Source organism: Lissotriton vulgaris, chromosome 12 (assembly GCF_964263255.1).
Source record: "Lissotriton vulgaris chromosome 12, aLisVul1.2, whole genome shotgun sequence".
Lineage (NCBI taxonomy): Eukaryota > Metazoa > Chordata > Amphibia > Caudata > Salamandridae > Lissotriton > Lissotriton vulgaris.
This window is the reverse complement of record NC_141700.1, coordinates 720,957,719-721,029,203: the sequence shown is the minus strand read 5'-3', so window position 1 is coordinate 721,029,203 and position 71,485 is coordinate 720,957,719. Positions and strand designations below refer to the sequence as shown.

Genomic DNA, 71,485 nt, shown 5'->3' with positions numbered 1-71,485 from the left:
TAGGGCAGGGTAATTTTAGCCATGTAATCCACCTCCCGTTAGATTACATGGCTAAATCAGGTCACAAGCAGGCGTTAGGAAAGTAGCGTTAACTGTGGTTAGCACTACTTTTCCTAATGCTCTGTTTGTTAGCGTGCAGCTTGATAATAGGAGAAGTGCTGCTTAGCGACATTTCTCCTATTATTTTGCTCTGGAACGCCCACTTTGCATCTCATTAGAGATGCAAAGCTGGGCGTTGTTGAAAGGCTTGCTAAATCAGCAATACACGCGATAGCGTGTCTTTGCTGATAAAGCAATGAAATTATTGCCGCTTTTCGTCCAAAAACGGCCGCAAAAGCGGCAATAATTTCATATTGCATCCTTGTTAATGTGCCCCGAGGTGCTTTAAGTCTCGAAGAGTTACCTAGATCCATTCTTATCTCAGTGGCGGTCTCCCATCACATGCTTCAAGCCCTTGCAGACCCCCACACAAGAGCCATCCCTTCTTATCCTTCGGATGTCCATACACCTACACTGTGTCCGTCTGTCCCCTACTGCCACCGGTACACTGACTGCTTCCTGTGCTGGAGCTGTTCCCGCCTCGCCTCTAGCTCACCACTATCCCCGGCTTCTCAGTGGACCATGAACCTCTTCCTTAACAGGACTCAAGCAGGCCATGACTGTCCCACTGTCCCTGGATGCCTCCAGAAGACATTTCAGCACACCACCACCCAACCCTAAACTCATTAGTGTTGGCTCTACAGATTATCTACGTCAGGATGTGCCAAGATTCAAGATTTTTTATTGATTCAGCTTTGCAATAAAACCATACAATAATCAGACATACAATTTACGCATTGCAAAATACCGAGATGCATTCGCTGCATTAAAAAATACATACCGCGAGTAATACAACATTTTAGAAGATGTTCCCATAAGCATGTTCCCTATTACCAGCATGCCTCCCTCCTACATATCCTTGGATACAAATTACAGCCTACTTAGGTTGTACGCCTCAATGGGTTCACATAGGCCATAGGTTCAGGATGTGCCAGAGATGGGACCTTCTTCCCACCAAAAAATGGCCTAGCAGCAGGCTGGATGAGCAGTCAGTTTACTTCCTGTGTAGATGTGCAAAGTGGGAAATTTTTGCTTGGCTTCGCTGATGCAGTTTCTGACTTTGTGTAACATGATTTGTTATAACATTAATTTCCCTCACACAGCCTTAGTGACAATCTTGCACACTGTTGCTGCAAAAGTTATTTAATTATTCTTTGTGCTCAGGAAGCTTGCCACCTTTGTGATTTACATTTGTTTTAAGATTTCGTTTTTTCTGTAGTGCAAGAAGCTTTTTTTTTTATTTATTTAAACATAAAACATAAAAATTACGAAACGTAAATAGAAAAATATTTCAGTATATAATTCTCTTTTGTTCTTTGAAGTGTGTGTGTCAAAGTTCTAATTGACCATTCACATGACTCAAAAACAATAAGTCTTCGCTACTCAATCACCTTTTATGTGTTTCTTTACAGCCCCAGTATTTCCATAGGGCCTCTGCTTCGCCCTCCTCATGTTTACTTTGCTGTTCTTCCACCAGGAAGTCTTCGGTGTCAGCGCGCTTTATAAATAAAACTAATATTAATAACTCCTGGTGCACTTTGGCTTCAGATCACACTTGGTAATAATGTTCCCCTCACTGAAGAGCCCCCTCCTCTATTCATCGTTACTTGGACTTCAGGTTACCAGCGGGTAACATTAGGGGGCACTTTAATTTGTTTGAATGAGGTGCAGTGTTTCTTATAAACCCTTCAGCTGTCCAAGGAGGACATTTAACAGGCTTCAGCTGATGACGAGAGCAGCCTGGAGCACGTCACGGAGCCTCTTTGTAAATGTAACATGTCTTATATGTGCGTTACAACACCTTCCTGCTGTTTCTAAGCATTGTAATTGAAAGGCCTCCTCTCAGCCCTGACAATGGTTCTCTGTGGTCACACAGGCGGATTTAGAATTCGCTCTTTGCTCAGGGAAATGTAAAAACCATCGCATGCATACACAAAGAATAAAAACAACCAAAGAGAGCAAATACGTAAATATATTATAAACATCATTAATTAAAATGAAAACACATGAAGTAAAAAGCTAGCAGAGGATGGTTTCGATCCATCGACCTCTGGGTTATGGGCCCAGCACGCTTCCGCTGCGCCACTCTGCTGATGGTGCGCAAGGTCGTATGTCTTTGCTATGACGCTACAGGGCAGCGTAGGCGTCACTAAATCTTCAGAGTTTAGCCAATGAGGAGCTTGAGTTTCTTTGCCGCTCCGAAGGAACAGACCGAGGACGGGGTTTTGTGGCTGAGTCTTCTAGTCTGACTCATCTGCCGCTTCATCCTCCATGAAATACGAGGGAACCCACTGGGAGACGCGGAAAGGCGACTCACACTCGGTCGGTGTATTTTTCTACTTTAAGAAACGTCCTGCCGGTCAGTCTGTGCTCCGATACTTCACTTTGCTAAGAAATCCACAGCATTTGTTCTATAGAAGAATAAGTCAAGGGGAGGAGGGCGCCGTCCAGCATTCTGCTGGTTTGTCTTGAGACCTCCTCTGCGCAGGCGCAGTCGCACGGGGACACTGCAGGGGCCCCCACTGTCCCACTCTTTGGTTCCTTCTTGTTTAAACCTCTCAGAGCTCGTTCGGCTCGTTATGACCAGTGATCGAGGCGCCTGACAGCGCTGCGGGTGTCGAGATTGTTGCAAAAAAACACCAAACACCATTCTCTCCTCTCCCATAAGCCCCTCCCCCATCCTCCCCCTCTCCACTTCAATGGGGGCGTCAAATCCAAGGGGTGAAGCCTTCATCAAATTCCACATCACAAAAAAAAATACAAGACTAAATTAAATGAAACGATTAGTACTTTAGAAAAAGGAAAGTTGATCAGTAAAAACAGCTTTTTTGGAAAGTGGGCTTGTTCTGCCAGGGTAATCTTGGGAAAGAGCTGCACTAGAATGTGAGGCTTCTAGGCGCTGTGTGTGGGTGGGTGGAGGGGGCTTTGAAAAGCTTTTTTGTATGTTTCAGCCTGCTCGATGCTGCCCTTTACACTTTCTCACCAGGTCTCTTTAGTTCCCCCCTAACTTGTCTCAGATTCGTGGCCAGCAGTGGCATTCTCCACGGTGTAGTGATTGGTAGGGACACACACATTGTCCCTTGCACATTGACAGCGAGACCCCCCCGTGTACTACGGAGTGGCAGGCAATTGGTGACAGTAGCATTTGTGAAGTTCTTTTTTAAGAAGTCTACTAAGCCACTTGTGTAGAGTCTGCACAGCATTAGTTAGCGTCACTCCACGCACACACAATTCATTCTGTGTGCATGCGTCAGAGCATATGCGTGTCCTTGTGTCAGGACTCATGTGTTCTTCTATCAGAGCACAAATGGTTGTTTCTCATGGAATATGTACTATGCGTTGTTGAATCAGTCTCTGTGGCGCAATCGGTTAGCGCGTTCGGCTGTTAACCGAAAGGTTGGTGGTTCAAGCCCACCCAGGGACGAAACATAATGTTCAGTAACGCGATCAGCGAAAACGACACATTTTGCATAAGAATGGACTACACTGGAAGCTTCCGTCTCATTTTACTCCCAGTCTTATAAACCCCGTCAGTCAATTGAAATCCTTGCTTGGCTGTCTGTGCTCAGGTTTGAGATCCGGGACCCTCTCTCAGATGCGGGTGGCCGCGAGCCTCGCACACAGCTGCAAAAAGACGCGTCTGCAATATAACTTACTGTGTTAGGGGCGCCTCCACCTCATTGTGTGCAACGTCAACTTTCTATTTGAGGCTGGCTTTGCGGGGGGCTGGGTCATGATAGTACACGAGCTTTCACCCCAATGACATCGCAGGAAATGACGTTAACAATGTGATTTGCGCCTAAATGTTGATGTGATTGGCGTCGAGGAGGCTTTTGGATAAGTGTTTTTACCCTCATCACAAGTGGCTGCGATACTCGATTTCACAAGTCACAAGAAGAGGAGAGGCAATACCACACTCCTGGGGGTAGATTTACAAGCCCCTTGCACCACTTTTGCGTCACTTTTCCCATGCAAAAAAAAAAGTGACGCAAAATTGGCCCAAGCGGCTTGTAAATCTGCCTCATGGTGTTTCCCACCTATGCAGGTTGTCTGCTGAAAGCTCGTGAGACTGAGGGCTCTGCGCATCATCCTGTCTTTAAGCTCCATCGCATATTTGTTTAGCTTCAAAATGAGCAGTCCACCTTTGTGACGGGTCTTCCACTGCGCGGCACACATCGGGCTTCTCTTTTAGTAACTTTTGATCTGTTTGAGTTAGAATTTATGTTTTGTTCAAACCTGCAAATGATTCAGCAGATCATGGATTATGAGGCCAGGAGAGCAATTCCATAGTTATGCGGAAAACAAGGTGGATTCAGAATCGCAAAATTTCCCTGGTCCTAGTTATAAGCCAGTGAACGAGGCTGACACACGTTACAATGCCTGAATGCCACAACTGTCCCCATTCCATTGCCCGGCCAAGAAAAGCACATAGTCCAGAGATTTTCAATGAAGTGCAGGAACAGATAGTCAGGAAACGGACCCCCTCCCTATATCAAAAATTAACAAAATGCCAGGGCGTAAAGAGGGAAGGAAAGTGATGATGGAAGAAACTAAGGGGCAGATTTACAATAACTGGTGCATCCCCAGGGATGCGCCAGTTATTGTGCGCCGCAGCTCCGCCACCCATGGTGCGCTGCATTTACAATGCGGCGCACCATGGGGCAAAAACGGCACAGATGCGTGACGCATCTGTGCTGTAAAGGCGGCGCATTACTGGAGTTGCATTGCAAGCGCAACGCTGCTCCAGCAATGCTCTGGTGGGTCCTATCTGTCCAATGCTGCGTCAAGCCTTACGCTTGCTTAAAGCAGGCGCAGGGTTTTGACGCAGCATTGGCCTAAAAGTGACTTCGTGAAATCCGGAATACCCCCCCCTGCGCCGGAACGCCTCCTTATGGTGCAGGGCTTTACAACGTGACGCATCTCCCAGATGCGTCATGTTGTAAATACCCCGCACCATGGCGCATCTTTTGCACTGCTGCTGCGTCACAAAAGTGACGCAACAGCGGCATAAAAGTGGTGCATGGGGCTTGTAAATCTGCCCCAGAGAGAACTCCGAGGGAGTGGTGAACGAAAAGGGGGGGGGGGGATGGATAGTCCTAGCAACCGAGAACCAGACCCGGCTCTTGTGCCCACTACTCTGTCCTGGTGCGCTGTAAGTAATCCAGATGTTGAGAAAATGTGCCTCCCAGGAACAGTGGAGTAAAAAAAATGTGCCCCAGAGCGCGCAGATGTGCTTCCAGTCTCCTCTTTCTTAGATGAAAAGGGACCATATCAAAACCAACCATCTCACCAAACTGAGTTTCTGTGATGGATCTGGTAGATAGAGTATGTGCCAGTTGACCTTTTATGTGCCCGGCTAGCTCAGTCGGTAGAGCATGAGACTCTTAATCTCAGGGTCGTGGGTTCGAGCCCCACGTTGGGCGCAGAGGTTTTGATAGTTGCTTCCTCGTTTTTAAAAGATGGGATTTAAAAAAAAATGTGCATCTCTTCGTGCTTGGAAACATGGCGACCTGGTAAAATGCCGAATGCTAAACACGAAGATTGAGCAGAGCATGGAGCCGGGCACATTGCACTGGTCATTGAGACCGGAAGGGATTGCCTGTCCAGCCTGTTGATTCACTCTGGCTTGTGAATCGCAGCTTTTCGATTTCTTTTAAGTTACATAGTGACAGTTAAACGCCCTTTGTCATAAACGAGCTGTGGAAGTGCCCCCTAGCGAGTCACAAAAAAACGGAAGTCAGGGGGGGTGAAGGTCCGTCACAGCGGATGCTCGGGGTGCGTTGTTAGTGTGGGTTTCAGGGAATGAAGTGTTTGACAGACAAACAAGCATTTGCAATGCAATAGGTCTCGCATTAGGAAAGTTTGAGCTATTGGTCTTGTAAATGACATTTTTTATTTATGTGTTGGTTTTGAAAATAGCGAAATTAATAGCTTTGTCATTTACAATGCCAATACTTTTAACTTTTGCAAATGTGACACCTATAGCATTTTTTATGCAACATGTTTTGTATTTACGTGACTTAGATGTATTGGCTTTTAATTTTTTTAAATAATTAATACTTAAATAACTGTTATTGTAATTTATAATGGCAATAGCTTAAAATTTTGTAAATAACATGCCTTGGGAGGAATGCAACAAATGAGCTGCAGCAATGCAAGCACCATCCTATGGTTGTGCATGGCTGCAGTGGCAGCCTCTATTGCGGTCTCTCTTCTGCTGGTTGGGTTTTGAACTGCGGTCTCTTTTCTTCTCTGGGGACTATCAGCACAATTTGTCAAGGGTACCTTGGAGGTTTTTATAGGGTAAAGCTAGATGAAACATTACATTACTGAAATAATTGTAAAATTATAGCAAGCTGAATCAATGTCAGACGCCTTTTAATTGCTCATATCAGGGACAACTCTCAAGAAACACATTTTATGTCCGCTTTATATTCTGCTGCACCTACACATTTTAGATTGCCCTCTGTGACTTGCAGGGGAGGACCTTCGTCTTTTCCAAAATAAAGCACATTTGGTAACTAAGCAACGAATAACCGCTTTGAGCTTAAAAGCAGAAGAAATTATTTTTTTCACACTTGTGGATGTTTTAACTTACCTGCCCATAGCCAGTTCCATTTTTTACTCCAGTGGTAAATAAGTGTGATGTGTTATTGAAGACATTTCATGTTCCCTGAAAAAGTCTCTCTGTTCTTAAATCTCCCTGTATTTAGACACAGAGTTAAGAAGGTTCGACTTTGTTTGAGCAAAGAAGGAAGTAGGCTTTCCATTGTTCATTGATTGACAGACACCACCTTTAAATGCGTTAATAAGCGTGCAGTCTGCACTTCAAAGACTGCTGTCATTCTTATACATACCACCCAGACATTTCTACACATTTGTAACCTCAGTCTTTTTGCTCATCTTAAGAGCCCTTTAGGCAACATTTTGTTAAAGTGAGAGGCTTTGAATATTTTAATTTCCGATCCTAATTATTTAAAAGCGTCAGAGACCGTTACCATAATCTCAGTATTCCCCTTGTACCTTCTTAGTATAGTAAATATAGTTGTGACGAAAAGAAAGACATCTGGCTTTTAAAAGAACTTTCTAGTGGGTTGAAAGGACTCTTCGGACATTCAAAGCCCGGTCATGCACAGGTAAGTATTACAATTCCGGATCCGTCATTAGATCCAGTTAGTTTTTTTTAACCAAATATTCTTGTGGTTTAAATTTGAATTCTGATCTGTGTTTACTAGCTTTTCAGTAAACACATTTGGTCTGTGATTCCAACCGCTGCCCTGAACTATCTCCAGATCTCACCTGGAAAGCCGCGGAATTGTTTTAAACAGACTGTAAGCTGTAGTGACCCATTTTTAAAGTTATTAACTTTGCTTTGTTACTACTTGGATGTTATGATCAGTATTTGAATATTAGTTCCATTGCTAGCATCATTAAAGGCCTGCCATCCTCGATGAATTTAATTTGTAATGGCGCGGACCTCGCTTTTAATTCATGGAGCAGCAGTCCTAAAAAACAGACATTCAAGTGCTGCGAAGGGGTAGAGATGCTGAACAGCAACCATGCCACGGGGGTTATGACCTTACACTGTATCTGACTCAGTTCCGCCTATCAGTCAGCATAATGTGGCCCACTCGTCTAGGCTGCTCCACGCGGGGCTGAGCCTGGTAAATTTAGAGCACAGCCTGCCCACACTTAAAATACTTACTGTGCGTCATGAAGTCTGTTTCTTACCCCCGCCCAAATACAAGCATTGGAAATGCAATAGGTCTCGCACCATTAGAGTTAGTGCTTTTAGAATTGTTTATGGGTTTTTTTTGTAAATGTTTAGCATTTTTGTTTCCTGTAGCCAATGCTAAAGAATTACAAATAAAAAAAGCCATAAACATTTCTTAAAGCTGTAACTGAAATGGTCTGAGACCTATTGCACTGTGTGAGGGTGAGGGGTTGAGGGTGAGTGAGGGTGAGGGGTTGAGGGTGAGTGAGGGTGAGTGAGGGTGAGGGGTTGAGTGTGAGTGAGGGTGAGGGGTTGAGTGTGAGTGAGGGTGAGGGGTTGAGGGGTTGAGGGTGAGGGAGGGTGAGTGAGGGTGAGGGGTTGAGTGTGAGAGAGGGTGAGGGGTTGAGTGTGAGTGAGGGTGAGGGGTTGAGGGTGAGTGAGGGTGAGGGAGGGTGAGGGAGGGTGAGGGAGGGTGAGGGGGAGGGTGAGTGGTTGAGGGTGAGTGGTTGAGGGTGAGTGGTTGAGGGTGAGTGGTTGAGGGTGAGTGGTTGAGGGTGAGTGGTTGAGGGTGAGTGAGGGTGAGGGTGAGTGAGGGTGAGGGTGAGTGAGGGTGGGTGAGGGGTTGAGGGTGAGTGAGGGTGAGGGGTTGAGGGTGAGTGAGGGTGAGGGGTTGAGGGTGAGTGAGGGTGAGGGGTTGAGGGTGAGGGGTTGAGGGTGAGTGAGGGTGAGGGGTTGAGGGTGAGGGGTTGAGGGTGAGGGGTTGAGGGTGAGTGAGGGTGAGGGGTTGAGGGTGAGTGAGGGGTTGAGGGTGAGTGAGGGTGAGGGGTTGAGGGTGAGTGAGGGTGAGGGGTTGAGGGTGAGTGAGGGAGGGTGAGGGTGAAGGGTTGAGGGTGAGTGAGGGTGAGGTGTTGAGGGTGAGTGAGGTGTTGAGGGTGAGTGAGGGTGGAGGGTGAGGGGGTGAGGGTGAGTGAGGGTGGAGGGTGAGGGGGTGAGGGTGAGGGGGTGAGGGTGAGGGGGTGAGGGGTTGAGGGTGAGTGAGGGTGAGGGGTTGAGGGTGAGTGAGGATGAGTGAGGGGTTGAGGGTGAGGGGTTGAGGGTGAGGGGTTGAGGGTGAGTGAGGGTGAGTGAGTGTGAGTGGTTGAGGGGGAGTGAGGGTGAGTGAGGATGAGGTGTTGAGGGTCGGTGAGGGTGAGTGAGGGTGAGTGGTTGAGGGGGAGTGAGGGTGAGGGTGAGTGAGGATGAGGTGTTGAGGGTGGGTGAGGGTGAGTGAGGGTGAGTGAGGGTGAGGAGTTGAGGGTGAGTGAGGGTGAGGGTTTGAGGGTGAGTGAGGGTGAGGGGTTGAGGGTGGGTGAGGGTGAGTGAGGGTGAGGGGTTGAGGGTGAGTGAGGATGAGTGAGGGGTTGAGGGTGAGTGAGGGTGAGGGGTTTAAGGTGAGTGAGGATGAGTGAGGGGTTGAGGGTGAGTGAGGGTGAGTGAGGGGTTGAGGGTGAGTGAGGGTGAGGGGTTTAAGGTGAGTGAGGATGAGTGAGGGGTTGAGGGTGAGTGAGGGGTTTAAGGTGAGTGAGGGTGAGTGAGGGTGAGGGTGAGTGAGGGTGAGGGGTTTAAGGTGAGTGAGGGTGAGGGTGAGTGAGGGTGAGTGAGGGTGGGGGGTTGAGGGTGAGTGAGGGTGAGGGTGAGGGGTTGAGGGTGAGGGGTTGAGGGTGAGTGAGGGTGAGGGGTTGAGGGTGAGTGAGGGGTTTAAGGTGAGTGAGGGTGAGTGAGGGTGAGGGTGAGTGAGGGTGAGGGGTTTAAGGTGAGTGAGGGTGAGTGAGGGTGGGGGGTTGAGGGTGAGTGAGGGTGAGGGGTTGATGGTGAGGGGTTGAGGGTGAGTGAGGGTGAGGGGTTGAGGGTGAGTGAGGGTGAGTGAGAGTGAGGGTGAGGGGTTGAGGGTGAGGGGTTGAGGGTGAGGGGTTGAGGGTGAGGGGTTGAGGGTGTTGAGGGTGAGGGTGAGGGGTTGAGGGTGAGTGAGGGTGAGTGAGGGTGAGGGGTTGAGTGTGAGTGAGGGTGAGGGGTTGAGTGTGAGTGAGGGTGAGGGGTTGAGGGGTTGAGGGTGAGGGAGGGTGAGTGAGGGTGAGGGGTTGAGTGTGAGAGAGGGTGAGGGGTTGAGTGTGAGTGAGGGTGAGGGGTTGAGGGTGAGTGAGGGTGAGGGAGGGTGAGGGAGGGTGAGGGAGGGTGAGGGGGAGGGTGAGTGGTTGAGGGTGAGTGGTTGAGGGTGAGTGGTTGAGGGTGAGTGGTTGAGGGTGAGTGGTTGAGGGTGAGTGGTTGAGGGTGAGTGAGGGTGAGGGTGAGTGAGGGTGAGGGTGAGTGAGGGTGGGTGAGGGGTTGAGGGTGAGTGAGGGTGAGGGGTTGAGGGTGAGTGAGGGTGAGGGGTTGAGGGTGAGTGAGGGTGAGGGGTTGAGGGTGAGGGGTTGAGGGTGAGTGAGGGTGAGGGGTTGAGGGTGAGGGGTTGAGGGTGAGGGGTTGAGGGTGAGTGAGGGTGAGGGGTTGAGGGTGAGTGAGGGGTTGAGGGTGAGTGAGGGTGAGGGGTTGAGGGTGAGTGAGGGTGAGGGGTTGAGGGTGAGTGAGGGAGGGTGAGGGTGAAGGGTTGAGGGTGAGTGAGGGTGAGGTGTTGAGGGTGAGTGAGGTGTTGAGGGTGAGTGAGGGTGGAGGGTGAGGGGGTGAGGGTGAGTGAGGGTGGAGGGTGAGGGGGTGAGGGTGAGGGGGTGAGGGTGAGGGGGTGAGGGGTTGAGGGTGAGTGAGGGTGAGGGGTTGAGGGTGAGTGAGGATGAGTGAGGGGTTGAGGGTGAGGGGTTGAGGGTGAGGGGTTGAGGGTGAGGGGTTGAGGGTGAGTGAGGGTGAGTGAGTGTGAGTGGTTGAGGGGGAGTGAGGGTGAGTGAGGATGAGGTGTTGAGGGTCGGTGAGGGTGAGTGAGGGTGAGTGGTTGAGGGGGAGTGAGGGTGAGGGTGAGTGAGGATGAGGTGTTGAGGGTGGGTGAGGGTGAGTGAGGGTGAGTGAGGGTGAGGAGTTGAGGGTGAGTGAGGGTGAGGGTTTGAGGGTGAGTGAGGGTGAGGGGTTGAGGGTGGGTGAGGGTGAGTGAGGGTGAGGGGTTGAGGGTGAGTGAGGATGAGTGAGGGGTTGAGGGTGAGTGAGGGTGAGGGGTTTAAGGTGAGTGAGGATGAGTGAGGGGTTGAGGGTGAGTGAGGGTGAGTGAGGGGTTGAGGGTGAGTGAGGGTGAGGGGTTTAAGGTGAGTGAGGATGAGTGAGGGGTTGAGGGTGAGTGAGGGGTTTAAGGTGAGTGAGGGTGAGTGAGGGTGAGGGTGAGTGAGGGTGAGGGGTTTAAGGTGAGTGAGGGTGAGGGTGAGTGAGGGTGAGTGAGGGTGGGGGGTTGAGGGTGAGTGAGGGTGAGGGTGAGGGGTTGAGGGTGAGGGGTTGAGGGTGAGTGAGGGTGAGGGGTTGAGGGTGAGTGAGGGGTTTAAGGTGAGTGAGGGTGAGTGAGGGTGAGGGTGAGTGAGGGTGAGGGGTTTAAGGTGAGTGAGGGTGAGTGAGGGTGAGTGAGGGTGGGGGGTTGAGGGTGAGTGAGGGTGAGGGGTTGAGGGTGAGGGGTTGAGGGTGAGTGAGGGTGAGGGGTTGAGGGTGAGTGAGGGTGAGTGAGAGTGAGGGTGAGGGGTTGAGGGTGAGGGGTTGAGGGTGAGGGGTTGAGGGTGAGGGGTTGAGGGTGTTGAGGGTGAGGGTGAGGGGTTGAGGGTGAGTGAGGGTGAGTGAGGGTGAGGGGGTGAGGGTGAGTGAGGGTGAGTGAGGGTGAGGGGTTTAAGGTGAGTGAGGGTGAGGGTGAGTGAGGGTGGGGGGTTGAGGGTGAGTGAGGGTGGGTGAGGGTGAGGGGTTGAGGGTGAGTGGTTGATGGTGAGTGAGGGAGAGGGGTTGAGGGTGAGGGGTTGAGGGTGAGGGGTTGAGGGTGAGTGAGGGTGAGGGGTTGGGGGTGAGTGAGGGTGAGGGGTTGAGGGTGAGTGAGGGTGAGGGGTTGAGGGTGAGTGAGGGTGAGGGGTTGAGGGTGGGTGAGGGTAAGGGGTTGAGGGTGAGTGAGGGTGAGGGGTTGAGGGTGAGTGAGGGTGAGTGAGGGTGAGGGGTTGAGGGTGAGTGAGGGTGAGGGGTTGAGGGTGAGTGAGGGTGAGGGTGAGTGAGGGTGAGTGAGGGGGTGAGGGTGAGTGAGGGGTTGAGGGTGAGTGAGGGTGAGTGAGGGTGAGGGGGTGAGGGTGAGTGAGGGTGAGGGTGAGTGAGGGGTTGAGGGTGAGGGGTTGAGGGTGAGGGGGTGAGGGTGAGTGAGGGTGAGTGAGGGTGAGTGAGGGTGAGTGAGGGTGAGTGAGGGTGAGTGAGGGTGAGGGTGAGGGTGAGTGAGGGTGAGTGAGGGTGAGGGTGAGGGTGAGGGTGAGGGGTTGAGGGTGAGTGAGGGTGAGGGGTTGAGGGTGAGTGAGGGTGAGTGAGAGTGAGGGTGAGGGGTTGAGGGTGAGTGAGGGTGAGTGAGAGTGAGGGTGAGGGGTTGAGGGTGAGTGAGGGTGAGGGTGAGGGGTTGAGGGTGAGTGAGGGTGAGTGAGGGTGAGGGGGTGAGGGTGAGTGAGGGTGAGTGAGGGAGGGTGAGGGGTTGAGGGGGAGGGGTCGAGGGGGAGGGGTCGAGGGTGAGTGAGGGTGAGGGGTTGAGGGTGAGGGGTTGAGGGTGAGTGAGGGTGAGGGGTTGAGGGTGAGTGAGGGTGAGGGGTTGAGGGTGAGTGAGGATGAGTGAGAGTGAGGGTGAGTGAGGGGTTGAGGGTGAGTGAGGGTGAGGTGTTGAGGGTGAGTGAGGGTGAGGGTGAGGGAGGGTGAGGGGTTGAGGGTGTGTGTGACAGTAACTTGTGTGTGTGAGGGCAGTGTGTGTCAATGCAACGGGGCTCATGTTATCGACCTCAGAAGCATTAAAAGTGTGTGTCTTGGAACGTCTGAGGGCAGCTCGTGTTACAAGCTTGCTTTGAAGATGGTCATGCATTGCTGGGAGTGGAGCAGATGGTCCTGTTTATGACCTGCAGAGCACGTGTGAAGTGGGCGCGGATGAAGTGACTGGGGGGTGAGGGGTGTGCACGTTTTAAAAGTAGATACGGCCTCCGGCCGTGAATAATTAGGGGGTGAGAAATGCGCTGGGAGGGCTGCCTTTGATGTGGGAATGCGAGGCAGGCAGGCAGGCGGCTGGTGGCATTGTGCACGCGCTTCATGCACTGCAAGGAATCGCCAGCCAGTGGTGGTGTGGATAAAGACTGGATAAGCCCCTATATAGCTTGCCAGCTGTGCTGCGCACAACAGGCGAGCCCTAAAAAGAGCAACACTTTAGGGGTTGATGCTTTATGCCTGAGATGTGTAACCGTGTAGAGCACGGAAGTGTGCGCGCGAGCCTGTGAAAGACCCCCTGGGGAGAGTGAAGGGGTGAGACTGTGGCAAGTGTGTGTGGAGAGGAGGAGAGAGGACGTGAAGGGTTAAAATGTGTCCTGATAGAGCATGCCTCGTGGCACGGAGCTCTTCTGTAGACGGTGAAACTGAGGGGCGAGAGGCGGGAAACAGACTCGCCATTACTGAACGTGTTGGAGAGTCACGGAAAGCACATAGAGTGATGCAAGGACGCCTCCTCTGATGACGTGTCACTCATTACTTCGGCGAGGCCGGTTAGCTCAGTTGGTTAGAGCGTGGTGCTAATAACGCCAAGGTCGCGGGTTCGATCCCCGTACTGGCCACAGTGTATTTTTCTATTTTCAATTACAATGTACTGTACAGGTAGCACACAAAAGTGTACCGGCGCATTTACTACCGAAGTAGAATAGCGTGTAAATTAGTAAATAGTTACAACACAGGTGATCCAATGGTTTTGTCTCGAACAAAATCAATCGTGCATCATAGGTCATATTATACACAAATATAATAAATACTCCCCTATTCATTTTTTAATGTGTGTTTAATTTTGTCGCAGTAGAATATTTACTGACTCCATTATGTAAAATTTCTTAGAACTTTGTGTTCCGGAACATGACATTGAAAACATTAATGAACTCATGATGATGCAATAAGGTCCAAATGGTCGCACACTGCTTGTCCTACCAGCGTGTTACCCCAAAGCATTGTGGTCCATGAAGTAAGCTTCAGCGAGTACGCCTCTGCCAGAGTCTTGAGCAAAAATCACTGTCGCGTTGGCCATCCCTGGACACCTGTTTCGAGGTTGTTACCTCTCGTCAGCAGGGAATAGTCATGTATGTAGGGTCGCTGCGTAGGCTGCCGAAAAATATTCTCAGGTCCGGTACCGCTCGTGGCAATAATCGAACCTAGAGACACCATTTGTATCTTATCTTCTGTTGCGAAAGAGCACGTACACGCAGACTGTCATCCTGCTCAATTCACTCAGCAGAACCTGAGACAGTTATGGTCGTGGTTTCGAGCGCAAGAACTTTATCTTTTACAGTTTACATATAGTTTTGATATTTTTTGTTTGTCCTCGTTTAATAATGCATGACTCCTAGCTATATGAGGTTATGGCATCACAAAATTGAGAATTTTAAATGTGAGAAATTAGAAAGTAATGTAGGGAAGCAGATGGAATCCGCGGGCAAAGAAAGCATAATGGATTGGCTGGTCAATACATAGCCCGGGTACATAACCCCCTGTCTGGGGGGGGCAGAGCTCTCTCCCTCCCTCGTACTGCGGCCTCTGTTTGTTAAGACTCCTTCATTTCCAGAGCCAATGTACATGGGGTGCTGTTGATAAAGACGATAGGGCAAAAAGATGAAAAACGAAACTTTACATGTATTGTAGTAAAATCATCCACTTTTTAAAAGACTGTCCCATGAAACCTGAAATCCAAATTAGAAGTTATACAAGTGAAAGTCATTACGTCGAAAAAGAGAAGACCTATTAATGATTGAGGCCACACTTTCAAGTTCTCTTCATGTAGTGCCCCGGATCTTCTTGACCCAAATAGTGAAAAAAAGCACAGAGGCATTTGTTTTTGTTTATAGAGTTAGTTTGCAGAAAGGGCAAATATTAAGATTCAGCCAATGATTGAATCTGGGGCTTCTGGTAATTTTGTTGATGCTCATTTTACTAAAACTATGGGAATAGCTATGGAAAATAAAACAGTTCCAACGCTAGATTGAACCCTTGGTGGGTAAGAATTGACATGTGGAGGTGTTTGGACAACAGGACGCAGGGATTATTTGAGATCTAATTGATGCCTTAACTTTGCTGTCGGCCATTAATGCTGTCACTGTGTGGATGGGTGCATGGATGGATGCATGCATGATGGGTGGATGGATGCATGAATGATGGATGCAGGATGGGTGGATAGATGCATGAATGGTGGATGCATGAATGAATGATGGATGCAGGATGGGTGGGTGGATGCATGAATGAATGATGTATGGATGCAGGATGTGTGGGTGCATGAATGATGTATGGATGGATGCAAGGTGGTTCGGGCTCGCTCGCTGTGGTGCAATATGCAAATTAGTTTACGCCCACCACTTTCAAATGTCACCAGCCGCCCCTGGGAGGCACAGGAGGCTAGAACCCTGTTGGCTGTAGCAGCGGGGTAGGGCACATACAGAGGGAGCAGTGGCGGTTCTACCATGGGGGCATTTGGGCGCTGCCCCCCCTGCTTTCTCGCCGTGCGAGAAGAAGGCAGAAACAAATGGTAGTTATTTATTTATAACTACCATTTGTTTCTGCCTGCCCTTCTCGCACGGCGAGAAAGCACTGCAGTCAGTAGAACAGAACTTCCTTCCTGGTTACTAACTCGACTCGAGTCTCAGGGCAGGGGGGAGTGGCTTGGGGGAGTGGCTTGCCCAATGTTGTTAATACGGACTGTTTGGACAGCCTGAGAGGCTGTCCAAACAGACAGTATTAGCAACAGAGGGCAAGCCGCTCCCCCAAGCCTCCTCCCACTCTCCGTTCTGCAGGATGCAGAGTAAGTGGAATGACGTGTTTAGGGCAGCCGGCCGAACCAATCAGCGCCGGCTGCCATGGAGGGGAGGGAGGCTGCCTGCAGCCTTCAGTGACGAGAGCGGAGGCATTCGAATTTCAGGATGGCGGGAGCAGTCTCGGGACTCGAGAGTCAGAGCGGGAACTCGGGAAGCCATTGCCAAGGTAAGTTTTTTATGTTTATTTATAGAGTTAATAAATGTAATGTATTAAGAACGAAACAAAAAATGCTTGCCAGTAGTACAGAAATAAGATTGAGTAAGAGAGACAGTGTGTAGTGGACTTCACTCCAGATCAAAGCAGCGAGAGCGCTAAGTGAATATTGAGATGTCATGCAAACGGCACATTTAACCTGGGAATTGCAGGTGATGCACAGTGCTCCGTCCTGCAGCCAGCGCATTTCAGCTTGAGGTTAAAATGACTGGATGGGGTTACGTTTTTGCAAACAAACTCTGACTGCCCTTGACCCCAGTACCAAGTTGAATAAAAGGCCCTCTCGGGTTTAGTATGAAGAAGATGGGTGGCGTCTCTATTTCTAGTGTGCACGTGGAAGCGAAGACGAATAAAAACTGTGCCGATTTTTTTTTGGATAATTAGGGGCAAAGAGCGGACATGTTTCCACAATCTGGTGTTTATAATTCCAATTGGTGTAATGTTCTGTGATGCATAGCATTCCACCTTATATAGACACTTTTGGATTAACGACTCCTTCTCAATCTCAAGTAACTGACTGCTGCTTTTAAACATATGTTTGTGGAGGATGTTATGATACTTTGAAATGACCAGTTCTGTTGCTTTTACTTCCAGTGAGCTAAAAGGTGGTCAGTCGTGTATATGCACATATAAAACGTCTTGCAATTCCGATCTGGAAATGATGTGGCCTGGCGTTATCTGTGGAAAGCACACATTTTGATGGGGTTCACCACTCTTGTTGGAGGTTAGGTTAACCAACAGGGATATTGTCAAGCTGCAGGCGGTTCGGATTTTTGTGCACACCATACCTGTGTTAAGCAAGTAGCTCGAGTAACAAACACGAATGAGAAGGGCGTTGTGTGCCTTTGTTCATGCCTCTGTGTGTATGACATGCGGTGACACTTGTCTTCACACGCACACATAATATATGTGGTTAGCCCACAGCAGTGTTCCACCCTTGTTTTACTTTGTTAATATGAGACAGTTTGCGTTTATTTATTGTGTATTCTCAATCTCAGGTAACACTGGCGGAGCCTACTACCAAATCTCCCCTTCAGCTACTACTAGGTGTGTTGATACCAAAACCAATTTTGTTCTGTCTACAGCAGGTGGACTGTACACCTGTCGGCATACAGGCCGCGTATTTACATATTTACTTTGAGCACAGAAATCTAAAGCCATGATTTAGTCCACTTTGTTTATTATGCTAAGCGATCTTTGTAAATGCTCACATGAAGATTGTAATTGTGTTTTCATATTAGAATCCCCATAATTCCTTTACCAAATGTACATTACGTTTGTAATAATCTTTGAATCTTCTACGTTTAAACTGTCTCAGATTACACGCTGTTATCCAACTCCGCCTTTCATACTTTTGTTATAGTAAATACCATTAATTCAAAAGCATGTGTTGTTTAACCCTTTCGCTGCTGATGACGAGCTCAGCTCGTCATCACCCACGGGTGTCGTGTGCTGATGACGAGCTGAGCTCGTCATGAAAGCAGCAGAATAGCAATTTCCAGCATACGGGAAAAATCATGGCAGCAGCCATGTGGTTAAGGCACTGAGAGAGTGCTGGGTCTTCAGTTTATGGAGTAAGGGTAAGGTCTAAGAAGATAAGGTGCCGACTCAGTACTGATTAAGGGGTGGGAGGAGTATGCAGGAGGGGTGAGAGAGCGACAAGAGAAAGATAAGGGAGAGAATAGAACGTGTGGAGGGAGAGAGAGAAAAGTAGTGGAAGAGGGGAGGAGAAAAAGTGTGAGCACTTGGAGGAGAGAGAAATATATGGAAAGAGTGACAGGAGATACGGAGGGAAAGGAAAATACAAACCACAAAGAAAGGAGAAAGAGGCAGACTAGAGTGAGCAAGCAGAGAGAGTAAGCAAGAGCAAGACAGGTAAATAATGGGAGGTGGAGAAAGAGAGAGGGAACGAAAGAGGAAGGAGGAAGAGAGGGGAGAGACAGAAGTGTAAAAGAGAAAGAATAGAAGATGAAGATAGAGCAGGAGAGGAGTATAAAGAAAGAAAAAGACAGAAAGATAGAGAAGAGTTAGAAGGATAAGGGAAGAGAGAAGACGAGTCAGGGAAGACGAGAGAGAGAGACCAAGTGCTGCGATTTCTGTAATAAACACAAGATGATGGACGGAGTGCTGAATCTTTTCAACCACTCACCCTCAGTGAAGACAGCTGGGTTTAATCCATTGCTCTTTTGCTCACTGTGGAATCCTAGTTTGGACCTAGTCATATGCATATCAGTCTTGAACCTGCTCCTCATGGGAACAGTCCAGCACAAACTGCCAGTTTGCTATGTTTGCCCTAAGTGGGACGGGTAGGCCGGGCTCGCTCGCAGTGGTTCAGTATGACAATAATTTTACGCCTCACCACTTTCAAATGTCACCAGCCGCCACTGAGAGGGAGCTGTTGGCGGCAGGGGGAGCGACCCAGCCCTTGGACAGGGTCAAGGTCACAGCCAGATCTCTAGCTGGTTTAGCGCCTCGAGTCCCTTTTAATGTGTCTTCTAAGCACGTGTACCGAATCGTCCCGCATTTGCACAAACCTTCATCATTTTGTGCCTTTTGTTAAAAAGATGAGTTTAGTCATCAGAGAAGTGGTGAAGCCAGTAATCACAAACAGCGAGGCTTTACACACATTAAAACCCGACACGTGGCTTGAAGGGTGGGTTTTTTTTTAACTGCTCCAAAAGCTACTATGAAAGAACAATTTCATAAAGCTAATACACCGTTCAAAGAAACCGCAAACCTACATATAGTGTAGCAATGATGATTGACTTTAAACTTCTAGGGCAAAAATACTAAATAATGATGGATTCAAAAAGACAGCTGCATTGGCCGGGAATTGAACCAGTGACGCCTGAGTAACAGGCGGGAGTTCTAACCCCCAAACCACCAATACATCGCTGTTCTTCACGGCGTGCATTCCCCAGATGAAGTCAACAATGACACAAGAGATGTTCACACTTGACCCTTGCAGATACTGAATCTTTAGATGTAGTCATCGCTAAACCAACCGGGCTGTACCTGAACCTGACGGAGACAAAGATGTTGCACAGTCCAACCCATGCCGGAAATGAAGAGAAGTCACAGAACTGACATCCGCAGGCGATGAAAAGACACTGCCTTCTGTGCAGGTGGTCAGTGATGCTAGCATTAAAGTACATATTGAGACCCTCATGTTACCAGTACAGTAGTACGGACACCTCTCCCATGCGTACTCCACTGTTTATTAGGACAGTAATAGCTCTTTCTCGGGTGCCGGGATTCACGTTATGGGGCGGAAGTCCCCATTCATACTTTAGGGATAGATGTTTACCCTTTAATCTGGACGTGTCTTTAATGGCAGTTTTAGGCTGAGCGTAAAATAAAGCACCATTACAGAAACATACAACATTCTTACAGAAAAGGTAATATAACACAAGCAGATGTTTCTGCATTCCGTAAAAACGGTTTCTGCGCAATTGCACGGGCTACAATATGCAAGAGTACATTAAAAGTAAACAACTCATTAAAACACTCTTTCCCTACTGCAGTACAGCTGTGTCATCACAATGACATTACTTCTCTTGTTTAAAGCTGAATTTATCACTAATTGTAGAAAACAGAACTGCGACTCAAACGTTATTTAAAAAAATACTTGGTATATTAAAAATGTATATTAGGAAAGAAAAAATAGCGCCCAACTGCCGTGACATTGCCACCCGCAATGCCGTGACCCGGATTCGAACAGGGGTTGCTGCGGCCACAACGCAGAGTACTAACCACTATACGATCACGGCGAGCTACTTGGGCTCTGTATATGATTCTTGCACCTGTACTTTTATAGCTGAATTTCGTCTGAGTGCACGATAAAGTATAATGGTACTGATGACAATTCTTCTAATGTATTATTCAACACATTATATGAACTTACAAAAAGTGGTGTTGGAAACCAAACCAAGGCCTCCAGAACTGGACACAGACCCCAGAAGTGACCACCAGAAATGTGTGGCCCCCAGAATAGAGAGCACAATGCTACAGAGGAGGTCTAGAGAACTGACCAAGATTCACAGATATGTTATTCAAACTTTCGAAGAGTAGTATCACACCTCTAGGTCAAGCAGCGAGAACTGGACATTACGTTTAATATGAGGTGTGCGATGCTTGACAATACTCCCTGTGACTCTCCCAAAAAAGACGCAATATTTCAGAAGAGGCCTCCAGAACTCAATAGAAAACTTCAGTGGAAACCTCCCTAAGTGAACACAATATCACAGATGGGGCCTTCACAAATTGACACAGTGCTTTGGGTACAGCATTTTCAGATGGACACAGCACACCATGTCATTATCCACGCACTCACAATACTTCAGACAAAAACTGAACACCACACCCCAGGTAGAGCACCCAGAAATAGGGACAGTCAGCAGGTTTGGGTCCAAAACTGAAAAAAAACACTCAAAATGCATTGACCAGAAAAAAACACAACACTTTAAATCTGGGCTCCTAAATCAGCAAAATATACCAGATGAGACATCTACAACAGGTCACAATACTGCAGACAACGGCTTGAGTAATAAGACGCCATCTGCAGCTCTGGACACATTACAACAGTGGTGGCCCCAGGACAAGAGAAAAGACTTCAGATGTTGCCACTAGAACTGGGTACAAAAAGCTAGACATGCCTGTGATAGCAGCCACAGTACTCTAGATGAACCCTCCAGTACCAGGCACCTTACACAGCAGGTGCCCTCCAGATCAGGAGACAATGTGCCAGATGTGATTTTTAAAAGTAGCAGCAATCCTACTGGTGAGGTTTTGAAAAGTTTACCAGAACTCCAGGTGGAACTTTGTGCACTTGACACAATATTCCAAAAGGACTATGCAGAACTAGACACAACACTTCAGGGAGTTGCAAGCTTGGGACACATTATGCTAAACTAGTCTCAAAAGTGGGTAGTAACTGTTCAGACACATTATTCTAAAGGAACCCGTTGGACATGTGCCCAGCTCTCCACACAAGGCCTTACTTGTGCTGTGCTCACTGTCCACCTGTAAAAGTGCTTCCGTTTTCTCCTGGTTTTTCTTACCGCTCCCTCTGCACCCCAACACTACTTTTGGCCTACTCACAGCCTTATCATGGAAGTGAAGCTTGCAACGCCACTACCTGAGCTGTAACCATCTGTTCTCTAAATCTAAGTTTACACTGCTGCTGCCTGTGCCGTGCCTGTTCACGAGACACTGAAGCTTGTACCTCTTCTGCCTGTTCAGTAGCAGTGTTAGTAATGGAAGGTCACTCTGGTGCTGCCTGTGCTGCTCCTGTTGTTTGAAACTTGCATAACTGCTACCCAGGTTGTACTTTGATGCGAGTGCACCTTAAAAACATCTTTTCAATTCACAAAACCAAACTGATTTGCTTTTCAAAATTAAAGATACTGGTGGTTGGCGGTACAATACTCACCATAAACATCCTCAGCTTCGAAGAAGGAGCATTTTGTGCATGTGGATAATTATAATAGGAGCAACTGGGTTTGCAGACAAAGAGTCTTTTATCAAACAATATCTACTATGAGGTTGTGTAAAACATCAGACACTGCTGAGATTCGAACTCAGGATCTTCTATTTACTAGACAGGCGCGTAAACCAACTAAGCAACAGCACCTCCTTTAGCTACTTTTATGCATTGTGCCTGGTGTCACTCTGAGGCACTGCATATTTTTCTGTCTCTAAAGCTGTGACATTTTCCAGTTCCTACCAACAAGATATTGTAGAAGAAAACCTGATATTGGAATGGAAAACATACAAAGAGGGTCACGAAAAACATATACCATTATATGTACATATTTGAATTCAAATAAAAGAGTGGAGAGGGAGCGGTAATAAAACCAGGCAGAAATGGATGCACTTTTACAGTTGGGCAGTGTGAACAGCAAAAGTAAGGCCTTGTGTGGAAAGCTGGGTAAATTTCCAAAGGGTTTCTTTAGAAATATTTGTATTCATTTTGCAATGTTTACACTGGTGGACGAAGTACGCAATACATATGTTAAAACTAAACAAGAGTGCAATGATAATAAAGGGCATCAATATATACCAGATCATTTCATGATGCCTATAGCCAGGGATGGTATTAGGATTTTGGAGGCAGTGGTCAGAAATTCAACGTGCGAGGCCCCTCTAATTTGCATACACCTCACACATTCAAGGCTGTTTGCCTCTCAGTAGATTACCCAGGTCCTGAAGCTTTTTTGTACAGACCCCTCCTGAGTTGCCGCCCCCCCTCTCAGCCAGCCATTAGCAGCTTGTAATGGGCTGAATGTGTGAAAGTTGCTTTTCATCAGAAAGGTTTAAGACTGCTGCCAGACAATGGGCCTCCTGTGGTGCCTCTGAATGGGCAGCAGGGCAGGATGCCTGTGCTAGACTTGGCATCTTTTGGCGTGTTTCCCCTGAGTATTTGCTTTTTGACCTCCCGGTTTTGACTCTGTTTTTGCTGGCTTAGTGTTTCTGTGCACTTTTCTCACTACTGATCAGTGGTAAAGTGCAAGTGCTCTTGTAGTAAAGTGTGTTATGGATTGGCGTTTCCATGATTGGCCTATTTGATTTATGTGTCAGTCCCTAGTAAAGTGCACTGGGTGTGACAGGGCCTGTAAATCAAATGCTGTTAGTGGGTTGCAGCACTGGATTGTGCCACCCACACAAACAGCCCGTAAATGTAACTCTGGCCTGCCATTGCAGAGCCTGTGTGCAGTCTGGTACTGCCATGATGACTTGGCAAATGCACCCACTTGCCAGGCCCAAACCTTCCCTTTTCTTACATATCAGTCACCCTTAAGGTAGGCCCAAGGTACCCCTGTGGGCAGTGTGCTGTGTATGTAAAAGGTAGGACATGCCATGGTGTATGTGGCATGTCCTGATAGTGAATAACGGCCCATTTTGTTTTTCACTATTGCAAGGCAACATGTTCCCCATAGGACAGAATGGGCAGTTTCCTTACAACATCTTATAAACATAACTGGCACTGGGAATTAGGTAGGAAAATAAAGTTTAGTATGCCTGGACTCAAAGTAAAAAAATACATCTTTTAGTGAAGGTGATTTTTGCATTCTGTATTTGAAAATACCACTTTTAGAAAGAAGGTATATTCTTGCCTAACCATCCAGTGTGCCTCTGCTGGGTTTGGGGGTTGAATGTCTGGGTTTTGGATGACAGGGGCTGGGGCTGGAGAGCAGGAGTGGCTCCGGATAGTCCAGGTGGGTCAGGAAAGGGCGGAATAGACCTGGGCTGCAGTTAGAGTCGGGGAGGAAATTTCCTTGCACATTAATGGGCCTAGTCTGCCTCTGACAATGCCATCTCCACCTCCTGCAAAGAAAGCCACACCAAAGAGGGCAGAACTGGTTCTGGCTGGGCACAGACACCCTTTGCCTAAGAGGACAAGGATTTTGAGCTATAAAACGTGTAGCCCAATCCCCTGATCTTTAGAACTCTTTTGAACCAAGAAGACTGATAAGAAAAAGAGTTGGAGAAGCTGTGAGGAGGAACTACCACTTATCTGAGTGCTTTGCTGTGTTGGCTGCAGTGGCTGCTTCTGTCTTGGGCAGTGAAGGGAATGGACTGAACTTTCTACAACTTCTTTCTTTGAGTATCTCCAACGGCTTGAGGTAGAGCTTGGCCCCTGTACAAGAAGTCTCAGGAACAGCAAAGACTTCAAGTTCTTCTGTCCTCAGCACTGGGGACTGAGTGTTTGGTGCTGCAGCAGAAGGAAAAGCGACCCAACGTCGTCTACGACCCCACTGCAGACTCTGTGTCCTGAAGGCACAGCAGAGGGCACCGCCACAATGCCGCACCGCAACCCTGGTCTCAGCAACGACTCCTGCTGATGCCACCACCGAACCACTGCTTTCACCGCGACCTTTGGGCACCGCACTCCACACTGCCTAGCTTAACGACGCGGCCTTGGTATCCCCGATGCCGCTCCACGCCAACAATGACGCCGCTGCCTGGACAGTGGTTCGAGGGCACTGCTCGTAAAGTTACACGATGCACTGCCCTCTTTCCGCACTGCAGCCTTTGTCTACCGACGCCTGAGCCATCGACTCCAGTTCGTCAGCCAATGACAGCGCCTCAGCAACGACGACGCCTCTGCTGCAACCATGACTTGCCGGCACCACGAGGAGCACTGCATCACTTTGTACACCGACCCTGGTCTCACCAACGACACCATCTGACGCCGCCATCGAGCCTCTGCTTGCACCGTGACCTGAGGGCATCGCAGGCTGCACCACTGCACTTTGCACCGCAGCACCCGACGCCTGCCGACACCAGCGCTTCTGACTTTAACCACGAGTAGTTTGATCTTCAACGCATGTGACTTCAAGGCCCCGACAACTCCTGCACCGACCTCAACCCACACCTGCCGACACCGTGCTTTCAGAAGCTTAACGAGAGGTTGTCGATGCCCTGCATTTCTAAAGGTACTGTTTGGCGGGTCTTCCCGACACCGTAGCTGGCCCGCGATGCCCCGGTCAGCCAGAACTCTTTGGATTTGTTTGTTCACAACACCCTGATAGCCCCGGACAGAGCTATCGACTTCAAGAACAGTATTTCAAGATTATTTTGATAAATGAAAATTTCTAAGTACTGTATTGTGGATTTTTATCAATTTTGGTCTTGTCTTAAGTATATAAAAATATTGGATATTTTTCTAAACTGGTGTGGTATCCTTATGTCATGCTTTCACTGTGTTACTGTTGGTTAAGTGCAAATGCTTTACACACTGCCTCTAGAATAAGCCTGACTGCTCGTGCCAAGCTACCAAGGGGGTTAGCAGGGGTTATTTTAGAAGTGTAACTCCTTTATCCTGACTAGGAAGAAGGGTCCCTTTTTGAACAAAGGTACCTATCTCTGCCAACTAGAGACCCCCATTTCTAGCAGCCTGTTTGCAGGACAAACCTGCTGAAGGTGTTGCCTTGCAACTGGGCCACTAGGAGGGCCCCTGTCCCCAATTTCTAGCCTTGCTATATCATGGTCGTGATAAGATGGTGTCAGGAGAGGACCTGTGTTCCGTGGCCTGCCTGTGACACACTGATTTGGGACCAGGGGCGTAACAAACGCCCCCGCAGCCCCCGCAGTGCGGGGGGGCCTCACTCCCTTCATTAAATAAAGGGGGCCCGGCCCCCCCTCAGCTCTTCTGAGGGCTGTGAGAGAGGCTTGCGCGGAAACAAGCCTCTCTCCAAAGCAGGTGCAGCCTGCAGCCTGCTCGGATCCCCCTCCCTCTGACTGAAGAGAAACAAAGTATCAACATACATTGTTTCTCTGCAGTCAGAGCGGCGAGGCTTGGAAAGAGGATGGGGTGGGGGCCCCAGAGAGCAGGAGGCAGCCAGCACTGCTCAGGGCCCTGACAAGGGTGGGAGTGGGGGCCCAGAGAGAGCATTCCCCACAGATCAAGATTTCAGCGGACAACTGAGCGACTGTGGGGCAAGGCATAGCCAGCAGCTGTGGATAAAAGCCATTTCCAAGAATTTGGGGTGAATACTCCCAGGATGTCTGTGGGTTTTAAGTCCCAAAAATTGTAAATCTTTGCAGGTATTTTACAAAAACTCTTCCAGCCAATTCGGACAAGCAGGCCAAAAAAAACCTGGGATTTCTTATTCTTCCAGTTTGAGGGGACATAGCCGGGCAGATTGTGTTGAAATGCTCTGTTCAGGCAGGGCCAAGGCTGATTTCTGTACGACTAATCCTTGTGTGTTAAGGCACAGATGGAGCTAAAAACGACGGAATAGAATTCAACGTGAGTTATTATCAGTGTTTTTAGTGAGTCAGAAGACCATACATTAACTACATCTCTCATCAGCCAAACATATGCTACTCAAATACAAATACTTTTATATAAAAAGATAGATATTCACCATATGTGGAATGTACAGAATGTGCCAAAATTAAAACCCTTCTGCACAGATAGAATGAATGAAAGGCTTAAATTGTCATCCCTTCAATAAACAGGATACACACTAAACAAATCTCACAAATCGCCTGCTAAAAGTTAATGTACTCATGTTAAATGTAAACTATTTTCCACTTTATACTTTGTGTCACACAGTGCCTTAAATGAAGTCTCTTGTGTTCAGGCTTGGCCATAGCTTACTATTTCTCCATTAATATGTTGTTTTTTTTTAAACTCAACTCTGAAAATGTTTATAGCCACAACCTTTCTAATGATAAAACAATTCCTCCATAATTACAAAAATTCTGAACTTCTCTACCCTTCCAAACGGTAAGAGCTTTCCAACTCTTCCTTCTTGAAAAATAAGTCTGGTCATTAACGAGCCACATACAGGGGCGTAACAAACGCCCCCGTGGTGGGGGGTCCCACTCTCTTTAGTAAATGAAGGGTGCAAGGCGGAAGGGAGAAGGGTGCAAGGCAGAGGGGAGAAGGGTGCTAGGCAGAAGGGAGAAGGGTGAAAGGCGGAGTGGAGAAGGGTGCAAGGCGGAGTGGAGAAGGGTGCAAGGCGGAGAGGAGAAGGGTGCCAGGCAGAGAGGAGAAGGGTGCAAGGCGGAGGGGAGAAAGGTGCAAGGCAGAGCAAGGCAGAGGGGAGAAGGGTGCAAGGCAGAGGGGAGAAGGGGAGAAGGGTGCAATGCAGAGGGGAGAAGGGTGCAAGGCGGAAAGAAGAAGGGTGCAAGGGGGAGTGTAGAATGGTGCAAGGTAGAAAAGAGTGCAAGGCGTGGGTGGAGTGGGGTGTTAATTGGGGTGTTCTGTCGATGAGCAGCGGCAGTCCCCTGTGACACCTATCCAGCGATGGTGACGCAGTCCCTGTACCATACACGGGCGGCCTCATTATAGTGACGGAGTTGAGGCGACCTTGCCCACGAGCATACAGGAGTTCCTGCCCGGCCATGTGAAATCCTGTGAGGGAGGTGCACGGGGTGAACTCATGACTTAGTTGCACGGCAGACCAGCATGTAAGGGGGACCCGGACCTGTGACACCTTCGGGGACTGGTAGCATCTCAGGCCAGGGTTGGACACAGTCACTGCAATCTTGTGTCTGCCATCAGCGGAGCTAGCGGGGTGCTGTTCCCATGCCTCTACCCGGAGAGCTACGCGCTCCCATCAGTGTGTATGAATTCGTGTCCATCCTGAGGTATACCACGAGGTCTCCTCCAGGGTTTTTCACGAGAGGTACATCGAATTTGCTGGATACTCCCACCTGCCGGTGAGGGCCGAATCCCCGGCATCTCACTCTCAAGGCAGGCCAAGCCAACCCTTAAGTTTTTCTTTGCTATTGTACTCCCATTGACGCAGCTTGTGCCATTCAGACAGATGCTTACACCATTTTAATACAGGAGAGGCCGGCCGCCGCCAGCATCTCCCTGAAACAGTTGTGACTTTCCCTTGACCGGCAATAAATGATTTATGTAACATCTTAGGTCTCCTTGAGGGGAACGGTTTTCACGTCTCACAGTGGGGTGGACCTTTCTTCTGTCCGGCAGGAAGCATCCAGCTAAGAGGTTGCAGGTAGGAAGGAAGCTAGGTAGTGGGGGGCCTGGACGGTGATGGTTGCCGTCGGCCAGACTGTGGCGGAGTTACAGGGTGATCCGGAAGCAGAGAGGTGCAGAACTGTACCTCAGCGGGCACATAGGGGTGCCAGAGCCTAAGACCTGGGGCCTCAGGGGAGGTTCTGGGAATCCGTGTCAGCACCCCAGTAGTCCTTCGGGTGGTTGTGGGCCTGTGCAACCGGGGGTTTGCCTAGCTACGCCCCGCAAGGGGCGTGAGTATAATCATTACCATAATGGGCAGCACATAGGTGGTTCGCCACGGTGCTGCCTGGCTCAGCAGGCGGGCAAGTGGCGAGAATGCGGCCTGCCTTTGGATCGCCCGTAAGATAACCCACTATGATTACATAACCTTGGATGTAATGAACATGCAGCAGTTTTTTCCCAATCTAACACTGGTGTCTAGTGTGTTATTTGCGGGATGCATGCTTATGTTGTGGGGTGGGGGGTCCTGTTGCCATGTTGTGACTATGCGGCTGCCCGAGGCCACGCAGTGGCCATTAGGAGGGCGGCCCCACGAGTCAGAGAGGGCTTCACCCGCCCCCCTCTAGCACCCTCTGCTCCCCAGGCCAGGAGGAGTCACGAAGGGAGCGTAGGAGGAGCTGTGTGATCACATCCAGTGCGGCAGGCTGGGCGAGGGTACTTAAGTCCCCCTCGCCATTTTCCATGCCTCTTTGCCGCACCGGACGCGTCGTGGTGACCTCACCAGCGGGGACACACATTTTCCCTCCCGACCTCTCACCCTGTGTGTCAGCTTGGGGGGGGGATAGTTTGAACGTTTTAATGTTTTAATTCTCGTTGCAGGCGGAGTTACAGGGCGATCCGGAAGCAGAGAGGTGCAGCACTGTACCTCAGCGGGCACATATGGGTGCCAGAGCCTAAGACCTGGGGCCTCAGGGGAGGTTCCGGGAATCCGTGTCAGCGCCCCAGGAGTCGTTCGGGCGGTTGTGGGCCTGCGCAACCGGGGGTTTGCCTAGCTACGCCCTGCAAGGGGCGTGAGTATAATCATTATCATAAGGGGCAGCACATAGGTGGTTCGCCACGGTGCTGCCTGTCTCAGCAGGCGGGAAGGTGGCGAGAATGCGGCCTGCCCTTGGATCGCCCGTAAGATAACACACTATGATTACATAACGTTCTATGTAATAAACCTGCAGCAGATTTTTCCCAATCTAACACTGGTGTCTAGTGTGTTATTTGCGGGATGCATGCTTATGTTGTGGGGGGGGGTCCTGTTGCCATGTTTTGTCTATGCGACTGCCCGAGGGCATGCAGTGGCCATTAGGAGGGCAGCCCCCTAATCACAGAGGGCTTCCCCCGCCCCCCTCTAGCACCATCTCCTCCCCAGGGAAGGAGGATTCCCGAAGGGAGCGTAGGAGGAGCTGTGTGGTCACGTCCGGTGCGGCAGGTAGGGCGAGGTGATTAAGAAAACAAGTATCGGAACAAACCGCAGTCAGAGTGCTGGTCGAGGCACAGGAGGCTAGAACCCTGTTGGTGGCAGCAGCAGGGGGAGAGCGCGAACAGAGGGAGCGGTCGAGGTCACCCCTACTGACTGGCAGAGGCCGCCTTAAATGGCGGGGCGGCAAGGGGGTGTGGCCACAAGGGAAGTGGCGGGAAAACAATGACACAGAAGGCAAGATGTAGGGTGGGGTGGGTGACGGAGGGCTGAAAACCAGAGAAATAAGCAGGCAAAAATACAAGTGGCAAGTTTACGGTAGTGATTAAGAAAACAAGCGTCAGAACAAACCGCAGTCAGAGTGCTGGTGGAGGTACAGGAGGCTAGAACCCTGTTGGTGGTAGCAGCGGGGTATGACACGTACAGTGGGAGCTGTTGGCGGCAGGGTGAGCGACCCGGTCGAGGTCACCCCTACTGACTGGCAGAGGCCGCCTTAAATGGCGGGAGCAGGGAGCCATGGCGGTGTGGCCACAAGGGAAGTGGCAGGAAAACAATGACACAGAAGGCAAGAGGTGGGGTGGGGTGGGGTGGGGTGGGGTGGGTGGCGGAGGGCTGAAAACCAGAGAAATAAGCAGGCAAAATTACAAGTGGCAAGTTTACGGTAGTGATTAAGAAAACATGCGTCGGAACAAACCGCAGTCAGAGTGCTGGTGGAGGTACAGGAGGCTAGAACCCTGTCGGTGGCAGCAGCGGGGTATGACACGTACAGAGGGAGCTGTTGGCGGCAGGGGGAGCGATCCGGCCCTTGGACAGGGTCGAGGTCACAGACAGATCTCTAGCTGGTTTAGCGCCTCGAGTCCCTTTTAATGTGTCTTCTAAGCACGTGTACCGAATCGTCCCGCATTTTCACAAACCTTCATCATTTTGTTGCTTTTGTTAAAAAGATGAGTTTAGTCATCAGAGAAGTGGTGAAGCCAGTAATCACAAACAGCGAGGCTTTACGCACATTAAAACCCGACACGTGGCTTGAAGGGTGGATTTTTTTAGAACTGCTCCAGAAGCTACTATGAAAGAACAATTTCACACAGCTAATACACCCTTCAAAGAAACCGCAAACCTACATATAATGTAGCAATGTCGAGTCCGCATTGACTTTAAACTTCTACGGTAAAAATACTAAATAATGATGGATTCAAAAAGACAGCTGCATTGGCCGGGAATTGAACCAGTGACACCTGAGTAACAGGCGGGAGTTCTAACCCCCAAACCACCAATACATCGCTGTTCTTCACGGCGTGCATTCCCCACATGAAGTCAACAATGACAGAAGAGATGTTCACACTTGACCCTTGCAGATACTGAATCTTAGGATGTAGTCATCGCTAAACATACCGGGCTGTACTTGAACCTGACGGAGACAAAGATGTTGCACAGTCCAACCCATGCCGGAAATGAAGAGAAGTGACAGAGCTGACATCCGCAGGCGATGAAAAGACACTGCCTTCTGTGCAGGAGGTCAGTGATGCTAGCCTTAAAGTACATATTGAGCCCCTCATGTCCCCAGTACAGTAGTACGGACACCTCTCCCATTCTCTTTAATAGGACAGTAATAGCTCTTTCTCGGGTGCCGGGATTCACGTTATGGGGCGGAAGTCCCCATTCATACTTTAGGGATAGATGTTTACCCTTTAATCTGGACGTGTCTTTAATGGCAGTTTTAGGCTGAGCGTAAAATAAAGCAACATTACAGAAACATACAACATTCTTACAGAAAAGGTAATATAACACAAGCAAATGTTTCTGCATTCCGTAAAAACGGTTTCAGCGCAATTACACGGGCTACAATATGCAAGAGTACATTAAAAGGAAACACCTCATTAAAACACTCTTTCCCTACTGCAGTACAGCTGTGTCATCACAATGACATTACTTCTCTTGTTTAAAGCTGAATTTATCACTAACTGTAGAAAACAGAACTGCGACCAAAACGTTATTTAAAAAAATACTGGGTATATTGACAATGTATATTAAGAAAGAAAAAAAATCGCTCAACTACCGTGACATTGCCACCCGCAATGCCGTGACCTGGATTCGAACGGGGGTCGCTGCGGCCACAACGCAGAGTACTAACCACTATACGATCACGGCGAGCTACTTGGGCTCCATACAATGTCCCTGTACCTGTCCTTTATAGCTGAATTCTGTCTGAGTGCACAACAAAGTAAAATGGTCCTGATAATAATTCTTCTAATGTATCATTCAACACATTATATGAACTTACAAAAAGTGGTATTGGAAACCAAACCAAGGCCTCCAGAACTGGACACAGACCCCAGAAGTGACCACCGGAAATGTGTGGCCCCCCGAATAGAGAGCACAATGCTACAGAGAAGTTCTAGAGAACTGACCAAGATTCACAGATATGTTATTCAAACTTTCGAAGAGTAGTATCACACCTCTAGGTCAGGCAGCGAGAACTGGACATTACGTTTAATATGAGGTGTGCGATGCTTGACAATACTCCGTGAGACTCTCCCAAAAAAGACGCAATATTTCAGAAGAGGCCTCCAGAACTCAATAGAAAACTTCAGTGGAAATCTCCCAAAGTGAACACAATATCACAGATGTGGACTTCACAAATTGACACAGTGCTTTGGGTACAGCATTTTCAGATGGACACAGCACACCATGTCATTATCCACGCACTCAAAACACTTCAGACAAAAACTGAACACCACACCCCAGACAGAGCACCCAGAAATAGGGACAGTCAGCAGGTTTGGGTCCAAAACTGAAAAAAAAAACACACAAAATGCATTGACCAGAAAAAAACACAACACTGCAAATCTGGGCTCCTAAATCAGCAAAATATACCTGATGAGACATCTACAACAGGTCACAATACTGCAGACACGGCTTGAGTAATAAGACGCCATCTGCAGCTCTGGACACATTACAACTGTGGTGGCCCCAGGACAAGAGAAAGACTTCAGATGTTGCCTCTAGAACTGGGTACAAAAAGCTAGACATGCCTGTGATAACAGGCACAGTACTCTAGATGAACCCTCCAGTACCAGACACCTTACACTGCAGGTGCCCTCCAGATCAGCAGACAATGTGCCAGACGTGGATTTTAAAAGTAGCAGCAATCCTCCTGGTGAGGTTTTGAAAACCTTACCAGAACTCCAGGTGGAACTTTGTGCACTTGACACAATACCCTAAGAGGACTATGCAGAACTAGACACAACACTTCAGGGAGTTGCAAGCTTGGGACACATTATGCTAAACTATTCTCTAAAGTGGGTAGTAACTGTTCAGACACATAATTCTAAAGGAATCCTTTGGAAATGTACCAAGCTCTCCACACAAGGTCATACGTGTGCTGTGCACACTGTCCACCTGTAAAAGTGCTTCCATTTCCTCCTGGTTTTTCTTACCGCTCCCTCTGCACCCCAACACTACTTTTGGCCTACTCACAGCCTTATCATGGAAGTGAAGCTTGCAACACCGCTGCCTGACCTGTAACCATCTGTTCTCTAAAGCTAAGTTTACACTGCTGCTGCCTGTGCCGTGCCTGTTCACGAGACACTGAAGCTTGAGCCTCTTTTGCCAGTTCAGTAGCAGTCTCAGTAATGGAAGGTCACTCTGGTGCTGCCTGTGCTGCACCTGTTGTTTGAAGCTTGCATTACTGCTGCCCAGGTTGTATTTTGAAGCGAGTGCAGCTTAAAAACATCTTTTCATTTCACAAAACCAAACTGATTGGCTTTGAAAATTAAAGAAACTGGTGGTTGGTGGTACAACACACACCATAAACATCTTCAGCTTCAAAGGAGGAGCATTGTGTGCATGTGGATAATTATAATAGGAGCAACTGGGTTTGCAGACAATGAGTTTTTATCAAACAATACCTCTACTATGAGGTTGTGTAAAACATCAGGCACTGTTGAGATTCGAACTCAGGATCTTCTATTTACTAGACAGGCGCTTTAACCAACTAAGCAATAGCACCTCCTTTAGCTACTTTTCTGCACTGTGCCTGGTGTCATTTTTCTGTCTCTAAAGCTGTGATATTTCGCAGTTCCTACCAACAAGATATTGTAGAAGAAAACCTGATATTGGAATGGAAAACTTACAAAGAGGGTCACGAAAAACATATACCATTATATGTACATATTGGTATTCAAATAAAAGAGTGGAGAGGGAGCGGTAATAAAACCAGGCAGAAATGGAAGCACTTTTACAGTTGGACAGTGTGAACAGCACAAGTAAGGCGTTGTGTGGAAATCTGAGTACATTTCCAAAGGGTTTCTTTAGAAATATTTGTATTCATTTTGCAATGTTTACACTGGTGGACGAAGTACGCAATACATATGTTAAACTAAACAAGAGTGCAATGATTATAAAGGGCATCAATATATACCAGATCATTTCTTGATGCCTGTAGCAGGGATGGTTTTAGGATTTTGGAGGCAGTGGGCAGAAATTCAATGTGCGAGGCCCCTTTAATTTGCATACACCTTACACATTCAAGGCTGTTTGCCTCTCAGTAGATTACCCAGGTCCTGAAGCTTTTTTGTACAGACCCCTCCTGAGTTGCCGCCCTCCTTCTCAGTCAGCTATTAGCAGCTTGTAATGGGCTGAATGTGTGAAAGTTGCTTTTCATCAGAAAGGTTTAAGACTGCTGCCAGACAATGGGCTTCCTGTGGTGCCTCTGAATGGGCAGCAGGGCAGGAGGCCTGTGCTAGACTTGGCATCTTTTGGCGTGTTTCCCCTGTGTTTTTGCTTTTTTACCTCCCGGTTTTGACTCTGTTTTTGCTGGCTTAGTGTTTCTGTGCACTTTTCTCACTACTGATTAGTGGTAAAGTGCAAGTGCTCTTGTAGTAAAGTGTGTTATGGATTGGTGTTTCCATGATTGGCCTATTTGATTTATGTGTCAGTCCCTAGTAAAGTGCACTGGGTGTGCCAGGGCCTGTAAATCAAATACTAATAGTGAGTTGCAGCACTGGATTGTGCCACCCACACAAACAGCCGGTAAATGTAACTCTGGCCTGCCGTTGCAGAGCCTGTGTGTAGTCTGGTACTACCATGATGACTTGGCAAATGCACCCACTTGCCAGGCCCTAACCTTCCCTTTTCTTACATATCAGTCACCCTTAAGTTAGGCCCAAGGTACCCCTGTGGGCAGTGTGCAGTGTATGTAAAAGGTAGGACATGCCCTGGTGTATGTGGCATGTCCTGATAGTGAATAACGAACCATTTTGTTTTTCACTATTGCAAGGCAACCTGTTCCCCATAGGACAGAATGGTCAGTTTGCTTAAAACATCTTATAAACATAACTGGCCCTGGGAATTAGGTAGGAGAATAAAGTTTAGTATGCCTGGACTCAAAATGCATCTTTTAGTGAAGTTGATTTTTGCATTCTGTATTTGAAAATACCCCTTTTAGAAAGAAGGCATATTCTTGCCTAACCATCCAGTGTGCCTCTGCTGGGTTTGGGGGTTGACTGTCTGGGTTTTGGATGACAGGGGCTGGGGCTGGAGAGCAGGAGTGGCTCCGGATAGTCCAGGTGGGTCAGGAAAGGGCGGAATAGACATGGGCTGCATTTAGAGTCGGGGAGGAAATTTCCTTGCACATTAATGGGCCTAGTCTGCCTCTGACAATGCCATCTCCACCTCCTGCAAAGGAAGCAACACCAGAGAGGGCAGAACTGGTTCTGGCTGGGCACAGACACCCTTTGCCTAAGAGGACAAGGATTTTGAGCTATAAAACGTGTAGCCCAAACCCCTGAACTTTAGAACTCTTTTGAACCAAGAAGACTGATAAGAAGAAGAGTTGGAAAAGCTGTGAGGAGGAAGTACCACTTAGCTGAGTGCTTTGCTGTGTTGGCTGCAGTGGCTGCTTCTGTCTTGGGTAGTGAAAGGAATGGACTGAACTTTCTACAACTTCTTTCTTTGAGTATCTCCAAGGTCTTGAGGTAGAGATTGGCCCCTGTTCAAGAAGTCTCAGGAACAGCAAAGACTTCAAGTTCTTCTGTCCTCAGCACTGGGGACTGAGTGTTTTATGCTGCAGCAGAAGGAAAAGCAACCCGACGTCGTCTACGACCACACTGCAGACTCTGTGTCCTGAAGGCACAGCAGAGGGCACCGCCACAACGCCTCACCGCAACCCTGGTCTCAGCAACGACTCCTGCTGATGCCACCACCGAACCACTGCTTTCATCGTGACCTTTGGGCACCGCACTCCACACCGCCTAGCTTCACGACGCGGCCTTGGTATCCCTGATGCCGCTCCACACCAACATTGACGCCGCTGCCTGCACAGTGGTTTGAGGGCCTGCTTGTAAAGTTATACGATGCACCGCCCTCTTCCCGTACTGTAGCCTTTGTCTACCGACGCCTGCGCCATCGTCTCCAGTTCGTCAGCCAATGACAGCGCCTCAGAAACAACGACACCTCTGCTTGCACCATGACTTGCCAGCACTGTGAGGAGCAATGCATCACTTTAAACACCGAACCTGGTCTCACCTACGACACCATCTGACGCCGCCATAGAGCTGCTGCTTGCACCGTGACCTAAGGGCATCGCAGGCTGCACCACTGCACTTTGCACCGCAGCACCCGACGCCTGCTGACACCAGCGCTCCTGACGTCAACCACGAGTCGTTTGATCTTCAACGCATGTGACTTCAAGGGCCCGACAACTCCTGCACCGACCTCAACCCACACCTGCGGGCACCGTGCTTTTGGAAGCTTAACGAGAGGTCGTCAATGCCCTGCATTTCTAAAGGTTCTGTTTGGTGGGTCTTCCCGACACCGTAGCTGGCCCGCGATTCCCCGGTCAGCCAGAACTCTTTGGATTTGTTTGTTCACAATGCCGTGATAGCCCCGGACAGAGCTATTGACTTCAAGAACAGTATTTCAAGATTATTTTGATAATTTCTAAGTACTGTATTGTGGATTTTTATCAATTTTGGTCTTGTCTTAAATATATAAAAATATTGGATATTTTTCTAAACTGGTGTGGTATCCTTATGTCATGCTTTCACTGTGTTACTGTTGGTTAAGTGCAAATGCTTTACACACTGCCTCTAGAATAAGCCTGACTGCTCGTGCCAAGATACCAAGGGGGTTAACAGGGGTTATTTTAGAAGTGTAACTCCCTTATCCTGACTAGGAAGAAGGGTCCCTTTTTGGACAAAGGTACCTATCTCTGCCAACTAGAGACCCCCATTTCTAGCAACCTGTTTGCAGGACAAACCTGCTGAAGGTGTTGCCTTGCAACTGGGCCACTAGGAGGGCCCCTGTCCCCAATTTCTAGCCTTGCTATATCATGGTCGTGATAGGATGGTGTCAGGAGAGGACCCGTGTGCCGGGGCCTGCCTGTGACACACTGGTTTGGGACCCTGTGTTTGTGGGCTGAAAGCAGGGCCCTGGTCAGCTCCCTACACTGCACATGTCTAGCGTCATAATGCTTCATAACATGTGCTCTTCCCTTCTCCTCTTGTGACCTCTGGACATCTTACCGAAAAGCAGAGGGACCACCACTCTCAAAGCAGAGGAGCCACCACTCTCTGAGAGAAAGTGTCACCTTATGTTGCGGGACTCCATTCAAACAGAGACACCCATGAAAACATGACGGAGGCGGGGATCACAGAAAAAGAGGGGGGCTGTTATCCTGCAGTGCCCTTTACATGGCTGTAGAAATAACCACCCTGTTCCTGGTACAAATATCAGCCACCAGAGCCCAGTAAATTACCAGAATGAACTATAACCCTATGAGGTGTTTTTAACCACCTTGTCCTGCAAAGCATGACTTTCCAATTTTAATGATGAAAAAATCAGGAATCAAACCCTGGACCATCACGTTATTGGCACCACGCTCTAACCGACTGAGCTGAAAGTCAGTTTTGAAAACATATATAAATGGCCATTATAACGAGCATACACACACCTAAGACAGTCTTATTGAGACCGGAAAGGCTGTCATTGTAGACAGAGGCGTTCAGACAGGCAGACCATCACTGACCCATCATAGTTTCCGGCCAAGGCATTGAGGGGCTCAGATACTCCTGCACCAACTCACACAACCCAGATGCATCACCGAAGAACACGCACATTATTGAATGAGCTGCACTGAACGCACTTCACTAACAAGAGCTGCACGACCATCACAATCCAGAAAAGATGCATTGAAGGCGAGAATCACACCAGAGACCCTCCCTCCTCCCACACTCACCCAGAAAAGGACATGTCTGGGCTCAGCAGCATTGCGCATGCTCAATGTTCTGCAGGTTCTTCTCACACCTGAACATAATCCATACCACACACTATCACTCACTGGGCTGTCAATCCCTAACCCTTCCCTTCCTGTACCCTTTTCTCTGTACTCCTTCCTCAATCACTCGCACCTCCCTCCACTTTCTTTGAACTTAAACACTTGTTGCACCTTTCTGGGTGGTTCTCTCGAGTACACAGCTCATAACTTTCCAAACCGAAAGATGTGCTTATTATTCTCTGCGCCTCCCCTTCGTAAACCAGCGTCTGTGTCCCCATACCGTGGAGCACAATTCAGCTCATTAATAAGTGTGAACAACTGAGTCAAAGGGAAGTAGTCGTGGCCGAGTGGTTAAGGCGATGGACTAGAAATCCATTGGGGTCTCCCCGCGCAGGTTCGAATCCTGCCGACTACGGATTCCTTTTTAATCATGGCGTTTTATTTTGATATGGAAACTAAATATGTGGTTCGGAAACATCTGCATTTTCGCATAATTGTGTCTTTGCTACTCCTGGGATGTAAACCACCATCTGCTGCACAACATGATTGCAACAATAAAAATACTGTAGGTCAAACAAATCAAACATACTTTAAAAAGTGCCCCATGTGGTAGACCTTTACATTTAACGGGTCACCTTTCAGGTGTGCATTGCTGTATTCAGATGCTAAGCTCGCACTGGTGATACTGTTTCCCAAATAGCATAATGTGTGTTAAAATGTGCAAATAACGAAAATAAGACTCCAACACATTTGTCTGCATTAAGTTGTAAAACGTGTCCATTCTTACTGCATAATTTAGCAAACCATTCTGCATACTTTGGTCCTCTTTTGCCACATTTTTCCAGTGGTCCTGGCCAAGGTGTAAGACCTTCGCAATTATATCAACCAATTGGAAGTGTTTAGAACAAGTTTAGCCGGTGGAAGTGCATTCAAATTGGTGTGACATGATCACATTTTGTGTTTCCTGCAACAAGTAGTGCCGCTGGAGGGCGTAAGGATTAAGAGGTGCTGTGGTTAATTCTGCTTGTCCAGGTTGTCCAATCAAGATGGAAAGAATCTTTACTTGAACAACAGCTCTAAAGACTGAGGAGGGAATGGAAGGTTTTAGTCTCCTTAGGAGAAGGAGTTGGATGTAGGCAGCTTTTTCAGTCTGCAAATATGGAGAGACAAAGTTATTTTCCTATCAATACCATAATCAATCAGTTTTTATAATGGGAACAAGGTGGCAACAATATCAAGTTCTGTGGGAGTTTCAACTCATTTTTGAGCAGGAAGAACTGAGTCGTTGGAGTGCAGGAGGAGGAACTCACTGTCTTTAAGTTTCACTTCACGAAGAGGTTGTTTTTAGATTTTTAAGGGAAATTTGCAGGTCTAGTTTGTCTACAGTTTTTGAGATTTTTGAGGTAAAGTTATGTATCCTGGGGATATATTTATATTGAAGTTTTGGGCCACGCAGGGCCCTACACAGGTCAACGAAAGTGATGGTGAAAGTACGGAACCTTTGGGCGCATCTTGTTTAATCAGTGAGGAAGGAGATTTGAAAGAATCTATGATCAAAGAAAGGAAGGAAGATAACCACAAATGAAACAGAGTACCCTGTGCACCAAACCCCAAATTCACTCACTCTGCTTAGTATCCAGCAAACTGCCATATTTCCCTGGAGTAGCCCCCCCTTGCTCTGCTGGTGGAAACCATTAGCTGTTGGTCCAGCTCGCATCTGGCCACCTTTCACAGTGCATCAGACCATCCGTTGTATATAGGACAGAAACTCTGACAACATGTTTACACTTTTTTCAACCACCACAACAGGCATGCCTGTCACACACAGAAAAAGAAGTAAATGTTCCCCATGCATGGGGAGAAAACACCAAGTGTGTCAGGGGCATTTATTAACGTACTTTTTAACGCTCTCAAAGCGTGAACATAGCGCCCCTGCAGCAGGGCTTCAGAGTCTTCAGAGGGGCAACCAGCAGCTTCTCTGATGCCACAGTGGACTTTGGCAGGGAGGCAGAGATTTTTGACTACAGCAGGCTCTGTGCCACCAGGCTGCAAAGTACATGCCTCCGCCACCCTTGTGGAAACAATTTTGGCCCGTCAATGGCTAAATAAGTCTAAAAACCCAGACTGGAAGGAGTTTAGTGGGCGATTAATAGTAATATAAGTGAGCCCTTCAACAAAAAGCATTGCATAATTTGTACTTATCCTACGCATGACATGTCCATGTTTGATGAGTGGTTTTGTATGACATTGTCATGTTTTATTTGGGACATTCTACACATCCTTCCAATGTCACTGCTGTAACATGATGCTTTACACAGGATCAATTGCTTTCAGTAAGCAAGCCCTTTAAACCAAGTCCTCAGGCAGGGTACATGAACTCTGACCCCTGGCAGTATATACATTAGAATCCCAAAGAACTTGTTGCACTAATATCAAAAGCCTCGAAAAGGCATTAACAACCCTAGACAGAACAGTGGGGAGGGCATGTCTAACCCCAAGGATAGAGATGGGGCATCACTGATGAAACAAGCATTGGAAATGCAATAGGTCTCGCATTAGGAAGGTTTGAGCGATTGGTATTGTAAATTACACTTTTTTTATTTATGTGTTGGTTTTGAAAATAGCAAAATTAATAGCTGTCAGTTACAATGTCAATAGTTTTAACTTTCGCAAATGTGACACCTATAGCATTTGTAATGCAATGTGTGTTGTATTTACATGACGTAGATGTATTGATATTACAAATAACAATGGCTTTTAATTTTGTAAATAACTAATACTTAAATAAAAGTTATTGTAATTTATAATGGCAATACCTTAAACGTTTGTAAATATTTTTTGTGAAGATTATGTTCAGTGTATTTTATTGTGATGAAAAACCAAGAACATTGCATTTGCACCTACACACACACACAGCCACACACACACACACACACACACACACACACACACACATATAGATGTGGTGGTGGTGGATCTGGGGGATATGGTGGTGGTGGATGTGGTGGTGGATGCAGTGGTGGATGCGGTGGTGGATGTGGTGGTGGATGTGGTGTTGGTGGATGCGGTGTTGGTGGATGCGGTGGTGGTGGATACAGTGGTGGTGGATGCGGTGGTGGATGTGGTGGTGGATGCGGTGGTGGTGGAAGTGGTGGTGGATGTGTTGGATGTGGTGGTGAATGTGGTGGTGGATGTGGTGGATGTGGTGTTGGTGGATGCGGTGGTGGTGGTGAATTTGGTGGTGGTGGATGCGGTGGTGGATGTGGTGGTGGATGTGGTGGTGGTGGATGCGGTGGTGGTGGAAGTGGTGGTGGATGTGTTGGATGTGGTGTGGATGTGGTGGTGGTGGATGTGGTGAAAGTGGTGGTGGATGTGGTGGTGGTGGTGGATGCGGTGGATGTGGCGGTGGATGTCATGGTGGATGTGGAGGTGATGCTGGATGTGGTGGTGGATGTGGTGGTGGATGTGGTGGTGGATGTGGTGGTGATGGTGGATGTGGTGGTGGATGTGGTGGTGGATGTGGTGGTGGATGTGGTGGTGGTGGATGCGGTGGTGGTGGTGGATGCAGTGGTGGTGGATGGGGTGGTGGTGGTGGTGGATGGGGTGGTGGTGGTGGTGGTGGATGGGGTGGTGGATGTAGTGGTGGTGGGTGTGGTGGATGTGGTGGTGGTGGGTGTGGTTAAAGTGTTGGTGGATGTGGTGGTGGTGGATGCGGTGGTGGTGGATGCGGTGGTGGATGTAGTGGTGGTGGAAGTGGTGGTGGACGTGTTAGATGTGGTGGTGAATGTGGTGGTGGTGGATGTGTTGAAAGTGGTGGTGGATGTGGTGGTGGTGGATGCGGTGTATGTGGTGGTGGATGTGGTGGTGGATGTGGAGGTGGATGTCATGGTGGATGTGGAGGTGGTGGTGATGGTGGATGTGGTGGTGGATGCAGTGGATGTGGTGGTGGTGGATGCGGTGGTGGTGGATGCGGTGGTGGTGGATGCGGTGGTGGTGGATGCGGTGGATGTGGTGGATGTGGTGGTGGATGTGGCGGTGGATGTCATGGTAGATGTGCAGGTGATGGTGGATGTGGTGGTGGATGTGGTGGATGTGGTGGATGTCGTGGTGGATGTAGTGGATGTGGTGGTGGTGGATGCGGTGGTGATGGTGGATGCAGTGGTGGGGGATGGGGTGGTGGATGTAGTGGTGGTGGGTGTGGTGGATGTGGTGGTGGTGGGTGTGGTTAAAGTGTTGGTGGATGTGGTGGTGTGTGTGGTGGTGTATGTGGTGGTGGTGGATGCGGTGGTGGATGTGCTGGTGGTGGTGGATGTGGTGTTGGTGGATGCGGTGGTGGTGGTGGATGTGGTGGTGGTGGATGCGGTGGTGGATGTGGTGGTGGTGGAAGTGGTGGTGGACGTGTTAGATGTGGTGGTGGATGTGGTGGATGTGGATGTGGTGGATATGGTGGTGGATGTGGTGGTGGATGTCATGGCGGATGTGGAGGTGATGGTGGATGTGGTGGTGGATGTGGTGGTGGGGGTGGTGGATGCAGTGGATGTGGTGTTGGTGGATGCGGTGGTGGATGTGGTGGTGGTGGATGCAGTGGTGGATGTGGTGGTGGTGGTGGTGGATGTGGTGGTGGATGTGGTGGATGTGGTGGTGGATCTGGTGGATCTGGTGGTGGGTGTGGATGTGGTGGTGGATGTGGTGGTGGTGGATGCGGTGGTGGTGGAAGTGTTGGATGTGGTGGTGGATGTGGTGGTGGTGGGTGTGGTGGTGGGTGTGGTGGTGGATGTGGTGGTGGATGTGGTGGTGGATGTGGTGGTGGTGGATGTGGTGGTGGTGGATGTGGTGGTGGATGCAGTGGATGTGGATGTGGTGGATGTGGTGGTGGTGGATGCGGTGTATGCGGATGTGGTGGTGGATGTGGAGGTGGATGTCATGGTGGATGTGGAGGTGGTGGTGATGGTGGATGTGGTGGTGGATGCGGTGGATGTGGTGGTTGTGGATGTGATGGTGGTGGATGCTGTGGTGGTGGATGCTGTGGTGGTGGATGCGGTGGTGGTGGATGCGGTGGTGGTGGATGTGGCGGTGGATGTCATGGTGGATGTGCAGGTGATGGTGGATGTGGTGGTGGATGTGGTGGTGGTGGATGCGGTGGTGGTGGATGCGGTGGTGATGGTGGATGCAGTGGTGGTGGATGGGGTGGTGGTGGTGGTGGATGGGGTGGTGGATGTAGTGGTGGTGGGTGTGGAGGATGTGGTGGTGGTGGGTGTGGTTAAAGTGTTGGTGGATGTGGTGGTGGATGTGGTGGTGTATGTGGTGGTGTAGGTGGTGGTGTATGTGGTGGTGGTGGATGTGGTGGTGGATGTGGTGGTGGTGGTGGATGTGGTGTTGGTGGATGCGGTGGTGGTGGTGGATGTGGTGGTGGTGGATGCAGTGGTGGATGTGGTGGTGGTGGAAGTGGTGGTGGACGTGTTAGATGTGGTGGTGGATGTGGTGGTGGTGGATGTGGTGAAAGTGGTGGTGGATGTGGTGGTGGATGTGGTGGTGGTGGTGGATTTGGTGGTCGTGGATGCGGTGGATGTGGATGTGGTGGTGGATGTCATGGTGGATGTGGAGGTGATGGTGGATGTGGTGGTGGATGTGGTGGTGGGGGTGGTGGTGAGGGTGGTGGTGGTGGATGCAGTGGATGTAGTGGTGGTGGATGCGGTGGTGGTGGTGGATGCGGTGGTGGTGGTGGATGCAGTTTTGGTGGTGGATGGGGTGGTGGTGGTGGATGGGGTGGTGGATGTAGTGGTGGTGGGTGTGGTGGATGTAGTGGTGGTGGGTGTGGTGGATGTAGTGGTGGTGGGTGTGGTGGATGTGGTGGTGGATGAGGTGTTGGATGTGGTGGTGGATGCGGTGGTGGTGGTGGATGTGTTGGATGTGGTGGTGGATGTGGTGGTGGTGGGTGCGGTGGTGGATGTGGTGGTGGTGGTGGATGTGGTGGTGGTGGATGTGGATGTGGTGGATATGGTGGTGGTGGATGCGGTGTATGTGGATGCGGTGTATGTGGATGTGGTGTATGTGGATGTGGTGGATGTGGATGTGGATGTCATGGTGGATGTGGAGGTGATAGTGGATGTGATGGTGGATGTGGTGGTGGATGTGGTGGTGATGGTGGATGTGGTGGTGATGGTAGATGTGGTGGTGGATGCGGTGGATGTGGTGGTGGTTGCGGTGGTGATGGTGGATGCAGTGGTGGTGAATGGGGTGGTGGTGGATGGGGTGGTGGATGTAGTGGTGGTGGGTGTGGTGGTGGATGTGGTGGTGGTGGTGGATGTGGTGTTGGTGGATGCGGTGGTGGTGGTGGATGTGGTGGTGGTGGATGCAGTGGTGGATGTGGTGGTGGTGGAAGTGGTGGTGGACGTGTTAGATGTGGTGGTGGATGTGGTGGTGGTGGATGTGGTGAAAGTGGTGGTGGATGTGGTGGTGGATGTGGTGGTGGTGGTGGTGGATTTGGTGGTCGTGGATGCGGTGGATGTGGATGTGGTGGTGGATGTCATGGTGGATGTGGAGGTGATGGTGGATGTGGTGGTGGATGTGGTGGTGGGGGTGGTGGTGAGGGTGGTGGTGGTGGATGCAGTGGATGTAGTGGTGGTGGATGCGGTGGTGGTGGTGGATGCGGTGGTGGTGGTGGATGCAGTGGTGGTGGTGGATGGGGTGGTGGTGGTGGATGGGGTGGTGGATGTAGTGGTGGTGGGTGTGGTGGATGTAGTGGTGGTGGGTGTGGTGGATGTAGTGGTGGTGGGTGTGGTGGATGTGGTGGTGGATGAGGTGTTGGATGTGGTGGTGGATGCGGTGGTGGTGGTGGATGTGTTGGATGTGGTGGTGGATGTGGTGGTGGTGGGTGCGGTGGTGGATGTGGTGGTGGTGGTGGATGTGGTGGTGGTGGATGTGGATGTGGTGGATATGGTGGTGGTGGATGCGGTGTATGTGGATGCGGTGTATGTGGATGTGGTGTATGTGGATGTGGTGGATGTGGATGTGGATGTCATGGTGGATGTGGAGGTGATAGTGGATGTGATGGTGGATGTGGTGGTGGATGTGGTGGTGATGGTGGATGTGGTGGTGATGGTAGATGTGGTGGTGGATGCGGTGGATGTGGTGGTGGTTGCGGTGGTGATGGTGGATGCAGTGGTGGTGAATGGGGTGGTGGTGGATGGGGTGGTGGATGTAGTGGTGGTGGGTGTGGTGGATGTAGTGGTGGTGGGTGTGGTTAAAGTGTTGGTGGATGTGGTGGTGGTGTATGTGGTGGTGTATGTGGTGGTGTATGTGGTGGTGGTGGATGCGGTGGTGGATGTGGTGGTGGTGGTGGATGTGGTGTTGGTGGATGTGGTGGTGGATACGGTGGATGTGGTGTATGTGGGGGTGGATGTGGTGGTGATGGTGGATGTGGTGGTGGATGTGGTGGTGGATGTGGTGGATGTGGTGATGGTGGATGTGGTGATGGATGCGGTGGAGCGGGTGGTGGTGGTGGTGGATGGGGTGGTGGATGTAGTGGTGGTGGGTGTGGTGGTGGTAGATGCGGTGGTGGATGTGGTGTTGGTGGTGGATGCAGTGGTGGATGTAGTGGTGGTGGAAGTGGTGGCGGACATGTTAGATGTGGTGGTGGATGTGGTGAAAGTGGTGGTGGATGTGGTGGTGGTGGTGGTGGATGTGGTGGATGTGGTGGTGGATGTGGCGGTGGATGTCATGGTGGATGTCATGGTGGATGTGGAGATGATGGTGGATGTGGTGGTGGATGTGGTGGTGGATGCAGTGGATGTGGTGGTGGTGGTGGATGCAGTGGTGGTGGTGGATGGGGTGTTGGTGGTGGTGGATGCAGTGGTGGTGGTGGATGGGGTGGTGGTGGTGGATGGGGTGGTGGATGTAGTGGTGGTGGGTGTGGTGGATGTGGTGGTGGTGGGTGTGGTGAAAGTGGTGGTGGATGTGGTGGTGGATGTGGTGGTGTATGTGGTGGATGCGGTGGTGGATGTGGTGGTGGTGGTGAATGTGGTGTTGGTGGATGCGGTGCTGGTGGTGGATGTGGTGGTGGTGGATGCGGTGGTGGTGGAAGTGGTGGTGGATGTGTTGGATGTGGTGGTGGATGTGGTGGTGGGTGTGGATGTGCTGGTGGATGTGGTGGTGGTGGATGTGGTGGTGGATGTGATGGTGGATGTGGTGTTGGATTACATTGAACCCGCATGCATCAAGTGCGGATTATACAATATAAAATAATGATTTATTTTGCGCTGACTCGCAACCTTAACCAGCCATGATCATTTAGAAATAAATAAGACTATCCACTTAGCTGTGTGAATACAGCACATTCTACAGCCGATAATAAAAAGTCACCAACACAACTAAATAAAGAGCATGAAAAGACAAATAAGAAAGCTGGTGAAAAAGAAAACACATTGCCCAAAAAATAGTGCTTCTGCAAACTGCATATATTGTGCAAAAAGAAACGGAGCATTACTGACAAAGACCAATAACTTACTTAACAATTCTTTTAAGCTAAAGAAATCCATTGCAGCGCACGTTCAGTGACTAAAAATTGAAATCAAAGCAACCACATTCATCCATCAAAAGAACAGCTCAATAAGGCTGTATGGTGGGCATCGTAAATAAAAAGTGCACTTTACACGGCCGGCCGGCCGTGAAACTGAAAGCACGGCCGGCCGGCCGTGAAAGCCTTTGATCTGGCAGGGGGTGGAGCGGCACCAAGCTGGGCAACAGATGGCTGGCGATTTGATGCTGTGCACGCGCATCGGGCACAGCACCAAATCGCCAGTTAGTTAAAGTTTGTTTAAAGCCCTATAGTCTCGCTTCTCTATCAATGCACATGCGCATTGATAGGTCACGAGACCTAAAAAGGGGTTTTGACCCAGTTCCCCTGAAGCAGGAGCAACCAGAGCCACCTGGTAGTTTCTGCACTAATTTTACCTACTCCCTCTTCTCTTCCTTCTCTAGGGTTCTAGGGAGGTGGATCTAGACTCGAGGCAGCATATTAACAAGCGACAGCGATAATTATCGCTGACCGCTGTTAGCCTGTGAAAATCTATCGCCGGCTATCGCTGGTGATAATATCCATGTTAGTGTCTGTGACCCATTGTGCTCATAGTTGTTTTATTTGCCTGTCCCCCGGTGCTGTTCTCCCCTCTGTTAACCCCTGTGCCCTCCCGCCCGCTCCCCGCTTCCCGCCTCCGTCAGGTAGGCCACGCCCTCTTTTCTTTCTGTACCCTCCCTGCTCCCGCCTCCCAGCTGCTCCTCCCTCCCTCGCACTTGGCCATAAATGGCGACCGTGCCCTCCCGCCGGCTCCCCGCTTACCGCCTCCGTCAGGTAGGCCACGCCCCCTTTTCTTTCTGTCCCCTCCCCGCTCCCGCCTCCCAGCTGCTCCTCCCTCCCTCGCACTTGGCCATAAATGGCGACCGTGCGGCGCAGGTGAGTGTGACCTAGTCTTAGGACACCCCCGCACCGCACGGCCACCAGCTGTAGCGTGTGCCCCCCCCCGCCTGCCTCGCTGTCCCTGCCTGCCTGCTGCCGGCTGACCACGCCCCCTGTCGTCGCTCGGTGTGGTCTCCTGCGGTCTAGGTTTATGTGATTGAGATTTGTGTTTGTGAATTTCTGTTGCCGTTTTAGGCAGTTGTGCCCCTTCATTTGTGCTCCTCTGTGACCCATTGTGCTCATAGTTGTTTTATTTGCCTGTCCCCCGGTGCTGTTCTCCCCTCTGTTAACCCCTGTGCCCTCCCGCCCACTCCCCGCTTCCCGCCTCCGTCAGGTAGGCCATGCCCCCTTTCTTTCTGTACCCTCCCCGCTCCCGCCTCCCAGCTGCTCCTCCCTCCCTCGCACTTCGCCATAAATGGCGACCGTGCGAACGCGCAGCGGGAGCGCCGATTGTGCGCCGAAGGTGCGCCAAAGGTAAGCCCGTCTGCGCCCGTCCACGCCTGGACCGCGCCCAGTGCCAGGACCCCTGGCCCCCGCAGAGGCCACCCCTCCCGCCAGAGGTACGACGCCACCACCCTCAACGCACTCAACACCGGCCGAGCCCCGGGATGCTACCGAGCCACTCCGAAACGCACCCACGGACCCTTCAGCTGCCACGCCTGCAAGTTCATATGCATCCGGACCTGCACTACACCAGCACCCACCAAGCCGAACACCAGCAGCAACCACCTGAAGTGCATCCTGCTCAACACCCGCTCCGTCCACAGACACGCCGTTCAACTCTGGAACCTCCTCGACACCACATCTCCAGACGTCGCCTTCCTCACGGAAACCTGGATGAACGCCTCCTCAGCGCCCGACATCGCCATCGCCATCCCGGACGGATACAAGATCACCCGGAGGGACCGCGTCAACCAGACGGGAGGAGGCATCGCCATCATCCACAGGAACACCATCCGCATTACGACCAACACCGACGACACCCTGACAACCGCCGAACACCTGCCCTTCCAGATCCACACCGACCCCAAGACCACCCTCAGAGGCACCCTGATCTACCGCCCCCCGGGACCCCGCAGACAATTCAGCGAAGACATCGCCGACTTCATCCGCCCGCACGCCCTCCCCTCCGCTGACTACATCCTCCTCTGGGACCTCAACTTCCACCTGGAGAACAACAATGACCGCAATACCACCACCCTGCTTGACAACCTCGCCAACCTCAGACTCAAGCAGCTGGTGACCACCCCCACCCACCTCGCCGGACACACACTTGATGCCGTCTTCTCACCCAGCAAAGACATCGCCTTCAGCCACGCCACCGGACTCCACTGGACGGACCACAGATGCGTCCACTTCAGCTTCAGAAGGACCAAGATCCACCACTACCAGCAACAGGTTGCACGAAGAAGCTGGAACAAGATCACGGCCGACCAGCTCACCGCAGCCCTGAACCAGCACCCTCCCACCAGCTCCGCGAACCCCAGCAAGGCCGCCGACAACCTCACGAAATGGATCAGCAACTGCGCAGACGACCTCGCCCCACTGAGGACCCCGCCCAGCAGACCCGGCAGCAAGAAAGCATCCTGGTTCACTGAGGAACTTAAGAGCTCCAAGAAGAACTGCCGAGCTCTTGAGAAAGCATGGAGAAGAGACCCAACACTGGATAACATGACCACCCTCAAGCTCGCCACTCGAAAACACCATCAACTGATTCGCGCCACCAAGAAAACAGCATTCAAGGAAAGACTGGACAACAACGCACACAACAGCAAGGAACTCTTCAACATCGTGAAAGAGCTCTCCAACCCCAACGCCGGAATCAACGACATCACCCCATCACAAGACCTCTGCAACTCCCTCGCCACCTACTTCCACAACAAGATCGCTGACATACACAACAGCTTCAGCACACAACCAACGCTCCCCACGACCGCACCAACGCCCCCCACCACCACCCTCAGCGCCTGGACCCCTACCAACACCGAAGACACCATCCGCACAATGAACTCCATCCACTCCGGATCTCCAACCGACCTCTGCCCTCACCACGTCTTCAACAAAGACGACGCCGCCATCGCACCCCAATTACGGGACATCATCAACACCTCCTTCGACACCGCAACCTTCCCTGAGAGCTGGAAGCACGCCGAACTCAGCGCTCTACTAAAGAAACCAACAGCAGACCCCACCGAACTCAAGAACTACCGCCCCATCTCGCTCCTCCCGTTTCCAGCCAAAGTCATCGAGAAGACAGTCAACAAGCAGCTGGCCGCCTTCCTCGAGATGAATGGATCCCTCGACTCCTCACAGTCGGGCTTCAGGGCCAACCACAGCACCGAGACCGCCCTCATCGCTGCCACCGATGACATCCGTGCCCTGCTTGACAACGGAGAAACAGCGGCCCTCGTCCTCCTAGACCTCTCCGCGGCATTCGACACTGTCTGCCACCGCACCCTAGTGCAACGCCTCAGGAACGTCGGAATCCAGGAGAAGGCACTGGAATGGATCATCTCCTTCCTCGCTGGAAGAACACAGAGAGTCCGCCTACCCCGTTCAGGTCAGAGGCCACCGAAGTCATCTGCGGCATTCCTCAAGGCTCCTCGCTCAGCCCCACTCTCTTCAATGTCTACATGAGCCCCCTTGCGGCCATCGCACGCCAACACAACCTCAACATCATCTCCTACGCCGACGACACACAGCTGATCCTCTCCCTGACCAACGACCCCGCCACCGCCAGAGCCGACCTACACGAAGGGATGAAACACGTAGCCGAATGGATGATGGCCAGCCGCCTGAAACTGAACTCAGACAAGAGGGAAGTTCTCATCCTGGGCTCCTCGCCCTCCGCCTGGGACGACTCCTGGTGGCCACCCGCCCTGGGCTCCGCACCAAACCAACAGACCACGCACGCAACCTGGGCTTCATCCTGGACTCCTCCCTCTCCATGACCAGACAAGTCAACGTCGTCTCCTCGTCTTGTTTCAACATCCTGCGCATGCTACGTAAGATCTTCCGGTGGATCCCCACCAAGACCAGGAAGACGGTCACCCAGGCCCTCGTCACCAGCCGTCTGGACTACGGCAACGCCCTCTACGCCGGAACCACCGCCAAGCTCCAGAAGAGACTCCAGCGAATCCAGAACGCCTCAGCAAGACTCATCCTCGACATCCCCAGACGAAGCCACATCTCCAGACACCTGAGAGACCTGCACTGGCTCCCGGTCAACAAGAGAATCACCTTCCGCCTCCTCACCCACGCACACAAAGCCCTGCACAACCAAGGCCCGAGCTACCTTAACAGCCGCCTCAACTTCTACGCTCCCACACGCCACCTCCGATCGACCAGCCACGCCCTCGCCGCCGTCCCCCGCATCCGAAGAGCCACAACAGGAGGAAGATCCTTCTCCCACCTGGCCGCCAAGACCTGGAACTCACTCCCGACCCACCTCCGCCTGACCCAAGACCACCTCGCCTTCAGGAAGCAGCTCAAGACCTGGCTGTTCGAGCAGTAGCGGACCCCCTCCTCCCCAAGCGCCTTGAGACCCTCCGGGTGAGTAGTGCGCTGTATAAATGCTTTGATTGATTGATTGATTGAGTGTTCTATTACCAACGCTTAATACCATGGAGATAAAAATCCCAGCGATAGCGGGGATTATCGCCGTTTTTAACGGAATATCGCTGGTTTTCCAGCGATATTCCATTGAAAATAACGATAACCTTGTTGATAGGGCAGGGTAATTTTAGCCATGTAATCCACCTCCCATTGGATTACATGGCGAAATCAGGTCACAAGCAGGCGTTAGGAAAGTAGCGTTAACTGTGGTTAGCACTACTTTTCCTAACGCTCTGTTTGTTACCATGAAGCTTAATAATAGGAGAAGTGTTACCTAGCGACATTTCTCCTATTATTTTGCTCTGGAACGCCCACTTTGCATCTCATTAGAGATGCAAAGATGGGCTTTGTTGAAAGGCTTGCTAAATCAGCAAAACACGCAATAGCGTGTCTTTGCTGATAAAGCAATGAAATTATTGCTGCTTTTCGTCCGAAAACGGCCGCAAAAGCGGCAATAATTTCATATTGCCTCCTTGTTAATGTGCCCTGAGGTTCTTTAAGTCTCACAGAGTTACCTAGATCCATTCTTATCTCAGTGGCGGTCTCCCATCACATGCTTCAAGCCCCTGCAGACCCCCACACAAGAGTCATCCCTACTTATCCTTCGGCTGTCCATACACCTACACTGTGTCCGTCTGTCCCCTGCTGCCACCGGTACACTGACTGCTTCCTGTGCTGGAGCTGTTCCCGCCTAGCCTGTGGCTCACCACTATCCCTGGCAACTCAGTGGCCCATGAACCTCTTTCATACCAGGACTCAAGCCGGCCATGACTGTCCCACTGTCCCTGGATGCCTCCAGAAGGCATTTCAGCACACCACCACCCAACCCTAAACTCATTAGTGTTGGCTCTACAGATTATCTACGTCAGGATGTGCCAAGAGTCAAGATTTGTTATTGATTCAGCTTTGCAATAAAAACATACAATAATTAGACATACAATTTACGCATTGCAAAATACCGAGATGCATTTGCTGCATTAAAAAATACATACCGCGAGTAATACAACATTTTAGAAGATGTTCCCATAAGCATGTTCCCTATTACCAGCATGCCTCCATCCTACATATCCTTGGATATAAATTACAGCCTACATTGGTTGTACGCCTCAATGGGTGCACATAAATGTAAATGTAAATGTATTGGCATTTATATAGCGCACTACTTACCCGTAGGGTCCCAAGGCGCTTCGACCGCTGCGAAACCCTTCCTGGCTTCCCTGAGAGATGGTCCCTTAATGGGTATCTCCAGGGTGAGACCAGGCATCCCCGGCGGTCTGGTGGGGCCGTTAGTGAAGATGAGGCAAGCTAATGCCCAGAGTTGCCGAGTGTGATCGCTGATCAGAGAGGGCACCGAGGCGAGAGAATTATCGAGTCCGCTGACCCTGGTCCAGAAACCTGCCGCGCCGGGAATCGAACCCTGGTCCCGGGCCGTCCTCTGCTCTCGGGTGGGCCATAGGTTCAGGATATGCCAGAGATGGAACCTTCATCCCACCAAAAAATGGCCTAGCAGCAGGCTGGATGAGCAGTCAGTTCATTTCCTGTGTAGGTGTGTGGAGTGGGAAAATGTTGCTTGGCTTCCCTGATGCAGTTTCTGACTTTGCGTAGCATGATTTGTTATAACATTAATTTCCCTCACACAGCCTCAGTGAGAATCTTGCACACTTGCTGCAAAAGTTATTTAATAATTCTTTGTGCTCAGAAAGCTTGCCACCTTTGTGATTTACATTTGTTTTAAGATTTTGTTTTTTCTGTAGTGCAAGAGGCTATTGTTTTTTTTCTTTATTTAAACATAAAACACATAAAAATTACGAAACTTTATTAGAAAAATATTTCAGTATAATTGTCTTTTGTTCTTTGAAGTGTGTGTATCAAAGTTCTAATTGACCGTTCACATGAATCAAAAACATTAAATCTTCGCTACTCAATCACCTTTTATGTGTTTCTTTACAGCCCCAGTCTTTCCATAGGGCCGCTGCTTCGCCCTCCTCGTGTTTACTTTGCTGTTCTTCCACCAGGAAGCCTTCGGTGTCAGTGCGCTTTATAATAAATAAAACTAATATTAATAACTCCTGGTGCACTTTGGTTTCTGATCACACCTGGTAATGTTCCCCTCACTGAAGAGCCCCCTCCTCTATTCATCGTTACTTGGACTTCAGGTTACCAGCGGGTAACATTAGGGGGCCCTTTGTTTTTTGTGAACGAAACGCAGGATTTCTTACAAACTCTTCAGCTGTCCAGGGAGGACATACAACAGGCTTCAGCTGATGAGGAGAGCAGCCTGGAGCACGTCACGGAGCCTCTCTGTAAATGTAACATGTCTTACATGTGCGTTACAACACCTTTCTGCTGTTTCAAAGCATTGTAACTGAAAGGCCTCCTCTCAACCCAGACAATGGTTCCCTCCTCTCCCATAAGCCCCTCCCCCACCCCCCCCCTCTCCACTTCAATGGGGGGCGTCAAATCAAAGAGGGGAATCCTTCATCAAATTCCACATCACAAAAAATAAATACAAGATTAAATTAAATGAAACGATCAGTACTTTAGAAAAAGGAAAGTTGATCAGTAAAACCAGCTTTTTTGGAAAGTGGGCTTGTTCTGCCGTGGTAATCTTGGGAAAGAGCTGCACTAGAATGTGAGGCTTCTAGGCGGTGCGTGTGTATGGGTGGAGGGGGCTTTTAAAAGCTTTTTTGTATTTTTCAGCCTGCTCGATGCTGCCCTTTACACTTTCTCACCAGGTCTCTTTAGTTTCCCCCTAACTTGTCTCGGATTCGTGGCCAGCAGTGGCATTCTCCACAGTGTAGTGATTGGTCGGGACACACACACTGTCCCTTGCACGTTGACAGCGAGACCCCCCCCCTCCCTCTTCCCCCCGTGTACTACGGAGTGGCAGGCAATTGGTCACAGTAGCATTTGTGAAGTTCTTTTTTAAGAAGTCTACTAACCCACTTGTGTAGAGGCTACACAGCATTAGTTGGCGTCACTACACACACACACAATTCATTCTGTGTGCATGTGTCAGAGCATATGTGTGTCAGGGCTCATGTGTGTATGTGTCCTTCTATCACATGGGTCTTTCTTTTAGAATATGTACAGTGGGTGCCTCTATCAGTCTCTGTGACGCAATCGGTTAGCGCGTTCGGCTGTTAACCGAAGGGGGGACCCAGGGAGAGCCAGGCGCGAGCTGGTCTTTCCCTGGGTGCGTTCGCGCGAGGGATCTGGGAGCAGGTGGGGTGATTAGGGGAGGGCATAAAGGGAAGGCAGGCGGCTGATTAGGGAAGTGCGTAGCGAGGCAATGGAAGGGAGGTTTCCTTTTTGCTGCTCCTTTGGCGTCGCGTTACCTTAGGGGGTTTATGGAGGAAGCGGCGGAGGTCCGACGGGCTGTCAAGACCCTGTGTGCGGCGGGACGAGAGGACCTGCTACGGCCGGGAGTGCCGGCGGAGGCGTGGGTAGGGTTGTCCCACCCCCCGCCTCGCAAGGCTTCGAGGGGAGTGTCGCGGGCGGTGTCTGCGTGTCAGTCACCCGGCCCGGAGGTAGCAGAGGAGGAAGACGGAGACGCTGCCATGCCGGTGGCGCAGCCCATGCCGGCCCTGGTCCCCGCAGTGTTGGTGCCCCCGCCGGTTGACCCGGGCGCCCACCAGCAGGTATGTGTTCTACCATTGCAATGTGCTGGCTTGCGTGGGGCGCCCGGGGGGAGGCGGGGGCGCTCCGTGGGCCGGCCAAAGCAGCGCTTGGGCGGGGCCCCACCGGGGAAGGCTAGGAAGCCTTCGGTGGGGCCGGGTACTCGCCGGGGGAGGAGTCTCGAACATAGGAGCCTCCCCCGGGTCCATGCTCAGGCCGAGGTGTTCGGGGGCCCTCCCACCCCGGTTTCTGGTATAATTGAGGGGGCCTCTCCCTGTTTATGGGTGAACGGCCAATGCTATCTGCTGTCCCCTGCGCCTGCTGAGTTGGGGCTGGCCCAACACCCTATGCCTGGTGGTGGGGTTGTAGGTTGCCCTGCTGTTGGGGTGCCCCTTGCTGTTCCTTCCGACAGTGCCCCCCCCCCCGGGGGGCTCCTGAAGACCCCGGGGCTGTACTGCCCAATGCTGTGCCCCCCCCCAGCCCCCCGGTCCCATGGGTCCACGACCCCCGGTCTTGCTGACCCCCGCCTTGACCCGCAGCTGTCTCAGGTGTATGGTGGGATGGATTTGGGCAGATGGGGGGTGTCCACTGCTCCCAGCCAGGTTCTGTACCCGGTTTCTCGAGAGATGCCCAGTGCTCCACCAATTAGCTCGGCCCCCGGATTAGGTGGTGCCCCCGGGTCTGCGTCGGTGGCTGGTTCTTTGGGGACGGTTTCACTTGGCTCCTTGGGGAGTGGCAGGTTTGCAGGTTCTTCACAATCTGGCTTGAGCGGCCGCAGTTTTCATGTCGCGTCTCCAGCTGGGCGGCTGTTGGCCGGTTCGGCGGGCTCGGGAACTGTCCCTACGGCTGTTTCCAGTAGCGGGATCACGGGAGAGTCATCTGGAGCGGATCTCTCTTCTGCAGCGTTGCGCGCGCGGAGCTTTCATGACATTGACTGGCAGTTTTATGATGGGGAATTGGTGATGGGGCGCTGCCAAGTGGCAGTGCAGAAGTTTCATTTTCTGAGGATGTTTCACATGTGAATGTACAAGATGATGAATTGGAAGAAGGGGAATTGCGTGACAAGGAGGTTGGGCTTTTGGCAGCACGGGCCCGGAGGGGTGGGACGGGGTAACCCTCTGTTTCTCTTATTTTGCAGGAGTCAAGTGCGGGCCATGCAGCGGTACGGGAGACAGCAAGGAGTCGACCGTCTCGAGGGGCTCATGTTGAAGTTCAGCAGAATTCGGCACCATTGCCAAGAGGTAAGGATAGTTGGTGGGCTGTTTGGCAACCAGGGGAGAGTCTCCCGGCGAAGCGTACCAGATCAATAGGTACGGGTGATGGGGTTGTTCATGAGCGAGTCGCTCTGGCACCGAGGCTTGAGCGGCCGGTGAGTCTGACTGTTTCTGATGTGCAAGTTACGGGGGAAGTTTCTAAGGATGGGGATGGGGTGGCTGTTCCCAAGCCAGTTACGGAGGATAGTATCCTGCCAAAGAAGTTGCCTTATTCTGGAGTGGGGATGCCTTTGGGGTCTCATTTGTCTGAGAAAACCAAAACTCGCATATGGAATGGTGAATATGTGGACGTCTTTCGGCTTCTCCATAGAGATGTACAAGCTAAGGAGGGGTCGAAAGAGGAGGAGATGGAGTTGGCTCGGAGGCCTCGAGTTCCAAGGTCTATTGAGAATTGGACTTCGGCCTTTTTAATTTATGCCAGTGTGTATAGCCAGCGTCATCCGAGTAAGGCAGTGGACATGTTCAAAAATGCGGACGTCATCCGTAAGGCCCATGGTTATTTTGGGGGTTTTGCATGGTTGTCGTACGACGAGGAGTTCCGGGCTCGTATGAGTGTGTTCCCAGAGCGTTCCTGGGGTGAGGTCGACGCGGAGTTGTGGCTACAGTGGATGGCGTCTGCTCAACCGCCTGCTACGACCCACACGGCTAGCGGGCAGCCGGTGCATTATCGGCCCTTTTAGTTTCGCCCCGCTCTCTCTGGGGCGGGGGGTTGGGGCAGAGGGCAGTCCTCCTCCTCTGGAGCGTGCTGGCATTTTAACAGGGGTTCGTGTAACCGGCCAGCATGCAGATATAAACATGAGTGTTCACAGTGCGGAGGCCGGCATGCCCTCACGCAGTGTTTTCCCGGACAGCGTTTTGGAGACCAGGGGAGGGGTGCAGGGGGCAGGGGACAACCTCAGCAATTTGTACACAAGGGCTCCTACTCCTATTAAGCAGGACATTTTGGACTTGTGGTTGGAGGACTACCCGGACGTTGAGGCTGCTAAGACTCTGTCCTGGGGTTTCAGAGTTGGGTTCCGGATTGGGTACCAGGGTCCGCGGGTGGGCAGGTGGTCTGACAATCTGAAGTCTGCGAAGGAGTGCCCTCAGGTTGTGCAGAAGAAGCTGGATGCTGAGCTTGCAGCGGGTCGGATTGCTGGTCCTTTTCTGGGTTGCCCCCTCCCTGATTTGATCGTCTCTCCGCTGGGTGTGGTACCGAAAAAGGCTGTGGGGGAATTTCGCCTTATACACCATCTGTCTTGGCCTGAGGGTGCATCCATCAACGATTTCATTGACCCAGCTGACTCAACCGTGACGTATGCTTCCGTGGATGACGCCTTGCAGCTCGTTCGCACGGCGGGAGTTGGGGCTTTGCTGGCAAAGAGTGACATTCAGTCAGCTTTCCGGCTCCTGCCCATTCATCCTTGGGATTTTGGTCTCTTGGGCATGCATTTTGGTGGCTGTTTTTATGTCGATAAAGTGTTACCCATGGGCTGCTCGGTTTCATGTTCCCTCTTTGAGACCTTCAGTACATTCTTGCAGTGGCGATTCACTTTTATCAGCGGACATGTTCTGGTCTGCCATTACCTTGATGACTTTCTTTTCATTGGTGAGGGTCATTCTGGGCAGTGTCAGTCGGCTTTGACAATTTTTCAGGATATGACTTCGGAATTGGGCGTCCCTTTGGCGCCGGATAAAACAGAAGGTCCTTGCACATCCCTGACTTTCCTAGGGATTGAAATTGATACTACATCTATGATGGCGAGGTTGCCTGCTGCTAAAGTGCGGGAGATGTCTGATTTCATCAGATGGGTGTTGGGTGAACGCAAATTAGAACTGCGTAAAGTCCAGAAGCTTTTGGGGTACCTCAATTTTGCTTGCCGGGTTGTACGGGCGGGTCGGACGTTTTGTCGACGTCTGGGCCTCTCGATGTCCGGCGCCAGCCTGCCCCATCATCGGGTGCGCATTACAACTGCTGTCCGTGCTGATTTGACTATCTGGTTGAGTTTCCTGCAAGATTTCAATGGCGTGTCCTTGTTTTTTGCGGATGAGGACATTGTGTGGCAGGTGCAGCTTTTCACGGATGCATCGGGAGCGCACGGCTTCGGCGTTTTTTGGGAAGGTCGTTGGTGCGCGGCAGGCTGGCCAAAGCATTGGAAAGATCAGGGTCGCAGTATTGCGTTTCTGGAACTCTTCCCGTTGTTGGTTGCTCTGTTTATCTGGGGACAGGAATTTCAGAATCGCTCCGTATTGTTCCATGTGGACAACATGGCAGTAGTGGACTTGGTTAATAGACAGAGGGCCCGCGATTTGCGTGTATTGAGGCTCCTGCGAGACTTCATGTTGAGGTGTCTACAACTTAATATTGTCTTTAAGGCTAGGCATGTTCCTGGGGCCACTAATTGCATCGCTGATTCTTTATCTCGCTTTCAGTGGTCCGAATTCCGCAAATTGGCTCCTGGGGCGGACCTGGAACCGACGGCGATCCCACAGTACGTATGGGACTTGGGGGATTGAGGGTACATCAGTTGGTTGAACATTCAGTGGCTGTCTCTACACGGCGGAGCTATTTGAAGGCGTGGCATGAGTTTTTGCAGTTTGGTGAGGAGATGGGGGGTACGGTCCGGGCTGGGTTATCTGATGAACAATTCTTATTGCAGTTTGTTTTGCATTTGGCGGACCGAGGCCTCTCTCACACGACCATCTCGGGCAAGTTAGCCGGGGTGTCTTTCTATGGTCAGCTTTGGTGGGGGAGGGATCCTGTTGGGGGGGTGTTGGTTCGTAAGGTTCTGAAAGGGTTGGGTAGGCTACAAGCCGGTGGTCAAAAGTTACGGCAGCCGGTGACCTTTGATTTGCTTCAGCTGCTTGTATCGCAGTTGGAGGTTTGCTGCTATGATGCTTTTGAGTGCCACAAATTTCGTTTGTGTTTTGTGTGGTTATTCTTTGGTGCATTCCGGGCCTCTGAACTGCTGGGTTTGAGGGGTAGAGTGGGTATGACCAGTAGCGAGGTGGTGGTGGAGCATGACAGGGTGCGTTTGTGGCTAAGGATGTCCAAAACTGATCAGATGGGGAGGGGTAAGTGGGTGTTTCTGGGTAGGAGTGGAGTGTCTGCTTGCTGCCCTGTGGGGGAATGGGAGGTTTTTGTGTCTTCTCCGCATTTTGCCCCGGGGGCAATTTTTTGTCATGCTGATGGAAGCCCCATCCTTGTTTCTCAGTTGTTAGCTGTCCTCCGTAAGGTGTTGTTGGGCCTGGGGAGGGACCCTTCTCAGTTCGGCACGCATTCCTTCCGGATTGGGGCGGCGACAGAGGCCGCCAGGTTGGGGTGGGATTGGTCCCAGATTCGTCGCATTGGGCGCTGGCGCTCCAGATGTTGTGAGAAATATGTAAGAAAGTAGCCCTCCTTTGCTTTGCCTAACATTTCTTTTTCTCCTAGGTCCTTGGCCCTCAGTCGCCGGATGCAAACGGAGGGTGTGGATCCTGGGGCACTCTTTTGTTAAACGGGCCGCTGTGGCCGCTGCACGTCAGCTTTGTGGGAGATCCCTTGGTTTAAGCAGTCTGACGCACGAAGTCTCCTGGCATGGCACAGGGGGCATGCGCTGGGGCGGTCTCTTTCCCGCCTTGGCTTCCCTAATTTCAAAGGGTTTGGGGGGCCCTCCGGATCTATTGGTGTTGCATCTTGGGGAAAACGACTTAGTTTCTCTCTCTGGTTTGACCCTGTTAAAATTAATGAAACAAGACCTGGAAGTCATCAAGACCACATGGGTGAGCACCATGGTGATATGGACTGAGTTCGTTCCTCGATTACAATGGAATGGGGCGAGGAGCTATTCAGCCGTGGAGAAGGCAAGACGCAAAGTGAATAGAACAATGAGACTCTTTTGTAATCATTTATGTATATATAATTTGGCTCATCATCATTTGAAAGTTTCAGAGACTCATTTATTCTGTGAGGACGGGGTCCATCTGTCTACTTTAGGGATTTCTTTTTACCTTCTGGAGCTAAGAGATTTGATTGCTAAAGTTCTTCAGGTGCAGTTATGGTGTGCTCCTTCCATTCCTCCTTTGGGTGGGGCAGGAAAACGCTAAAGGTTTTCCTGGGTGGCGGTTTTGCTAGTGGGGTGGGCAGCCTGGAGCGGGTTGGCCATCCTGAAGGGTAGCTCGTTGGGTAATCCTGGGGGTATTAGGCAAGAGTTAGTTTCGGGTTCTGTTAGGTAGGGAGTTTAGGCATACTGTGTAGATTGAAATGTCATGAAATAAATAAATAATGAATGTGTTCATGAAATGTATTATGTACCTGTCTTAAATTAAAGTGGCCTTTCTTGCTCCTTGAAGAAGTGTGGACAGTGATTTCTTGCGCGAGGGGGGACCCAGGGAGAGCCAGGCGCGAGCTGGTCTTTCGCTGGGTGCGTTCGCGCGAGGGATCTGGGAGCAGGTGGGGGTGATTAGGGGAGGGCATAAAGGGAAGGCAGGCGGCTGATTAGGGAAGTGCGTAGCGAGGCAGGGGAAGGGAGGTTTCCTTTTTGCCCCACCCACCCTCCCTGTATTCCTTTAGTTAGGCTTTACTTGAGGTGATCTAGGCGCTGCTCTGGTCTTCTGGCTTTGCCACTGTTAAGGCAGGTGTGTCTGTTTTTGTAGGAGGCGGTTTTGCTAGTGGGGTGGGCAGCCTGGAGCGGGTTGGCCATCCTGAAGGGTAGCTCGTTGGGTAATCCTGGGGGTATTAGGCAAGAGTTAGTTTCGGGTTCTGTTAGGTAGGGAGTTTAGGCATACTGTGTAGATTGAAATGTCATGAAATAAATAAATAATGAATGTGTTCATGAAATGTATTATGCACCTGTCTTAAATTAAAGTGGCCTTTCTTGCTCCTTGAAGAAGTGTGGACAGTGATTTCTTGCGCGAAGGTTGGTGGTTCAAGCCCACCCAGGGACGGAAATTTTTATTCGGTAACGTGATCAGCAAAAACCACACATTTTGCATAAGAATGGACTACACTGGAAGCTTCCGTCTCATTTTACTCCCAGTCTTATAAACCCTGTCAGTCACTTGAAATCCTTGCTTGGCTGTCTGTGCTTAGGTTTGAGATCCGAGACCCTCTCTCAGATGCGGGTGGCCGCGAGCCCCGCACACAGCTGCAAGAAGACGTTTCCTGCAATATTACTGTGTTAGGGGCGCCTCCACCCCATTGTGTGCGACGTCAACTTTCTATTTGGGGCTGGCTTTGGGGGAGCTGGGTCATGATAGTACACGAGCGTTCACTAGAATGACATCACAGGAAATGACTTTAACAATGTGATTTGCACCTAAATGTTGATGATTGGCGTCGAGGAGGATTTTGGATAAGTGTTTTTTACCCTCATCACAAGTGGCTGTGATACTCGATTTCACAAGTCACAAGAAGAGGAGAGGCAATACCAAACTCCTGGGGCCAGATTTACAAGCCCCTTGCACCACTTTTGCGTCACTTTTCCCATGTTAAAAGTGACGCAAAATTGGCCCAAGCGGCTTGTAAATCTGCCTCATGATGTTTCCCCCTATGCAGATTGTCTGCTGAAAGCTCGTGAGACTGAGGGCTCTGCGCATCATCCTGTCTTTAAGCTCCATCGCGTATTTGTTTAGCTTCAAAATGACCAGTCCACCTTCGTGACGGGTCTTCCACTGCGCGGCACACATCCGGCTTCTCTTTTAGTAACTTTTGATCTGTTTGAGTTAGAATTTATGTTTTGTTCAAACCTGCAAATTATTCAGCAGATCATGGATTATGCGGCCAGTAGAGCAATTCCATAGTTATGCGGAAAACAAGGTGGATTCAGAATCGCATAATTTCACTGGCCCTAGTTATAAGCCAGTGAACGAGGCTGACACACGTTACAATGCCTGAATGCCACAACTGTCCCCATTCCGTTGCCCGGCCAAGAAAAGCACATAGTCCAGAGATTTTCAATGAAGTGCAGGAACAGATAGTCAGGAAATGGACCCCCTCCCCCTATCAAAAATTAACAAAATGCCAGGGCGTAAAGAGGGAAGGAAAGTGATGATGGAAGAAACTAAGGGGCAGATTTACAATAACTGGTGCATCCCCAGGGATGCGCCAGTTATTGTGCGCCACAGCTCCGCCGCCCATGGCGCGCCGCATTTACAATGCGGCGCACCATAGGGCAAAAACGGCACAGATGCGTGACGTATCTATGCTGTAAAGACGGCGCATTGCTGGAGTTGCATCGCAAGCGCAACGCTGCTCCAGCAATGCTCTGGTGGGTCCTATCTGTCCAATGCTGCGTCAAGCCTTACGCTTGCTTCAAGCAGGCGCAGGGTTTTGACGCAGCATTGGCCTAAAAGTGACTTAGTGAAATCCGGAATACCCCCCCCTGCGCCGGAACGCCTCCTTATGGCGCAGGGCTTTACAACGTGACGCATCTCCCAGATGGGTCATGTTGTAAATACCCCGCACCATGGCGCATCTTTTGCACTGCTGCTGCGTCACAAAAGTGACGCAACAGCGGCATAAAAGTGGTGCATGGGGCTTGTAAATCTGCCCCAGAGAGAACTCCGAGGGAGTGGTGAACGAAAAGGGGGGGGATGGATAGTCCTAGCAACCGAGAACCAGACCCTGCTCTTGTGCCCACTACTCTGTCCTGGTGCGATGTAAGTAATCCAGATGTTGAGAAAATGTGCCTCCCAGGAACAGTGGAGTAAAAAAAATGTGCCCCAGAGCGCGCAGATGTGCTTCCAGTCTCCTCTTTCTTAGATGAAAAGGGACCATATCAAAACCAACCATCTCACCAAACTGAGTTTCTTTGATGAAACTGGTAGATAGAGTATGTGCCAGTTGACCTTCTATGTGCCCGGCTAACTCAGTCGGTAGAGCATGAGACTCTTAATCTCAGGGTCGTGGGTTTGAGCCCCACGTTGGGCGCAGAGATTTTGATAGTTGCTTCCTCGTTTTTAAAAGATGGAATTAAAAAAAAATGTGCATCTCTTCGTGCTTGGAAACATGGCGACCTTGTAAAATGCCGAATGTTAAATCCGAAGATTGAGCAGAGCATGTAGCCGGGCACATTGCACTGGTCATTGAGACCAAAGGGATTGCCTGTCCAGCCTGTTGATTCACTCTGGGTTGTGAATCGCAGCTTTTCGGTTTCTTTTCAGTTACATAGTGACAGTTAAACGCCCTCTGTCATAAACGAGCTGTGCAAGTGCACCCCGGCGAGTCACAAAACAAGCATTGGAAATGCAATAGGTTTCGCACCATTAGAGTTAGTGCTTTTAGAATTGTTCATGGGTTTTTTTGTAAATGTTTAGCATTTTTGTTTCCTGTAGCCAATGCTAAAGAATTACAAATAAAAAAAGCCATAAACATTTCTTAAAGCTGTAACTGAAATGGTCTGAGACCTATTGCACTGTGTGAGGGTGAGGGGTTGATGGTGAGTGAGGGTGAGGGTGAGGGTGGGTGAGGGTGAGGGGTTGAGGGTGAGTGAGGGTGAGTGAGGGTGAGGGGTTGAGAGTGAGGGTGAGTGAGGGTGAGTGAGGGTGAGTGAGGGTGAGTGAGGGTGAGTGAGTGAGGGTGAGGGTGAGTGAGGGTGAGGGAGGGTGAGGGTGAGTGAGGGTGAGGGGTTGAGGTTGAGGGTGAGGTGTTGAGGGTGAGTGAGGGTGAGGGTGAGTGAGGTGTTGAGGGTGAGTGAGGGTGAGGGTGAGTTAGGGTGGGAGTGAGGGTGAGTGAGAGTAGTTGAGGCTGAGTGAGGGTGAGTGAGAGTGAGGGTGAGTGAGAGTGAGGGTGAGTGAGAGTGAGGGTGAGTGAGGGGTTGAGGGTGAAGGTTTGAGGGTGAGGGTGAGGGGTTGAGGGTGAGTGAGGGTGAGGGGTTGAGGGAGGGTGAGTGTGGGTGAGGGTGAGTGAGGGTGAGTGAGGGTGAGGAGTTGAGGGTGAGTGAGGGTGAGGGTGAGGGTGAGTGAGTGTGAGGGGTTGAGGGTGAGTGAGGGTGAGTGAGGGTGAGGCTGAGGTGTTGAGGGTGAGTGAGGGTGAGTGAGAGGTTGAGGGCGAAGGGTTGAGGGTGTGAGGGTGAGGGGTTGAGGGTGAGTGAGGGTGGAGGGTGAGGGGGTGAGGGTGAGGGGGTGAGGGGGTGAGGGTGAGGGGTGAGGGGGTGAGGGTGTGGGGTGAGAGTGGGGGGGTGAGGGTTAGGGGGTGAGGGTTAGGGGGTGATTGTTAGGGGGTGTGAGCGTTAGGGGGTGTGAGCGTTAGGGGGTGTGTGGGTTAGGGGGTGTGAGGGTGAGTCTGAGTGAGGGGGTGTGAGGCTTCGGGTGTGTGACGTTGCGTGAGTGTGTGTGAGGGTGAGTGAGGGTGTGAGAAATAATAATAATAATAATAATAATAATATGTATTGCTATGGAGGGCACATTTGGAGATGCTTTCTGTTTACAGAGTGTCCTTTGCAGATAAGAAATGCACCAAACAGAAAAAAAATACAATGTATGTGTATATCTGATATTTTGGAAGGAGGGCAGCTAAGTGCCTTGCATTTTAGTACAGGTGTGATTAGAATTGCCAAGCTCTTTCAAGACAATTGGACATTATTGCAATCCGAGAAGCCAACCACACCCTTCAAGTGCAAACACTTGTTCTGCCTCCTGGAATTTCCAAAGACTGCTGAATAACCATTTCATATTTTAGTTAATGGCGGGGGCAGTGGGAAGTGTTTTTATATATTGTCCGAAATCACATTCTCACCCCCCCCCCCCCTCAGTCCCAGCTAAATAAAAAAAAAGTAACAAAGTAACGATCCCATGTATGTTTCTGTTCTTAAAATATTAAAAAAAACAACCTGGCCATATTAAAATGTTGCACTAAAAGCGTCGAAAAGCATTGGTGTGAGACCCATTTGTGCCTCGAAGCCTCGAAAAGTTGTAAGATAGGCGCTTGGGCTCCTCTGTAGGATGGAAGAGAGAATATGTGTCTAGGGTCCTCTTTTAAATTTAACATTTAACCCCTGATGTGCTTTTGAGAAGCTTTACCGCGTGTTATGTCATAGGTCACGTGTAGAGCGCCTGCGCCGCCTCAATGCGCTGCTGTACAAAAAACACTTCAAAGAGAGGGGCAGGCATGCTTCCCAATGAGGCTGCCAGCTTACCCTGGATGCTATAAACAAAGAGGGCGTTCGATTAAACCGCTGCTCCAGCACGATTAATCTACATTTTTTCAGCGCCATTAAATCTGATTTTCCAGCACTAATCGTGAAACCCCTGATACAGTGGAGGCGGATTTAATAAAAAACAAGTAAAAAAAATCAGGAAACCACACTAGAGGATTAAGAAGTTCTTCACAAAATATATATTTTATTGTATGTGGCTGGAGAAAAATGTAAATAATTAAAGGGTATGGTCTTTTGAGTAAAATTATGCAAGTACAAATGCTACAGGACAGTTTCCTCTGCTCCCGGCTCCCTTTCTAGTGTCGCCTTTATTGCTCAAACTCATTTGGCGCTGCGTAGGCATTTGAATTTGGTGAAACCCGCATTTACCAAAAATAATATGCATTTGCTTATGCATACGATAAGTAAGGATCGTGTGTAATCGCCTATCCTTTAATTATTAATAATGACCTGGCGATAATAAAGTGTCACAATAAAAGTGGTGAAAAGCATTACTGTGAGACCCTTTGTGCCTCAAAACGTTATTCGATAGGCGCTGGAATGCCTATGCTTACTTGGCAAAACAAAAACAAAACAAAGATGGAAAAGGGACTTATATTTAAAAACACGTTATCAATTGCGTTCTGATATAATACAGGGAGCGATTTGATTAAGCACAGGGTGGCTTGGTGTGATAAATAGAATATCAATTCTGGATGTCATTTCACAATTGGAACACACGTATATTACTGAAATGAGCCTAGTCGCAATGCACGTGTCATAAGTCTATGTACTGAAATATTTTCCAAGTACTAATTCAAGAGCTTATTTTATTGCATGAGCTTAAAATAGTATAGAGTGCATTGCATGCGTGTTACTTCAATGAGACGGCCAAACAAAATGTGTACATGCTATAATGCCTCTTATAACACACTTTACCTTCACCCCTTCCATTCAACTGTGAAAAGTCTCTTCCGCATTTTCCACAGGAAATGACGCACCTCCCTATCTTCAAATGATCCCTACGAACAATTGTCACGCTCTCCCACTAAAGCACTCCCATTTGTATGCAAGTTAAATATTTATTATATAAGAAATCTCATTTTCTATGGCTGTTCAAACGTAAAGCGCACTAACAACCATTAGATGGGCGGAGAAGCACAAGATACAATAAAGAAATCATAAGCATGAGCGTGAAAAAAAAGCGAAAGAGAAAGCAGGGTAACCTGACCCAGGAGGGGGGAGGAGAAATGCGTCTCGGCCGGAGCAGGGGGCGGAGCAGGGAGAGCGGGCTTTGAAATGTATTTCACACGGCCGGCCGGTCGTGAAACTGAAATCATGGCCGGCCGGCCGTGAAAGCCTTTGATGCCGCAGGGGGTGGAGCGGCACCAGCTGGGAGAGTAGGCAAGGCAGGCGGCTGGGGGCATGTGCACGCGCTTTTAAGCTCAATGCGCATGCGCATTGAGCTTAAATTTCTCGTGCACTGCAAGGAATCGCCACGATTCCTTGCAAGTTGGATAAAGAGTGGATAAGCCACCATAGTCTCGCTTGCTCGATGCGCATGCGCATCGACAGGCGAGACCTAAAAACGGAAGTCAGAGGGGGTGACGGTCCGTCACAGCGGATGCTCGGGGTGAGTTGTTAGTGGGGGTTTCAGGGAATGAAGTGTTTGACAGACAAAAAAGAGCAACACTTTAGGGGTTGATGCTTTATGCCTGAGATGTGTAACCGTGTAGAGCACGGAAGTGTGCGCGCGAGCCTGTGACGCCCACAAGACCCCCTGGGGAGAGTGAAGGGGTGAGACTGTGGCAAGTGTGTGTGGAGAGGAGGAGAGAGGACGTGAAGGGTTAAAATGTGTCCTGATAGAGCATGCCTCGTGGCACGGAGCTCTTTAGATGGTGAAACTGAGGGGCGAGAGGCGGGAAACAGACTCGCTGTTACTGAACGTGTTGGAGAGTCATGGAAAGCACATAGAGTGATGCAAGGACGCCTCCTCTGATGACGTGTCACTCATTACTTCGGCGAGGCCGGTTAGCTCAGTAGGTTAGAGCGTGGTGCTAATAACGCCAAGGTCGCGGGTTCGATCCCCACACTGGCCACAGTGTACTTTTCTATTTTCAATTACAATTTACTGTACAGGTAGCACACAAAAGTGTACCGGCGCATTTACTACCGAAGTAGAATAGCGTGTAAATTAGTAAATAGTTACAGCACAGGTGATCCAATGGTTTTGTCTCGAACAAAATCAATCGTGCATCATAGGTCATATTATACACAAATATAATAAATACTCCCCTATTCTTTTTTTAATGTGTGTTTAATTTTGTCGCAGTAGAATATTTACTCCATTATGTAAAATTTCTTAGAACTTTGTGTTCCGGAACATGACATTGAAAACATTAATGAACTCATGATGATGCAATAAGGTCCAATTGGTCGCACCCTGCTTGTCCTACCAGCGTGTTACCCCAAAGCATTGTGGTCCATGAAGTAAGCTTCAGCGAGTACACCTCTGCCAGAGTCTTGAGCAAAAATCACTGTCGCGTTGGCCATCCCTGGACACCTGTTTCGAGGTTGTTACCTCTCGTCAGCAGGGAATAGTCATGTATGTAGGGTCGCTGCGTAGGCTGCCGAAAAATATTCTCAGGTCCGGTACCGCTCGTGGCAATAATCGAACCTAGAGACACCATTTGTATCTTATCTTCTGTTGCGAAAGAGCACGTACACGCAGACTGTCATCCTGCTCAATTCACTCAGCAGAACCTGAGACAGTTATGGTCGTGGTTTCGAGCGCAAGACCTTTATCTTTTACAGTTTACATATAGTTTTGATATTTTTTGTTTGTCCTCGTTTAATAATGCATGACTCCTAGCTATATGAGGTTATGGCATCACAAAATTGAGAATTTTAAATGTGAGAAATTAGAAAGTAATGTAGGGAAGCGGATGGAATCCGCGGGCAAAGAAAGCATAATGGATTGGCTGGTCAATACATAGCCCGGGTACATAACCCCCTGTCTGGGGGGGGCAGAGCTCTCTCCCTCCCTCGTACTGCGGCCTCTGTTTGTTAAGACTCCTTCATTTCCAGAGCCAATGTACATGGGGTGCTGTTGATAAAGACGATAGGGCAAAAAGATGAAAAACGAAACTTTACATGTATTGTAGTAAAATCATCCACTTTTTAAAAGACTGTCCCATGAAACCTGAAATCCAAATTAGAAGTTATACAAGTGATAGGCATTACGTCGAAAAAGAGAAGACCTATTAATGATTGAGGCCACACTTTCAAGTTCTCTTTATGTAGTGCCCCGGATCTTCTTGACCCAAATAGTGAAAAAAAGCACAGAGGCATTTGTTTTTGTTTATAGAGTTAGTTTGCAGAAAGGGCAAATATTAAGATTCAGCCAATGATTGAATCTGGGGCTTCTGGTAATTTTGTTGATGCTCATTTTACTAAAACTATGGGAATAGCTATGGAAAATAAAACAGTTCCAACGCTAGATTGAACCCTTGGTGGGTAAGAATTGACATGTGGAGGTGTTTGGACAACAGGACGCAGGGATTATTTGAGGTCTAATTGATGCCTTAACTTTGCTGTCGGCCATTAATGCTGTCACTGTGTGGATGGGTGCATGCATGCATGATGGGTGGATGGATGGATGGATGGGTGGATGCATGAATGATGTATGGATGCAGGATGGGTGGGTGCATGAATGATGTATGGATGGATGCAAGGTGGTTCGGGCTCGCTCGCTGTGGTGCAATATGCAAATTAGTTTACGCCTCACCACTTTCAAATGTCACCAGCCGCCCCTGGGAGGCACAGGAGGCTAGAACCCTGTTGGTGGCAGCAGCGGGGTTGGACACGTACAGAGGGAGCTGTTGGCGGCAGGGGGAGCGACCCGGCCCTTGGACCGGGTCGAGGTCACAGCCAGATCTCTAGCTGGTTTAGCGCCTCGAGTCCCTTTTAATGTGTCTTCTAAGCACGTGTACCGAATCGTCCCGCATTTTCACAAACCTTCATCATTTTGTTGCTTTTGTTAAAAAGATGAGTTTAGTCATCAGAGAAGTGGTGAAGCCAGTAATCACAAACAGCGAGGCTTTACACACATTAAAACCCGACACGTGGCTTGAAGGGTGGATTTTTTTTGAACTGCTCCAAAAGCTACTATGAAAGAACAATTTCACACAGCTAGTACACCGTTCAAAGAAACCGCAAACCTACATATAATGTAGCAATGTCGAGTCCGAATTGACTTTCAACTTCTAGGGCAAAAATACTAAATAATGATTGATTCAAAAACACAACTGCATTGGCCGGGAATTGAACCAGTGACGCCTGAGTAACAGGCGGGAGTTCTAACCCCCAAACCACCAATCCATCGCTGGTCTTCGCGGCGTGCATTCCCCACATGAAGTCAACAATGACACGAGAGGCGTTCACACTTGACCCTTGCAGATACTGAATCTTTAGATGTAGTCATCGCTAAACCTACCGGGCTGTACTTGAACCTGACGGAGACAAAGATGTTGCACAGACCAACCCATGCCGGAAATGAAAAGAAGTGACAGAACTGGCATCCGCAGGCGAAGAAAAGACACTGCCTTCTGTGCAGGTGGTCAGTGATGCTAGCATTAAAGTACATATGAGCCCCTCATGTCACCAGTACAGTAGTGCGGACACCTCTCCCATGCGTACTCCACTGTTTAATAGGACAGTAATAGCTCTTTCTCGGGGTGCCGCGATTCACGTTATGGGACGGAAGTCCCCATTCATACTGTAGGGATAGGTGTTTACCCTTTAATCTGGACGTGTCTTTAATGGCAGTTTTAGGCTGAGCGTAAAATAAAGCAACATTCCAGAAACATACAATATTCTTACAGAAACGGTAATATAACACAAGCAGATGTTTCTGCATTCCGTAAAAACGGTTTCTGCGCAATTACACGGGCTACAATATGCAAGAGCACATTAAAAGTAAACAACTCATTAAAACAATCTTTCCCTTCTGCAGTACAGCTGTGTCATCACAATGACATTACTCCTCATGTTTAAAGCTGAATTTATCGCTAATTGTAGAAAACAGAACTGCGACACAAACGTTATTTAAAAAAATACTGGGTATATTAAAAATGTATATTAGGAAAGAAAAAATAACACCCAACTGCCGTGACATTGCCACCCGCAATGCCGTGACCCGGGGTTGCTGCGGCCACAACGCAGAGTACTAACCACTATACGATCACGGCGAGCTACTTGGGCTCTGTATATGGTTCTCGCAGCTGTACTTTTATAGCTGAATTTCGTCTGAGTGCACGATAAAGTATAATGGTCCTGATGATAATTCTTCTAATGTATTATTCAACACATTATATGAACTTACAAAAAGTGGTATTGGAAACCAAACCAAGGCCTCCAGAACTGGACACAGACCCCAGAAGTGACCACCAGAAATGTGTGGCCCCCAGAATAGAGAGCACAATGCTACAGAGGAGGTCTAGAGAACTGACCAAGATTCACAGATATGTTATTCAAACTTTCGAAGAGTAGTATCACACCTCTAGGTCAGGCAGCGAGTACCGGACATTACGTTTAATATGAGGTGTGCGATGCTTGACAATACTCCGTGAGACTCTCCCGAAAAAGACACAATATTTCAGGAGAGGCCTCCAGAACTCAATAGAAAACTTCAGTGGAAGCCTCCCTAAGTGAACACATTATCACAGATGTGGCCTTCACAAATTGACACAGTGCTTTGGGTACAGCATTTTCAGATGGACACAGCACACCATGTCATTATCCACGCACTCACAATACTTCAGACAAAAACTGAACACCACACCCCAGGTAGAGCACCCAGAAATAGGGACAGTCAGCAGGTTTGGGTCCAAAACTGAAAAAAACACTCAAAATGCATTGACCAGAAAAAAACACAACACTTTAAATCTGGGCTCCTAAATCAGCAAAATATACCAGATGAGACATCTACAACAGGTCACAATACTGCAGACACGGCTTGAGTAATAAGACGCCATCTGCAGCTCTGGACACATTACAACAGTGGTGGCCTCAGGGCAAGAGAAAAGACTTCAGATGTTGCCTCTAGAACTGGGTACAAAAAGCTAGACATGCCTGTGATAGCAGCCACAGTACTCTAGATGAACCCTCCAGTACCAGGCACCTTACACAGCAGGTGCCCTGCAGATCAGGAGACAATGTGCCAGATGTGATTTTTAAAAGTAGCAGCAATCCTCCTGGTGAGGTTTTGAAAAGTTTACCAGAACTCCAGGTGGAACTTTGTGCACTTGACACAATATTCCAAAAGGACTATGCAGAACTAGACACAACACTTCAGGGAGTTGCAAGCTTGGGACACAATATGCTAAACTAATCTCTAAAGTGGGTAGTAACTGTTCAGACACTTTATTCTAAAGGAACCCTTTGGACATGTGCCCAGTTCTCCAAACAAGGCCATACTTGTGCTGTGCACACCGCCCACCTGTAAAAGTGCTTCCCATTTCTGCCTGTTTTTTCTTACCGCTCCCTCTGCACCCCAACACTACTTTTGGCCTACTCACAGCCTTATTATGGAAGTGAAGCTTGCAACCCCACTACCTGAGCTGTAACCATCTGTTCTCTAAAGGTAAGTTTACACTGCTGCTGCCTGTGATGTGTCTGTTCATGAGACACTGAAGCTTGAGCCTATTTTGCCTGTTCAGTAACAGTCTCAGTAATGGAAGGTCACTCTGGTGCTACCTGTGCCGCACCTGTTGTTTGAAGCTTGCATTACTGCTGCCCAGGTTGAACTTTGATGCGAGTGCAGCTTAAAAACTCTTTTCGATTCGCAAAACCAAACTGATTTGCTTTGAAAATTAAAGATACTGGTGGTTGGTGGTACAATACACACCATAAACATCTTCAGCTTCGAAGAAGGAGCATTTTGTGCATGTGGATAATTATAATAGGAGCAACTGGGTTTGCAGACAATGAGTCTTTTATCAAACAATACCTCTACTATGAGGTTGTGTAAAACATCAGTCACTGCTGAGATTCGAACTCAGGATCTTCTATTTACTAGACAGGCGTTTAACCAACTAAGCAACATTACCTCCTTTAGCTACTTTTATGCACTGTGCCTGGTGTCACTCTGAGGCACTGCATATTTTTCTGTCTCTAAAGCTGTCATATTTTCCAGTTCCTACCAACAAGATATTGTAGA

General features: G+C 49.7%; 3 non-coding genes across 3 annotated transcripts; all 3 read left to right on the top strand.

The window, feature by feature from the left end:
- The first annotated feature begins 3,449 nt into the window (after positions 1–3,449).
- Positions 3,450–3,523, top strand: TRNAN-GUU (transfer RNA asparagine (anticodon GUU)). Its single transcript has one exon. It is a non-coding gene; the product is annotated as a tRNA-Asn (tRNA).
- A 9,984-nt stretch (positions 3,524–13,507) lies between these two features.
- Positions 13,508–13,581, top strand: TRNAI-AAU (transfer RNA isoleucine (anticodon AAU)). The gene has a single exon. It is a non-coding gene; the product is annotated as a tRNA-Ile (tRNA).
- Positions 13,582–37,543: 23,962 nt separating this feature from the next.
- On the top strand, positions 37,544–37,625 carry TRNAS-AGA (transfer RNA serine (anticodon AGA)). Its single transcript has one exon. It is a non-coding gene; the product is annotated as a tRNA-Ser (tRNA).
- Positions 37,626–71,485: the final 33,860 nt, after the last annotated feature.